The 72089-nt window shown below is 44.2% G+C and overlaps 1 protein-coding gene across 1 annotated transcript; it reads left to right on the top strand.

Moving 5' to 3' along the window:
- Positions 1-7310: 7310 nt before the first annotated feature.
- On the top strand, positions 7311-55738 carry SQOR (sulfide quinone oxidoreductase). Its single transcript, XM_055435788.2, has 10 exons — positions 7311-7468; positions 27560-27810; positions 31558-31728; positions 37598-37651; positions 41437-41631; positions 43680-43889; positions 51554-51737; positions 53429-53496; positions 54003-54181; positions 55420-55738. Exons 2-10 carry the CDS (start codon positions 27577-27579, stop codon positions 55475-55477), a joined length of 1353 nt encoding a protein of 450 aa, XP_055291763.2. The 5' UTR covers positions 7311-7468; positions 27560-27576; the 3' UTR covers positions 55478-55738.
- Positions 55739-72089: the final 16351 nt, after the last annotated feature.

A 72089-nucleotide genomic window follows, 5' to 3' on the forward strand; every position in this document is an offset into this window, starting at 1 on the left:
ATCTTCCCAGAGCCCTGTCAGCTTACTGCTCCTTCTCCTGGATGCTCTTGAATTGGAGTGTGTTCCTCTTAGTGCCAGCCCCAACTGTCACTGCCTATCACTTCCTCTTCCACCCTTCCACAGTGTGTCTCCTAGTTTCCCAGCTTCCAAAGTGCACTCACGACTTCGCAAGTCCCACAGGGGTAGGAACCGAGTCTGAGTTTTTCAGCAGTGTGTGGCCAGGCACCAGGCACCAGGCACCGGGCTTGCTTGTGGTGTAGCAGAGAGGGACCGAAGGATCATTCATATGGTGAAAGAATAACAGTGAGTGAAGTCTCAGCCCCCTTCCTGGCTGTCTGATGTTCTAGTCCTAGCTCTTCTTCAAAGGATAAAGAGAGGTCTTGGGTAAGATAATAGGATAAATATAGGTAGAAGTCTCCAGCATGTGGAATCTGCTCAGGACACCTTTTTAAAGTCTGGATTTGACTCCACACCCAGCAACCTCAAACCATGCACAAACAGCACATCTCTTGTGGTTCTTTCCTATCTGCATCCTTCCCATCTAAACCAAGGCTGCTTATTTTATGGTTCAAACCAGGGCTGCTACTCCTTTTCTTTTTAAAATTTAATTTTTAAGTTTTATATTGAAGTATAGTTGATTTCTAGAGTAGGAAATGGCAACCCACTTCAGTATTCCTGCCTGGAAAATTGCACAGACAGAGGAGCCTGGCAGGCTACAGTCCATGGGGTCGCAAAGAGTTGACATGACTGAGGGACTGAGCATGCGCATAGCTGAATTAGAGTGTTGTGTTCGTTCCAGGCAACAGTTGAGTGATTTAGTCATACACATATCCATTTTTTCCCCAGATTCCTTTCTGAAACTCTGCTCAGAATACTGAGTAGAGTTCCCTATGCTATACTGCAGGTCTGTGTTGACTATCTAGCTTATACATATTAGTGTCTGTTTACCAATTACAAACTCCTAATTTATCCCTCCTTCCCATGTTTCCACTTTAGTAATCATAAATTTGTTTCCATATTCTGTGAGTCTGTTTTGCAAATAAGTTCATCTGTGTTTCTTTTTTTTTTAGATTCCACATATAACTGATATCATATTTTTCTTTCTCTGACATACTTAGTATGATAATCTCTAGGTCCATCAATGTTGCTGCAAATGGCATTATTCCATGCTTTTTATAGCTGAGTAATATTCCATTTCATATATATGTAGCACATCTTCTTCATCCATTCCTCTGTTGATGGACAAGTAGGTTGCTTCCATGTCCTGCCTGTTATAAGTAGTGCTACAATGAACACTGGGGTGCAAGTATCTCTTTAATTATGGTCTTCTCTGGATATATGTCCAGGTTTGGGATTGCTGGATCATATGGCAGTTCTGTTTTTAGTTTTTTAAGGAGTCTCCATACTGTTCTCCATAGTGGTTATACCAGTTTACATTCTCACCAACACTGCTGGAGGGTTCCCTTCTCCACACCCTCTCCAGCATTTATTGTTTCTAGATTTTTTAATGACGGCCATTCTGACTGGTGTGAGGTGATACCTCACTGTAGTTTTGATTTGCATTTCTCTAATAATTAGCCGTGTTGAGCATCTTTTTATGTTCCTGTTGGCCATCTGTATGTCTTCTTTGGAGAAACATCTATTTAGATCTTCTGCCCATTTTTTTATTGCGTTTTTAGAAGAGCTGCATGGGCTGTTTGTATTTTTAGAGACTGATCCTTCGTTGGTTGTATCATTTGCAAATATTTTTTCCCATTCTGTGGGTTGTTATGATTTCCTTTACTGTGCAAAAGCTTTTAATTAAGTCACATTTGCTTATTTCTGCTTTTATTTTCATTATAAGGTGGATCCGAAACGATACTGCTGCAATTTGTGTCAGAGTGTTCTGCTTATGTTTTTCTCTTAAGAGCTTTACATTTAAGTCTTTAATCCATTTGAGTTTATTTTTGTGTATGGTGTTAGAGAATGTTCTAATATTCAAATGGTAAGACTAGGAGGTGAGGTAGGGCATTTTGGAAACACTCAAGGACATTTTTGTCAAGATGACTGGGAAATAATCTATTGGCATTTAGAGAGTGGGAGCCAAGAGTGCCAGTCTCCTGTGCTGTGTGGATAGTTTCACACACAGTTAATTGTCCTGCATGATTTCTGGTGTTCCCTCATGCCCTAACATTAAGTATGGAGAATAAAAAGGTGGTTTGACTGTAACACAGAGAAAAGGCAGAACCGAGGTACCAGTGGAGTTGGTGCCTGTAATCCTGGCTTTCTAACCATGGCAGCTGAGACTGAAGCCCCAGAGAATCCACTAGTGGCAGGGGAGGCAGACACATGACTTGGGCTTCCTTGGACATGGCAGTGCCTGCAGCACAAGAAGCTGGACTGCAGTGGCAGTTGCACATGGGACCCTGGCTCACTAGCTGCTGAGGTGCCTGTGGCTCCAGCCCCCTGGTCTACCACCTGCGAACGTGACACCACCACATGGCAGACGTACCCGCCCATCCCCAGCCTGCTCCCACTGTCCGCCCCTCCGTGGTGATGGAGCCTGTGATTCAGGGGATCCTGGATGAAACAGAGGAGGCTGGATGAACAGGGATGAAACCATCCCAGTGCACAAGGCAGCCACACCAGCGACACTGACCCCAGAGGAACAAATGTGATAAGGAGGGCAAAGGGCCACATCTCTGACAGAAGTGGTAGAGAGTGCAAACTACTGATTCTTGAATATAATTTATCAGAAGCAGTGCATGGAAGAGAAACCAAAAACTTGTGCTGTAGTGCCACCTACAGGAAAACAAAAGAAAGGCCTTTAATTTCTAATCTGATGAATTGTTAGAATCGGGCAGAAAGATGTTGCCTACTTCAGGGATCCCCAACCCCCAGTACTGGTCCATAGCCTCTTAGGCAGTGAGCAGTGGATGTGCGCCGTAGGCAAGTGAGTAAAGCTTCATCTGTATTTACAGCTGCAGGAAAACAAGTTCACTGATTCTGCATTATGGCGAGCTATATAATTATTTCATTATACATCACCATGTAATAATAGAAATAAAAGGTGGCAAAGTGGTATAAAGAGTCTGCCGGCCAATGCAAGAGATTCGGGTTTGATCTTTGGGTCAGGAAGATCCCTGGGAGTAGGAAATGGCATCCCACTCCAGTATTCTTGCCTGGAAGATTACATAGACAGTGGAGCCCAGCAGGCTACAGTCCATGGAGTTGCAGAGTTGGACATGACAGCACACACACACAAAGTTCACAGTAAATGTAATGTGCTTGAGTAATCCTGAAACCATTCCCCCACCAATAGTCAATGGAAAATGATCTATGGAACTGGTCCCTAATGCCAAAAAGGTTGGGGACCACTGGGCTACTTCAAATGCGCTGGCAGAAGAACTCTGCATCAAGCACCATGAAGAACCACAGTAACAACATACCACAAATTGAAAATGACAGTTCTCCAAAAACCAAACTCAACATCATAGAATATTGCAATCACACTGGTAGAGAATTCAAAGTAGCTCTCGTGAAGAAACTCAGTGAGCTACAAGAAAACTCAGGCAGTTCAATCAGCTTACTAATAAAATTAATGAACAAAAGGAGTATTTCACCATAGATATTGAAACTTTTAAAAAAGAACCAAACAAATTCTGGAGCTGAATAACTCGATAAATGAGATAAAGAATGTATTAGAGAAAGCACTGGAAATAGAGCAGACCATATGAAAGAGAGAATTAGTGAGCTTGAGGACAGAAATCTAGAAATGATACAACTAGAAGAGGAAAGAGAAATGAGATATTTAAAAATGAGGAAATTCTGTGAGAGTTACCTGACTCTTTTAGGAAGTGTGACATTAGGGTAATGACTATCTCAGAAAGAAAAGCTTGAGAACGTAAATAATACCTGAGAATTTCCCAAACCTGGGGAAGGAACTGGATATACAAGTCTGTGAAGCTAAGAAAGTATCCGATATACATGCCGAAAGACCTTCTTCAAGATATGTTAAGACTGTCAAAAATCAATGACAAAGAATGAATTTTAGCGGTTTCCCTGGTGGCTCACTGGTAAATAATCCACCTGCCAATGCAAGAGACACGGGTGTGATCCCTGGTCCAGGAAGATCCCACATGGATCAACAAAGCCTGTGCACTATGACTACTAAAGCCTGGTGGTCTAAAGCCTGTGATGACAAAAGACAAAAGACAACTGTGATGAGAAGCCCATACACCACAATGGAGAGTAGCCCCAGCAACTAGAGAAAGCACTCTGGCAGCAACGAAGACCCAGCACAGCCAAAAATAAATACAATTATTTTTTAAAAAGAATGAATTTTAAAGGCATCTGGTCCCAACACTTCTGGGAAATAGATGGGGAAACAGTGTCAGACTTTATTTTTCTGGGCTCCAAAATCACTGCAGATGGTGAATGCAGCCATGAAATTTAAAGACACTTACTCCTTGGAAGGAAAGTTATGACCAACCTAGACAGCATATTAAAAAGCAGAGACATTACTTTGCCAACAAAGGTCCGTCTAGTCAAGGCTATGGTTTTTCCAGTGGTCATGTATGGATGTGAGAGTTGGACTGTGAAGAAAGCTGAGCGCCGAAGAATTGATGCTTTTGAACTGTGGTGCTGGAGAAGACTCTTGAGAGTCCCTTGGACTGCAAGGAGATCCAACCAGTCCATCTAAAGGAGATCAATCCTGGGTGTTCATTGGAAGGACTGATGCTGAAGCTGAAACTCCAATGCTTTGGCCACCTCACGCGAAGAGTTGACTCACTGGAAAACACCCTAATGCTGGAAGGGATTGGGGGCAGGAGGAGAAGGGGATGACAGAGAATGAGATGGCTGGATGGCACCACTGACTCAATGGACATGGGTTTGGGGTGGACTCCGGGAGTTGGTGATGGACAGGGAGCCCTGGTGTGCTGCGATTCATGGGGTCGCAAAGAGTCAGACACGACGGAGCGACTGAACTGAACTGAACTGAAGGGAAAAAAGGATGGTAACATACAAAGGAACCCCCATTGGGCTTTCAGCAGATTTCTCAGCAGAAACCCTGCAGGCCAGGAGGAAGTGGAATGACATTCTTAAAATATTGAGAGATTAAAAACTGTTGCCCAAGAATACTCTGTCCAGTAAAATTATCATTCATATATAAAAGAGAAATAAACACTTTCCCAGGCAAACAAAAACTGAGGAAGTTCATCACTACTATAGTTCCTTATAAGAAGTCTTGTAATGAGCTCTTCTACCAGAAAACAGAAAGGCAAAATACATAAAATTTTGAGTGAGGTGATACATAGAACCAGAAAATTGCGACTCTCAATAAGATTAGATTTTAAACACTATTATAGCATAAAGGTTAAGGAGGAGAGCAGAAAAAATCCACAAAACTAGTGTATACTTCAACTTTGTAACAACGTAAAGAGATAACGTGAGACAACAGAAACAAAAAGAGGGGAAAGGAAAAGGAAGACGCCTATATAGGAAAACGAAGACAAGATGCTACCAGCAGAAGGATTATTTTACCTATGAGACATTTCATACAAACCTCATGGTGCCGACAGAACAAAAATCTAGAGCAGAGACATGAAACATTAAAAAAAATAAAAGAGGAAATTGACAAAAATATCACAGAAAACCACCAAACTAAAATAGCAGACAGAAACAAAAGGAAAAGGAACAATGGAGATATACAGCAACCAGAAAATAAAGGATAAAATGGCAATATTAAGTCCTCATTTATCAATAATCATCCTAAATGCAAAGGTACTGAATTCACACACTGAAAGACACAGGGTGTTGGATGGATTAAAAAATTATACGGAAACAATTTTTGGTGGTAAGTGTGCTGTAGGCTATACAGAGACAGAAGTGGAACCCATAAACCAGCCTTACCTCAATAGATAAACCTACCAAGACAAAACCAGAGGGAGGAGCTCAGAAGTTCAACTTGATTAGGCTCCTACTTCTCTGTGATTGCCTCAGTTTTTGGTTTGCTAGGATTTCACCTTAAAAAGTTGACTGAAACAAAAAATTCAAAAAAGATTATTCAAAAGTCACAGAATGAAATGTAAAAGAAGTAATTAAACTTTCAAGGCACTTTTTTAAAGGAAAGCTTAACTCACATCTGACTTTCAGTTCAGTTCAGTCGCTCAGTCGTGTCCGACTCTCTGCGACCCCATGAATCACAGCAGGCCAGGCCTCCCTGTCCATCACCAGCTCCTGGAGTTCACTCAAACTCATGTCCACAGAGTCGGTGATGCCATCCAGCCATCTCATTCTCTGTCGTCCCCGTCTCCTCCCGCCCCCAACCTTTCCCAGCATCAGAGTCTTTTCCAGTGAGTCAGCTCGTCGCATGAGGTGGCCAAAGTATTGCAGTTTCAGCTTTAGCATCAGTCCTTCCAATGAACACCCAGGATTGATCTCCTCCAGAATGGACTGGTTGGATCTCCTTGCAGTCCAAGGGACTCTCAAGAGTCTTCTCCAACACCACAGTTCAAAAGCATCAATTCTTCTGTGCTCAGCTTTCTTCACAGTCCAAATCTCACATCCATACATGACCACGGGAAAAACCATAGCCTTGACTAGACGGACCTTTGTTGGCAAAAAAATGTCTCTGCTTTTTAATATACTATCAAGGTTATTAAAGCTTAAAGTTGCAGTAAGACTTCTGGACATCCTATATATGTTATAAAAAGGCGTTCTAGGTCTGACGTAGTGGAGAACTACTCACCTGCGTTTCACACCTACTTAGAGCAGCCCATTGAAAATGTCCATTCATGAAAGTAGGACCCAACGTTGCGTGGAGATGAGTGTCTGAAAGCCTGCTCACCGTGACCTCCATCCTGGGGTTGAGAGCGCTGCTCTGGCGCTTGCTTACCAAGGCAAGTTTGGGCGCTTCTCGCAGCCTCGGTTACCTTTTACGTGTGAAAGAAGCGCTGGAAAGCGGGCTCTCTGGACAGTCCTGGGGACCCGATGAGAAGCAGAGCGCTCACCGGAGGACCCGACACAAACCGCCAGGCCTCTATCTACAGACCCGCCTTCACCTTTGTCCCTCCCATTTACGCAACAGTGTAGGCACACGGGATGGGGGGAGGGGGGCAGGTGGCCTCCGTGCCCTCCTCTGTGGCACCATGGGCTCCCGGCCGCACCCCTCGGTGCGCTGGCGGGTAGGGGCGAGTCTGTCCTGCGGGCAGTGCCCCCGACCCGCTTGGCCCGCGCCCCCGGCTGTCCCCCGTGTGCGCTGGAAGCGCGCGTGTAGCCTGCATTTGGCCTTGGTTCCCCGGGCTGTGGCGCCGGGCGGGGCAGCGGCGGGACCTTTCCGGAACTTTCCTGGGGGGAGGCTCGCTCTCCCCGCCTCCAGCCTCCGCCCGGGGGCCGGACGGGCCCCAGCAGAGGCCGCGAGCCCTCGCAGGGAGCGGCAGTTTTTGCTGCGCTGACGCTGTGGCCGGAGGCTCCGCGCACCTCTTGGGTAAGAGGCATCCCGCGGCCGACATCAGGCACTTGGCCAGGGAAAAGGGACCCGGCGGGGAGAGAGGTCACCCCGAAGGCCGATTGTTCATCCAGCTCTGTCCCGCATCTGGGCCAGCGCGGCCCCTGGGCATCGCGTTGCATTCCGCTTCACACTTCTGTGCTCCACCCGCGGCATCCGCAGCTCTTGCAGCCCCTGCTGGAACCCGGGTCTTGCGACGCCCTGGGGTCGTGGAGCTGCTGCCCTGCTAGGGGAGGTTAAAAAACAATGTATCCGTGGTCTTGTGTGTGGGAATTTCTTGGTGCCCTGGTGTGTAGGAATTTCTGGCATCTTCCACTTGTTGACTGTGTCACTCTGACGTGGTCCCAGCGCGCAAGGGGTTCTCAGTCCCCGGGGGTAGGAGGTGACATCTGCTGGTCTGCCCACAGTGGGGCGCGTTTATCCACACAGCCTGTGGGACGGAGGGGTGGGGGCTCAAGCAGTATCCTTCAGCTATGGCTGGAACCAGCCGTGAAGAGCATTTAGGGCCCGTGCTATACAGGAACTGGTGGAAAGGGTCCTCTGGTGAAATTGGGGTGCTTTCCTTTCTCTTCGTTTCTCTCTTTTAATAATAAAAATCCCAACCTAGCCTCTTACTCAAAGGCACAGGGAGCAGAGCTCTGGATTTGCCTGGGCTGCCCATTGCTGTGGTGTAGGGTTCTGACCCATTTTTGTGCCATGTACCACTTTGGCAGTTTTGGGGAGACTAAGGACCACTTTTAGGTTCAATGCTTTTGAAGGTGTAAAATAAAAGGCAGTTGTAAGTATAGAAGTGTTATAAGGGAAACCTATTCCAAATCACTTGTCCAAATATTAAGAGAATTGATGATGTAGTAGTATATATGCCTTTTAAAAATAATGCATTAAGTAACATCATCTAGCAGTGGATCTAATAGCTATCATAATTTTGAAATAGTAACAAACATAAATAATATTTCAAGATTTGGGTAATGCCTGTAATACAAGAAAATACCTGTGATTTCTATTGGTGATAAAGTCATAGGTACTGCTTGTATCTGCTGGGGTGTGTTGCCTGAGATGAATGAAGTGTTTGTTACTCAGTTGTGTTAGACTCTTTGCGACCCCATGGACTGTAGCCTGCCAGGCTCCTCTGTCCATGGGATTCTCCAGGCAAGAATGCTGGAGTAGGTAGCTATTCCCTTCTCCAGGGGATTGTCCCCACTGAGGAATCAAACCCAGGTCTTCTGCATTGCAGGTAGATTCTTTACCATCTAAGCCACTATATAAAATTGAAGGAAGTGTTAAATTTCAGTTAGAAATCAGTGAAAATGAAGATGTAAATGTTTATTTTCTACCCAAGTTCCTGGTTAAGTGGAAGGTACTGTCCAGGAAGTCAGGTCACATGACTTCTGATCTTGATGCTTCCACTGACTAGCAGCATGAGCTTGTCTTTTGGACTTCTTTTCACCTTGACTTCTTCATTGTACCGTGGAGATAATCATACCTTCCCCTGTATTGAAGGTGTCCAGTGCTATACTTGGCACAAAGGAGTGAAATAAGTACTGTTTATTAGAACCTCTCTGGACCCCAAGCCATTGCCATTATGTCCTCATTCCTGGTACATAGAATGTGGTGGTGGTTCAGTCGTTGAGTTGAGTCCAACTCTTGCCATCCTATGGAATGTAGCCTTCCAGGCTCTTCTGTCCACAGGATTCCCAGGCAAGATTACTGTTATGGGTAGCCATTTCCTTCTCCAGAAATTAGTCAATAAATATTTTTTGAATGAATAAGTACATTGGAAATTATTGCTTGTAACTACAGCTAAAAAACTCAGAATTTATCCAGGGGACAGCTGGTGGTTTGTGAAATGACTCTGCTTAAAGTAATTTGCGTTTCTTTTTCCTAGTGGCTGAACACATCTGGAGCTGGAATGCTTGAAATGTCAGTCAGGGCCCTTGGGTCTCTGTGTGTGGGTCTTTGTGATTAGTGTTCTGCCAGAGAAAATGAAATTTCATGTTGATAGGAAACTAGAACTCCTTTACTGAACAGTTTCTCCTCCATCTTACCTGTGTCTAGGCTCGTTAATTTGATGTGATGTAACACAGGAAGTTGTCTTATAGGGAGTGGAGATGGACCCATGATGAGGCATTTCTGGGTCCAGTGGCACATTTCTCTTTCCTCTTTTCTTTTTTCTGCCCCATTGCACATTACACAACTCCTTTGTGACCCTTGAAGATTTGGTAAATAGGAGCAGTAGATGGAAGTTGCTACAGGCTGGCCAGATTAGACCTAAAGCCAGGTAGCTGCTTCTTAATGCCCAACCTTAAAAGTCTATGTAATCCAATAAATGTGGATGTTAATAGGAAGAAGAAAATCAGACCCAGCCAGTGACCCCTGTGATTTACTTTGTAAAATTGTAAGTTGGGGTGGAAAGATGGGGAGAGAACTTTGTAAAGAACAGTAAATTTAGAGCACACTGGGCTCTCTATGGCCGCAACTTTGGAAGGGGCAAATACTGGTATTATGGACTGAATTGCATCCCCTCAAAAATCTGTATGTCGAAATCCTAATCCCCATACCTTAGAATATGACTGTTCAGAGAAAGAGGGCCTTTAAAAAGGGAATTAAGGTTAAATGAGATCATAAGGGTAGGACCCTAATCCATTATGACTAGTGTCTTTATAAAAAAAGGAAAGGACACCAGGGGTGCATGTAGAGACAAGACCACACAAGGATGTAAGGAGGCCCAGGCCTAGGAGAGAGGCCTCAGGAGAAACTATACATGCTAACACCTTGATTTTGGACTTCCAGCCTCTGGAATAGTGAGAAATAAATTTCTGCTGTTTGAGCGACCCAGTTTGTGGTATCTTGTGAAAGCCTGAGCAGAATACTATACAGGCTGAGGAATGTTAGATGGAATGTGAGCTCTTCATTCTCTTTCTTCCTTTGTTACACTGATCTTCAAGGCTGTGTGTTCCAAATGATGTTGCTAAAAGATGGAGGAGGAACGCTCAACTCAAATAAGTTTTCTTTCGCCGAGCCACTGACATTTCCGGTTCAATTTTTGCTGTAGGATAGGCTGATGTTAGTGAGGCAGACTAATTAAATCTGGACTTTGCCCTTTGAAAACAAAAGCAAAAGGATCTGACCCTTTGGTTCTGCAGATCCATGGGATGAACCCTCCATGCCACATGTCTGGTTGCCTGAGTGGGGTTGACTCTCAGGGTAACTAGGAATATCAAAGTGAAAAGAATTGGTTAGTATATCAAATATTATACTGCTGCCTTTACATAGGGCCCCAAGGGACCCTGATCTTGAACTTCCAGCCTCCAGAACTGTTAGAACATAAATTTCTGTCGTTTATCCTGTTTTTCTTATTTGATTTTGTTTTTAAGGGCAGCTCTAGAAAGTAAATAGATCTGGGCACTCTATTCTAAGTCGTGATCCCAGCAGGTCCTTCAGTTTCTCTTAGGACCCCTCTCCCTTACCTACCCAAGAGAATCTCATATGCTCTTTCTAGAGACACTCTGTATTGTCCCTTGGATCCTGTCTGAGGTTGTTAAGGCCTTCTTCCCCTTCATGATCCTGACAGTTGGGAAAAAAAACAGAACTTGGCATCTTAAGCAAATGACCAGCCTAGCTGCTGAGCCATGTACAGAGCAGATGATTTATAATTGCGTGGTGGGTGATGGGTTGATGGTGCTGGTGATGATTCTTAAGGACCATGGGGTAATTCCTTTCTAATCATAATGATTTTCCAAGTTTTGACCCTAACTTGGTCCTCAGGGAGCTTTCATTCCATGCAGCAACTCCGGCCCTATATACAGTAATGAGAGGAGATACCTCTGTTTTTATCCTGGGACCAGTCTCTGACTTCTGGGGCCTATGGTGATTTCACTCTACGTACTTTCTCTTTTCCTTGGCAGTTTGCTTTAAGGCAGCTCATGATGTCTTCGTAGGAAAATAATGGGTTTTAATGATCACCTTGCTTACAGTACAGAATGTGAGAGCGTCCCAAGGAGGTTCTGGGTTTATAGATGTGGTTTTGTGTTTCTGTGAGCCTGTGAATGGTGCTTGAGGAGGGGGACTAGACATCCTATTTTTTGGCCAACTGGGTTTGCACGGTAATCGCGAGCCTTTCAAGGTCTAGGTAGTCAAATCTAAGCTTGTTTTGAGTCACAGAGAAGGAGGGGCCTTTAAAGTCAGCTGGACGCAGTGACTTATTTTACACTTCTGGAAATGGACTCAAAGTGGTTGTGACTTGCCCATGGCTCCACAATGTCTGTTTCCTTACTTATAAAACAGGGACAATAATACCAACCTCTCCGGTTGTTGTGAGAAATTATGTGAAGAACATAGCCTGTCCTGTCACATGGAAAACCTTCAGTGATTTTTTTTTTTTCTTCTAGTGTTTTTCTTGTGTCTGGGATAGTGCACAGCAGCTCCCAGTGAATCATGGTCAGACTTGGGGGAACAGAAAGGGAGATATGGTTCCCATTCTGATTATGTTCAAGCCCTGGCTACAAACCCTTGTCATTCTTTGCTGCAATAAATCAGAGCCCAATCAGTTTAAAGGGTTAATAGAACAAGTGTTCCCATTTGAGTATCTGCTTGTGAACCTGTTTCCCTTTCCCGCTCATTTAGAGGATAACAATTTTAGAGAAGGAAGGGACCTTTGAACCTATGCAATTCAATCCTTTATTCCATTGTTGAAGAAAACATGACTCAGAGTAGTTAAGGACGAGCTCTACCTGGCACTACCTGGAATGTGGATTTGGGTCTCTGACTGCTGACATGTCCTCATACGAGGCTTATGCAGTAATGGGGAACTGTGTCATTTATCTAGATGTAGGAAAGACACGAGCTTGAGGAACCTGGCCCACCTGTTACCTGGTACCCCCTCATTCTGTCCTAACCATTAAAGGGTTGAATTTGGCATCTCTTCAATCACATTCAAAGAACACTTGTATAACTTATAATTAAAGAGTCTCTTCTCATTGTGTTAAGACCTCACATGCTAGATTCCAGGCAACAATATGCCTGACAAATTGGCCAGTCCCTGTTTATAATGAAACTCCATTCCTCAGAGTCTTCTTGTATGTGAAACTCTGAGTGGGAATCACAGCACTCCTGAGGCTGATGCATACTTTTATTGTGATCATTGAGTGGGTTCAGGAGACCAAGGCAAAGCTGGATCCTTGTTGTGTGACTGGAAGCAAATTAATTCTATATTAGGCTCCCCCTTTCCTGTGTGCCTTGTTCTATAGTCTCAGGATGGAGATGCACAGGCTTATGCAAATGTTGAAACCTTCAGTATACTTACTTGACTGAAGGCCAACAGTGAATGGTGGGGTTAAAGTGGAGCTAAATTGTGATGTTTTATGCACTAGAACATGAGCAGTCAAGCTCCCACTGGCTAAAGCAAGCAAGGAAGCAAGGCACTCCCCCCGCCCTGCCATATAATTCAGTCAAAACCTGAAATTTTTCAGTTGCAATAATCCAATTGACTGACATTTTCCCCTTTTCTGGAGCTGTAATGTGAGCTAATTTCCCTTCCATGAACAGAGGTTCTGTTTTTTGCTTAGTTAATGTATGGTTTGGTGAAATCATCAGTCCTTCCCTATTATAAGGCTTTCTGACTGTAAAATGTATATAGGCTAGGAAAATTTGTAGGAAATTTCTCAGCAGCAAAGGGAGCCAGTGTTTCATTGCTGCGTCCTCATTAGTAACTCTTAATCAGCAGTTCTTTAAAGAAAATTCCTACAGTTTCCTCCAAAGAGTTAGGGAACTAAAGAACCCCAATGTGACTCTAAGCCCTGAATCATCAAGGAGCTGTGTGGAACTGTTTCCTGGATCTGTTTGCTCCTGGCCCACTCCTAGAGCAGTAGTCTCACTGCTTAATGTTTAAACAAACATTTGGCATTGCAACAGCTCTAGAGGTAGAGTTCTGACATGGCCCTGCAGGCCTAAATGAAGGTTGCTCCATTTTCTTTATTTGTTAACAAAATAGTAATCCAGTTCCTGAACACACAGGCGATGCCATTACTCAAGGGGAGGTGAGCCAAGAGGAAGGGTGCTGCCTGTGTAATCCCTCTGTGGGCTCCCCTCCTTTGGTTCTCAAGGTTCTCAATGGGTGTGGTTTCCTTCTCTCCCCTGGTGCTTTGGACCTTTGCTGCACTTTGAGTAATCCAGCCCTGTGATTTACACCCTCTCTTCCATATCGCCACCCAGAGCAAGGTCCCATTTCACATCCTTCCTTCTTTATCCCCTGTGGCTAATTTGTCACAAAAATTGCTTCAACATAGGTTTTGCATTCGCACCTTCATCTCTGTTCTCATGTCTGTTCCAAACCCTTGCTGGTTCCTAAATTTCTGAATCAGCCACTGAATGACCTTCATATCCCTGGTCTTCTTACTCATCCCGGGCTCCTCAGTGCTTAGCACAGTACCTGGCACATAGTAAACACTAAAAAATGCTAAATTCAACTGAATTGCTCTAAGTCATCCTCTCAACTCCCCCACAGAGGTCTTCTTTAGTTTCCTTAAGAACTTCCAAGGGCTCTCATTGTCTTTAGCAGGGACCATAGCTCACACGCAGCCAGGGCTGAGCAGTAACAAATTCGAATCTTGGCTTTGTGGGGCTGGGTGAACTTTAACTTCATTCAGGGTGTAGATGGGCAGTGACCAATCTATAGATGGGCAGTTCCAGCTGACAGCTGACATGGGGGAATGTGGGCTTAGTGTTGTCAGAGAGGCCAACGATCTGGAATTTTGAAGGTGTGTGCGTGCTCCCTTCAGTCATGTCTGAGACTTTGCAACATTGTGGACTGTAGCCCTCCAGGCTCCTCTGTCCATGGAATTCTCCAGGCAAGAACACTGGAGTGGGTTGCCATGCCCTCCTCCAGGGGATCTTCCCAACCCAGGGACTGAACCTGTGTCTTTTATGTCTCCTGCATTGGCAGGTGTGTTCTTTACCAGTAGTGCCACCTGGCATATTCAAAAATTTTAATGTTGGATTAGTAATGTTCTCACATTACTAATTCAGAATTTAGGCAGAATTTGTGAGTCAAACAAAACACAGCTCTGGTCTGCATTGGGCCTGCAGGTTGCTTCTTTGTGACCCTTAGGTTAGATTCCTATTGTCTAGGATTAAGCTTCCAACCCCAAACTTTCCTTACATAGTATGCCCACCCAGTCTTCTCCCTCTTCCCAGCAGGCTCTGGCTTAGACTCCCTTCCTCCTTGCCCACTGTTGTGCCATGCTCATTCTAGGTGATTCTGTTTCCTAAATCTCTTAAGTGTCCCAGACTAGCCCAGACAGGCCCTTGCCTAGACTTCCCTGTTTCTGCCCACACAATTCCTCTCTCTTCAGCTGCCTAGATGTCAACTTGGCTTTTGTTTTGTTTTCCTGCAGGGGCCCTTCCTACCTCTCATTCAATCATTCTCTTTCCCTTTTCTCTGTCTTATCTAAATTTTTATTTGTATTTCTAACGCTAACACTGTATTAGGCCCTTATCATTACACCTGGACCTCTGCACTAGTCTCCTGATTTCCAGAACTGGTTTTGCCTCTCCTTCGATTTACTTTCTCCCTGACACTAGATTCGTTTTCTCAAAGCTGCCTCCTCTGTTCTATCACTTCTTAAAACTTTTTTTGTGTGTTTTTCAGTATAAAGCCTCAATTCCCTAGCATGGCCCTTTATAATTGGACTGTGATGTTTCCTTATTATCTACTTCTCTCAATGTCAGTCAATTCTGGTTTTCTTTCCCAGCTAGTCAGGGTCTTGGGAAACACTTGGCATGCTCAAGGCTGTTAAGAGGGTTTAAAGAAACAACTGTTTACAAAGGTGTGGGTAGGGTTAAGGGGAACCAGAAGCAAATGTATTGATTTGGGGCCTGAAGAAGCAAGCAGAGGGAGTGATTACTGGCATCTTGAGAAAAAGCTGTAGCTGAGGAGAGGGCCACCCCCACAAGAGCCAAGGCCTTTGGCTGGAGGAATCCAGTATTGCTGAGCCGAAGCTTGGTTGGGAGGGGTCCGGGCAACAAATATCCTAATTTCATTATTTTCACATCTGCTAATCTACTGGTGCCTCCCATTGGCTGAATCCAACTGGAAGCCAGAGGACCAGGGAGGCCAGCTCTCAGGGCTTGGAGAGAGCAGAGAAGGCTGGGGCGAGGCCTGGAGGGTGGTAGCCCACTCTTTTACTTACTTATGCTGTTCCATCCCCTTGGTGTACCCTTGCATAGCATCTCCACTTGTCCAAATGCTGCCAGTCTTTTATCTCTTGGTCAGATCATGTCTGTTTCACCAAACTGTCATTGGTTATTTCTTCTCTCCTCAAAGCACCAGAGGTGTTTAGCTCCTACTGATTACATTGCATTTTGCTCCTTCAAGTCAAGTCTAAGAACTGGGATATAAACCCAGAGTTTTGGAAGCCAACCGCAACTTTCCTCCTCGCTGATCCAGAGATGATGTAGGTGGTGAAAAATACAGGTACCTCATTTTTTGGCAGCTGTTCCTGAGAAGGTGGCTAGAGAGTGCTACACTCTGGCTAGGGTACAGAGGTTTTCTGCCTGCTGCCCCCAACTGTCTGGAACCAAGGGATGACAAGAAGGACTCAGATACTCCATAAGTATTGTGAAGATAGATGGGACCAGAGTCTTGAACCATTGAACCAGAGTCTCAAACCATCAGGCAGTTTCAGACTCTCTGGGAAAACAGATGCGTCAAAATGCCAATAAATAAACGATGACCACAAAAAAGTTCTAAGAAGGGCAGGATTGGTAGCACAGTTTGTAGACCAGCCTGACTGAAGGCACTACAGGAGCTGGGACTTGGGCTGGACTTTGGGCCATGACTAAGATGAAGAAATGGGAGGAGGGAGCATTTCAGGAAGGTGTTATAGTGGAGGGTGAGGGACTAATGTGTTCTCCATTGCACTAGAATGCATGTTCTGTCATCACAAGGTCCTGGTGTGACATGTTCACTGTTCTATTCCCAGCATCCAGCACAGCCCCTGTCATAATGAAGAATAAGATCTCAGTCACTGCCTTAGTCCAATTGGGCCCCTAACAAATATAGTAGCCCCCTCTTATTGGTGGGGGAGTATGTCCCAAGACCCTTCAGTGAATGCCTGAAACCATGCATAGTACCGAATCCTGTATGTACTGTTTTTCCCTCTACCTACACATCTGTGATAATGTTTAACTTATAAATTAGGTACAGTAAGAGATTAGCAATAAGAATAAAATAGAACAATTGGAACAGTGTAGTATAATGAAAGTTGTGTGAATATCATCTCTCAAAATATCTTATTTATGAATTTAATATGAATTTAATTTTCCATCCCAGGTAAGCACATATCACTCTGGGGTTGTCACTTTTACAGTTTGAGTTGCGACAGCAAACTAGCATGAATTTCTTTTTCTTCTTCACAGTTTCATGATAGGTTTGTTCTTACCATACCACTTACCAATCTTAGCATAGGGTATTTTTTTCCTTTATTGAAAAATTTCACCTTTTCTTTTAAAGGAACTACTTTACGGCTTTTTTTTTTTTTTTGCCTTATTCAAATTGTCAGAATCACTGTGTTTTGGGACCTTTATTAAGTGGAAGAAGGGTAACTTGAACAGAAGCACTGCAATACAGTTGATCTGATAGCTGAGGTGGCCACTAGGTGACTAACTAGCAGAATAAGCTGGACAAAGGGATGTCATGTCCCAGGTGAGATGCAGCAGGATGGTGTGAAATTTCATCACTCCACTCAGAATAGCATGCAGGTTAGACTTTGTGAATTGTTTATTTCTGAAATGTTCCATTTAATATTTGTGGATTGCCATTCACTGTAGATAACTGAAACCACGGAAAGCAAAACTATGAATAAGGGGGACTATGGTACCACAGACTGCTGCTGCTGTTTAGTTGCTAAGTCATCTCTGACTCTTTTGTGACCCCATGGACTGTAGCTTGCCAGGTTCCTCTGTCCATGGGATTTCCCAGGCAAGAATACTGGAGTGGGTTGCCATTTCCTTTTCCAGGGCATCTTTCAGACCCAGGGATCAAACTGGTGTCTTCTGCATTGGCAGGTGGATTCTACCATTGAGCCACCTAGGAAGCCTGTACCAAAGACTAGCTGGCTTATATACAACAGAAATTTATTTCTTGTAGTTCTAGAGCCTGAAAAGTCCAAGATCAAGGTACTGGCATGATTGGGCCAGGGCTGATGTTGTTTCTTTGTGTCCTCACATAGTAAAAGGGGTGAGGGATCTTTCTGGACTCTCTTTTATAAGGGTACTAATACCATTCACTAGGGCTCCACCCTCAGGACCTAATCAACCCCAGAGGCCCCACCTCCTGACCAACACCATAACCTTTGAGAGTTAACATTTCAACATGTGGACTTTTTGGGGACACAAATGTTCAGACCATAGAGTGAATTAACAGATGGCTGGATTTATTTAGTACTTTTACATGTCAGATGTATACGTGATGAATGAAAGTAGAACTTCATTCAGAAAAACTGTATTGGGTGTGGAGGAAAACATAAACACTTTCAAGCTAGAAAAAAAAGATGTGCACACATCTCATTATTTTTAATTTTCCAATATTAGACCTTTTAACATTAAAAAAAACAAAACTTTCCCCTGAAATTTGGCTCACCTTGTTCTTGGACTGCATTATCAGTAGCTGGCAAGCTCTGCTGTTCTTCCATTGGCATCCAAAGCTACTAGACTGGGAATGGGACCAGGGCGGGTGGGGAAGTTGCTATGTGTCAGCACAGGTACTTGTGTGAAGCAAGTATGCAATGCATACTTGTGGAAACACTTAGCTATAGCAGAACTGTGATGATGCAAATTTCATGTCACTCTTTCTTTCCATAAAGATATACTTGCACATTTAGTGTTGCTAAATGTAATTTAATCTGAATACCTTTTGTGTAGGAGACAAATCTGTAAATAAAAATATAGCTTCAGTTCACTTCAGTTCAGTCGCTCAGTCGTGTCCGACTCTTCGCAACCCCGTGAATCACAGCATGCCAGGCCTCCCTGTCTGCCACCAACTCCCAGAGTTCACTCAAACTCATGTCCACAGAGTCGGTGATGCCATCCAGCCATCTCATTCTCTGTCATCCCCTTCTCCTCCTGCCCCCAATCCCTCCCAGCATCAGGGTCTTTTCCAGTGAGTCAACTCTTCACTTGAGGTGGCCAAAGTATTGGAGTTTCAGCTTTAGCATCAGTCCTTCCAATGAACTTAGACAATGTTTTTTGAGCACTTCTGATTGATGACACTTCCTTTTTTATCAAGGTTCCCAGGGACGGGGGAGCCTGGTGGGCTGCCGTCTGTGGGGTCGCACAGAGTCGGACACGACTGAAGTGACTTAGCAGCAGCAGCAGCAGCAAATGGGTAAAAAAGATGCAAGGACTTTCCTTGGTGGAGAAGATATCTTGTTTTGATACTGCAGGTGAAAGAGTGTAACAAAAGAAAGGAAGGTCCCATGCTGTATTCTTCAGGAGTAATTATTGCATTAAAAATCATACCATAGCTGTGTTATTTAATTGTAAAATTTGGCCCACTCATTCACGTAATTATAGCATTCAGCAGTAATACAAAATTAAATTGCTTTTTAAATGCCACCTGACAGTTGAGTGGATTTGTAAGGAGGAGCAGAGCAAAACTTGTTAAACATGTAAAATCTCCCATCTGACTGAATAGTAGTGAATGCATTTTAGTGTAAGTGTATTAAAATGTACCTCGGATTTGTTTTCAATCAGGCATGGTGAGGCCAGCCCATCAGGAGATGACTACCATGAAAGACGAAGCTTCGACTCCCAGTTCCCTAGGAACAGGAGGCTTGCTCCACCACATTGGGTCACATGAGGAAGCACCCAGATTGGTCAGGAGGCAGGCAAATTAAGGGGAAAGCATGGGCAAAACCTGGGTTTCCCTGGTGGCTCAGATGGTAAAGAATCAAGACCTGGGTTTGATCCCTGGGTTGGGAAGATCCCCTGCAGGTGGGAATGGCTACCCACTTCAGTTCCTGCCTGGAGAATCCCGTGGACAGAGGAGCCTGTCGGGCTATGGTCCATGGGCTTGCAAAGACTTGGCCACGATTGAGTGACTAACACTTTCACTTTTCATGGGCAAAACCTATGGTGTGATTTTCATGAGGCAGGGGGAGCAGACTGACCAGGTTTGGTGCTAACTAATTTGAATAATTTTAGTGGACTCTGGACTGTAGGGGCTGTCCTTGTTGTCTTGATGTCTGGCCCTGGGATGACTGGGGCAAGGAATATTGCCTTCTGGAATGTAAAAGCCAAACAGAGGAAGTGGTTCAGGTTTGGGCTCTGGGTTGGCTGGTATAATTACCAAAGGTGTGCTTCCAGACTGAGGTGTTTACATTTTTAGAAGTTGGCTAGTGGAGAAGGAAATGCAACCCACTCCAGTGTTTTTGCCTGGAGAATCTCAGGGACGGGGGAGCCTGGTCGGCTATGGGGTCGCACAGAGTTGGACACGACTGAAGCGACTCAGCAGGCGCAGCATCAGCAGTCCTAGAAACAATGTTTCTTTAGGACTAATAAAGCCCCCAGATGTCAAACAATCATAAAATATAGAAATTAAAAATGTGATTAATACAGTAGGATTCAGAGTATCTCCAGGAAGGTTTCAGGAAGTGTCTTATCCATTGCCACTGATAAATGCTGCAGATATGCCTACAGACTTGACTTGAATGTGCTTCAGATTGAGATGTGATCGTATTAACAAACCATAGCATTTTGAGGGGCAGTGTGTGTCATTTTCATGGCAATTCAGTCATGGTGACAATTTCCCTTTGATAGTTTTGACAGTTTGATAGTCAGAGGGTGTGATGGCTACTGTTATGTATCAACTTGACTGTGCCATAGGGTGCCCAGACATTTGGTTAAACATTATTCTGGGTGTGTTTATGAGAGTATTTCTGGAGGAATCAGTAGACAGGGTAAAGAAGGTTGCCCTTCCTACTGTGGGTGGTGTCATACACTTAGCTGAAGGTCTGAATAGAACAAAAATGCTGACACTCCCACGAGAAACAGAGATCTCAGAAGAATCCTGAATCACTAAGGATCCAGACATTTATTGTGACTTATTTTCTCATTCAATATTATCTAATTTTGTATCTGTAATTTTGGTCCCCAAGTTGTATAGGCTTCCCTGCCCGTAAAACTTGGATCTGCCTATAAGGCTGCCCTTCTGGGGCATGGCATGTGAGGGCCCAGCAAAGAGATCGTCCTGAGATCTAGAGCTGGAGAAAGTCCAGACTGGGAGCTTACCACCTCTGAATTGCTGGCTCCTTCTCATGCCTGCATTGCTGCTCCTAAGGGCATTCAGGAAAAGTTGCTTTATACAGAAAGAACTCATTGTGGCTCTGGTCTCGCTGCAGATTCAAGTGACCTTTGGGAGATCACCTTGGGTCTCTGAGCCTCAGTTTTCCTATTTTTAAAGTGGTAGCAATACCTCCAGTGTAGGCTCAGGTATGGGCCTTGTGAATTGTAAAGTTCTAGGCACATGGGAGGGAAGTATGATTATAATTGTGTTGCTACTTGTATTTCTGCTACTGCTACTGCTGCTGCTAAGTCACTGCAGTCATGTCCGACTCTGTGTGACCCCATATAGATGGAAGCCCACCAGGCTCCCCGGTCCCTGGGATTCTCCAGGCAAGAACACTGGAGTGGGTTTCCATTTCCTTCTCCAATTATCTTGCTATTACTTGAAATATGCATAGACATAACATTTCAGTGACTAAAGAGTAAAGCTAATGTCCATCCTGACACACTGTTTTTTGCTGTTTCATTCATTCTAATTTTTTATTGTGGAAACTTTCCAGAATATACAAAAAAATCACAGATTACCACAAGGAATGCCCATATAAATCCATAAATTGGTTTCAAATTATTATCAACTCTGAAATAATGCCATTTGTAACAACATGAGTGGACCTAGAGATTATTATACTAAGTGAATAAATCAGACAAATATCATATGATATCACTTATATGTAGAATCTGAAAAAATGGTACAAATGAATTTATTTAAAAAACAGAAATAGACTCACAGAGAAAACAAACTTATGGTAACCAAAGGGGAAAGGAGGGGCAGGATAAATTTGGAATTTGGGATTAACAGATACAGACTATTGTATATAAAATAGATAACAAGGACCTACTACTGTACAGCACAGGGAACTATATTCAATATCTTATAATAACCTATAATGGAAAATATTCTGAAAAAGTATGTATAATGCATACACACATACATATATATCTGAATCACTTTGCTATATACTTGAAATGTAAATCAACTATACTTCAATGAAAAATTAAAATTTAAAAAATATTATCAACTCATGGCCAATCTTGTGTCATCTATACTCCTACCTACTTGCCACTTGTAATATTTTCAAGCAAATCCAAATGATTTCAACTGTAAGAATATCAGTATGTATTTTTAAATTTTAAGAGCCCTTAAAATTATATTAATATCAATACTATTATTCTACCTGGCTCATTCCCCCCAAAACTCAAATTTTTTCTTCCAATTTTCTTAGTAAGCTAAAATTTAATATCATATATTCCCTCCCATCTCACTCCGTGGGGCGTAATCTATGTTATATCTGAATGTAAATAAAATTCATCTGGTAGGCGTTTTCCTTGAGTTATCTCTTAAGTCTAATGCTGTGAGACTCCTCAACCGAGGAGTCAGTTTGAATTAAACTCTCCTCTTCAATTAGTGATGTGACTTAAGCAAGTACTCCACTTTACACTAAACTTCAATTTTCTTGTCTGTAAAATGGGGATATTAACACTCTCTTTACAAAGTTATTGTAAGGAGTCTGTCTCTGAGATAGCATAAGTACAACTAAAACGCTCAATAAATGTTAGCTGTTACTGTTATGACAGTCTCTCCCTACTTTTTCTTGTTGAATCCTGTCTCTGGAAGTAATTTGGTGGAGAGATGTAAATAACTGATGATAGCCTTAGTTAAAGGAGAAGGCAATGGCAACCCACTCCATTACTCTTGCCTGGAAAATCCCATGGATGGAGGAGCCTGGTGGGCTGCAGTCCATGGGGTCGTGAAGAGTCGGACATGCCTGGGTGACTTCACTTTCACTTTTCACTTTCATGTATTGGAGAAGGAAATGGCAACCCACTCCAGTGTTCTTGCCTGGAGAATCCCAGGGACGGCAGAGCCTGGTGAGCTGCCATCTATGGGGTCGCACAGAGTCGGACACGACTGAAGCGACTTAGCAGCAGCAGCAGCTTTAGTTAAAAGGCCCAGAAGGCCCAAGGAGGAGGAGCCAATGAAGGAGGAGGAGCCTTTCAGGCATTTTGCCACCTGGGTACTAGGTGTAAGCCCAACTCATGCTGTGTGTAGATGAGGTTCATTTGTATCTCAGAGACTGGGACCCACAGAGATCCAGAACTTCAGGACTTCACGGCCCTATATAAGCTTGATTAGGGAAGCTAGAGGCCCAGAGGGCAGGTAGGAGAAATGGGGTAGGTGGCAAAAGCTGGAGGCTGCCTGTTGTCTGTTTTTCTCTTTGTTTTTGAAAGTTTATATGAAGTTGATATGTTAAAAAGATGGTCTTGTGGTTATTGAAACCCAAAGCAAAGAGGGCCCAGCCTGGTGTGGGCTTGAGATAAAATAATAGTGACCCATACAAAGACCCCCCCAGTTTCCTCAAGAGCAAAAATAACTGAAAGATTGACTGTAAGTCCTATTGGCCTGATGGATCTTTCATTAAGATGCTCTGAATAATCCTTGTTTAGAGGCCAGCTCTGTTTGAACTCAGCCAAGTGTCCTAGTTGACACCCAGTGAGTGGCATGTCACATGGCTGAGGATTAGGGAGCTCTTGACACTGACAATCTGCACTGATTTTCTCAGAAGGGCTGGCTGTAGAAAGGTGTGGAGTTCCAAAGATTTGTCTGGACCAGGACCCCAGATCAGCAGCCAGCAATGTAAGCAGGAGGTGCCTAGAAGTCCATCTTATCTTTCAGTTAGCAGGGGTTTTACTTCTTCAGTCAGACTACAGATATAGCAGAGCATTTATTTTGATCCTTTGAAGGAAGCACTTGATTGATTTAGGATTAATTGAGGAATTTTTATCTAACTTAAAAGTATGACATTATTTAATTAGAACATGTATTTGATAAATGAAATACATTTATTTCAGTTAAATAAATGTGGCACTTGATAAAAGAAAGTTAACTTTGCCTTATTGATTCTTTTAAAAAGAGTGTGTGTTTCACTTTGTAAGAGTGTAGAGAGAAAGCAGCTGAATTTCCTGCGTTAGATGGTAATTCTTATTTCTTAACTTCAGGTACATGTGTTTCAAGCTACCTTCTAGGGAGACTCAGAGACTTAGATTTATGCTCCTTAGTTATTTTGTTGACAGATTTTTTTTGTTTCTTTGCTGTTGACTCCAGGGTTTGGTGTTTGTTTGTTTTTTTTTCTTTTATTTTCCATTCTGGTTCAGATTATGTCTGGTTTTATGATTGGTTCTCCAGTCTTCGTTTAGGTCAATGTTCCCACATTCCAAAGTGGGATCTAAATTATGATTTTGCATTATTGTTCTGATTTCTTTCTGGTCTTTGACTTTGTATCATGCCCTACCTTCTCTACCGATAGCATTAGATTGTAGTTCTGTTTTTCTGATCTGAAAGTTAGGATGACCTTATATTGTTAGAATGAGTGTTTTGAAACTTGGAACATTTCCTCTAACATGTTATTTTATGTTTGTGAAATTTTTGTTTATGGTTGAAATTTGACTGCAAAGGCCGGGACATTCTGCTTGATGACGATTATTAATGAAGTTGGTAGAATTCGTTCAGAGGACTTTGTGTTTATTACTACAGAATCCAGAAATAAGCTATGGGGAACTGCTAAAATAAAATAGAACTTGCCTTCTTGGCTAAATGAGGGAAGTATTTGCATAAACTTCCTCTTTCAAGAGGAAAACCATGGGGTACTAGGCTGGAAGGGAATTAGGAGTTTGAAGGGCCTCAGATTGCATGGCTTGAAATCAGAAACGTAGCCAGGCTTCCTTTTTAGGTCATTATTTTGTTTAAGGTTCTGTGTCAGGGAAATTGCCTGGTGGTCCAGTGATTAAGACTCTGCACTTCCACTGCTGAGGGCCTGGTTTAGTCCTTGATCGGGGGACTAAGATCCCACAAGTTATGTGGCCAAAAAAAGATGTGTCGGGACCACGAAAAAGTGGTTTTCCTAAAAGTCAAGTGAGGAGATTTGCTGTCATATTGAAAGGCAGAATATGAGGACTGTCTATTCATCATAAAATATCTTCTTCCCAACTAGAGAGTAACATTCTACTTGGTGATTTCCCCCAGTCCTCAATCATTAAGAAACAAAAAACAAACAGAAAACTCAAACAAACAAAACCAAGTTGAGTGATTTTTAAAATTTAAAGCTCATTAAAATGTGAGAAAGCACATGCAAAGAAGAAGGAAAAAGTAAATTATAGCTGTATCAAAACACTGCTACTATTTTAGGTGTCAATCCCATGAAAAAATGGTTTCCCTGTTGTGTAAAGTATGGAAAATATCTGGAATTTTTCATTTAAGGTTTTCGTGTTAGCTCTGTTTGTTGTTGATAGAGATAGTAGATATAGTGGTTTAAAGCAGACACCCTGGCACTTAAGTGTCCAGGTTCAAATCATAATCCACCACATGTGAGCTCTGCCTCAATTTTTTCATCTGTAAAATGGTGATGGTGATAGCTCACAGGTTAAACGTTTGTGTAAAGGACTTAGAACATATTTGTTATTGTCATCAAAATAGTTTATTATTATAATATTAATGTATGCATACAGTAGAGTACTCTTGCCTAGAAAATCCCATGGATGGAGGAGCCTGGTAGGCTGCAGTCCGTGGGGTCGCTAAGGGTCGGACACGACTGAGCGACTTCACTTTCCCTTTTCACTTTCACACATTGGAGAAGGAAATGGCAACCCACTCCAGTGTTCTTGCCTGGAGAATCCCAGGGACGGGGGAGCCTGGTGGGCTTCCATCTATGGGGTCACACAGAGTCGGACACGACTGAAGTGACTTAGCAGCAGCAGCAGCAGCAGAGATTTTATAAGATACAGAAAAGCAGAAGAAATCAAAGTCACCCATTATTCTAAAACCCAGAGAAAACTGCCAGTGTTAACATCTTATTTTTTTAAAATGCATTTTTCTCTTACATAGTTGAACTTGTATTTCCGATTTATATTCTGATCATAACATAAACATTTTATATGCTCTTTGTAAACATAATTTAAAAAGACTACATAGGTCATCTTGTGTAACAATATTTTATGTAACCTTTCCTCAAAGTTTGACATGTGGATGGCTATCTCTGTTCCCCCTACCCATTTTAAATAGAAGCAATCATAAATTAGCCTTGGTTAGAACAGTCTGGAACCTGAGACTTCCCTGGCCAGTCTAGAGCCTGCATTTTTTTCTGTAACCAGGATGAAATCAGATCCAATTCACAAGCCAGTTAACTCAGATTTGACTGTATTATGAATGAATATGTGAGATATATCTTTGTAGAGTCTTGTCTTCTTAAGTATTAGAAGTTATTTCCTCAGACCTGAGTCCCAGAAATGGAAGAGCAGAGTCAAAGGATGAGAAATGTTTTTGATAAGAGTCATACTGACTTAAACTTGCGGCAACTGTGAAAGAGCCTGCCTCAGTTTCTATAACCCCGTGTACCCTCCTCCAGATCCGGGTTTCCTGTCAGATCTGAAATACTGAGGAAATTGTCACGCGTGCCAAAACACTGGAACAGAGTTAATACTAATTAAAATCATCACTCTGGCTCCTCCTTCTCACTCCGCCAGGGCCCTTCCTTCTTCCTTTCATAGCCTTTCCCCATCCCAGCTTTCTCTAATTCCCTTGTGTAGCTTTCCTCTTCTCCACCGGTGGGAAATCATATAATTATATTGTCCCCATTTAGAAGTTAATGATCTTAGCAGCTAGAAGTGTTATCCCCCAGCTGGATACTTGCTGGGTACCCTCAGCTGGGTACTTTTTATAAAGGGTTCCTGGAGCATAGGAACCCACAGGATGGTGCTAGATGGTGAAATTTGGGGCTCTGTAATATACAAGGAGGGAGGTATTTTGGTCTGGGCCCCTCAAGTTACATGACAGATCACATCTAAGATATAAAGCCCATTCTGGGGATGGGATGAAGTCAAGGCCAGTTTCTGAGTAACCTTCATTTCCTCACTGCCAAAGCACCAACTGCTAGAGTAGAAACACCTTTTCTTAAAGGTGAAGTACATCTCTTGGAAAACCTATCAAGGGGAGATTATTTACTGAATTGGATATAATAAAAGACTTGTCAGCAGGATAGGCAGATTCTTTACATAAAATATAGCTTTATGATACTAGGAAAGGACTCCTTTTATGGCTTTTTAATCATCTGGTTGAAATTGCCAAAGGTGTGGAGGGCCTTTGCTCCTGTGTCTGTAGCCAGTGATCTGATTAAACTGCATGTCCCTGGGACAGCATATCCAGGTACTTCTGAGTGGGACCAAGGCTCTTATTTCTGTGACCTGAACCCTGAACTCTAGAAGGTGGGTTTCTTGCTGAACTCTCTGTTTTAAGCAAGGTCTCAGGTGGCAAGGAATTGTAGACTCGTACATTTCTGATGGACCGAAAAGCCAAAGAAAAAGTTGAAGAATGTGCCAGAGAGGAGAAGAGGGTGACAGTGAGTTACCCTAGATGATGCCCTCGCTCTAGGGATGGACAAGGATGGGGACAGACACATTATGAGAGAGAACTTAAAAGGCAAGGTTTACCTGGTTCAAACAAAGCCTGTGATGTCCTGAAGGAAGAAGGAGAGGGAGAAATGGAAAGCTTAGCCAGTTGTTAGCCATCGGTGGAGCATTCCCAAGAAGCTCTTGATCATGGCAAGGTGGGAAGGTGGTCTTGAAATAGTGGGAACCAGCTGGAGCCGGCCAGATGCCAGTCTCCCCTTCCTCCCTAAAAGAAAATGCTTTGGTCCCATCGTGGCTCTTTCCTTATTTGGAGTCTTATCTCTTCCTTTGTAGCCTGATCCGGCCTGAAGATGACCTCGCTGGCCTCTGTGGTGTCTAGCCCCCATGCCCGGCTCTTCGCCTGCTTCCTCAGGCTGGGCTCTCAACAGGCCAGCCCCCTGCAGCTGCACACAGGGGCCAGCCTTGCAGCCAAGAGCCACTATGAGGTGCTGGTGCTGGGTGGGGGCAGTGGTGGGATCAGCATGGCCGCCCGCATGAAGCGGAAAGTGGGCGCAGAGAACGTGGCCATTGTTGAGCCCAGCGAGGTAAGTCTTCCCCTTATGAGTGTGTGAGTGTGTGTGTGTGTGTGTGTGTGTGTGTTGTGCACACGCACGTGCTGGTTAGGGGCTGAGGTGGGGATGACGTCATGCCCTGGGCCTCCATGTTCCCAGGTTCATGCTTCTCTTTCTGGGCATAAAAAGCAGGTTGTCCAAAAGGATTTGGAGAAGGTGGGGGGAGGGAGAGAGCAAGGACAGATCTCTTGGCTTCTTATGATCTCCTCTGTGTTAGTTTCTTAGAAGTGCCATAACAGACGACCATAAACCACATGGCTTAAAACAGATAATTTATCCTCTCACAGTTCTGAAGGCTGGAAGTGCAAAACCAAGGTGTTAGCAGGGCGATGGTTCCTCTAAAGGCTGTCCAGGGCGAGGGGAGGCCGTCCCATGCCTCTCTCCTAGCTTCTGTGGTTGTGGACAGTCCTTGGTGTTCCTTGGCTGGTCGTGCATCACTTCAGTCTCTGCCTCTGTCTTCACGTGGCCTTCCCTGTGTGTGCCAGGAGTGTCTGCACAAGACCTTTCTACAAGGACACCAGTCATTGGATTAGATTTTAGAGACAAGCCAGTAGATAAAATAGAGAGTTGAGGACACTCTAATCCAGTATGCGTGCATGCTAAGTCGTTTCAGTCGTGTCTGACTCTTTGTGACCCTTTGGACTGTACCCTACCAGACTCCTCTGTCCATGGGTCTTGCCAGGCAAGAATACTGGAGTGGTTTGTTGTGCTCTCCTCCAGGGGATCTTCTTGATCCCAGGATTGAACCTGTGTCTCTTACATCTCCTGGCAGGCAGGTTCTTTACCACTAGGGCCACCTGGGTGTGCCCTAATCCAGTATGACCTCATCTTAAATTGATTACATCTGTAAAGACCCTATTTCCAAATAAGGTCATGATCACAGGTCCCAGGGTTTGGACGTCAGCATATATTTTGAAGAGAGACAGTTCAACTCACATCATCCTCCACCTTCAATCTCATGTCCAGAGGAAAATCAGTGGTCAATGCACTTTCCTTTCCCTGTTCCAGTCTGGAGAGAAGATGAGGAGTTGATGAGTGGGGAGGCCTCTGAAAAGGTGTCAATAAGTTTGAGAAATTTAAGTGCAAGGGATTATAAGCAGATGATGAAACAGAAAAAGGCAGTAGACACCAAAAGGAAGTTGGGAAGTGTTTGTAAGGCACTATTTCATGAAAAACATTTTAAGGTTGTCCAGAGCTTCAGAAGAATAGTCCAGATTTTTGACGGTTTGCCTAATATTTCCTAAGGAACCAGATGTGCACCTGTGGGGAGCTGTATCTTTGGGAGGAAAAATCAAAATGGACCTGATGCCTGTTCAGTGGAGAGGGTAGGGCAGAAAAGGCACACTTCTTTTCAGCAAGTCTTCCCTGTACCAAATGAGGCTGCCCAGGGCTTTGCTATATTCTCTGATTGGTATGCTGTGATCTGTGGGGAGATGGTAGGGCGCTCTCTGTCAGTTTCCCCCCTTTTGAAATAGAAGAGCTAAGTTTAAGTTTCAGCTCTCCCCACCTTTAAAAAATTATTAAAATAAATTTTATTTATTTATTTTTGGCTGTACTGGGTCTTTGTTGCTGCACACTGGCTTTCGCTAGTTTTGGTGAGTGGGACTACTCTCTAGCTGCAGTGCAAGGGCTTCTCACTGCCGTGACTTATTGCAGAGCTCAGGCTCTAGGGTGCTCAGGCTTCAGTAGTTGTGGCACGTGGACTCAGTAGTTATGGCTCATAGGCTTGCTTGCTCTGAGGCATGTGGGATCTTCCTGGATCAGGGATCCAACCTGTGTGTCCTATATTGGCAGGTGGATTCTTTACCACTGAGCCGCCAGGGAAGCCCCGATTTCCTTTTTAAAGTGACTTTAATTCAGGGACAACATTTTTAATGACAGTGGTCTGAGAGTTGCATTTGGTGGCCTCTGGTGGATTATAGTTATCCCATGGAAGGTCTCCTATGGGGCTATTCTTTGTAATGCAACAGGCTCCTCTGAGGCACCGGACACAATTCAAGAGGGCAGGATGGAGTCTGCCTTGCTCCGTGAGGATGTGCATGACAGGGCTTCTGAGAGGAGCTGCCAGTGGTTCAGGTGTTTGGTACTTTCCTTCCTGTGTCTGGTTTAGGGATGGCTGGAGTGCATACTTGTTGGCAGTCTGAAAAAATGATCTGAGTTTGTATTTTCATTCCCTTTCCTGTTTAAGATGGACTTGACATCATTGAGCTCTCACAGCTGGTGACCTCTGCCCCCATTTGATCCCACGCATTTTGGCTGTAGGGAGATTGCAAAGCTGTTCCTATATCCTCGTCACTCTCTGGGGCTGTTGGCAATTCTGTCTGGCCAGTTTGAGGCATTTTGATAACGTTGAGATCTCTTGGTCCTCCAGTCTACTCCGTGGATACATGGGAATTCTCAGAGGCTATTAAACCAATCTGCCCTTTGACTCTGAGTCTAGGACTTTCACAACTAACTGAGGTAAAGAGTGGACCATCTAAAGCAAGAAAACTCCAGAAAATACTGAAAGTTTGGGTATCAGGGGGTAGGATCTGATGCCTCCTGGCTTTGGGTGTAAAAACCTCTTAGAAAGGAGAAGAGAGCCTCCGGATAGCTGCTGTCCTCCCCTTGGGCTTGGGAAACACAGGGGGAAGTTAATGAAGTTCTGAGCATCCCCAAAGTGGCAGACAACTTTTCAGACTTGCCCCACAAACTTCTGAGTAACCATATTTAGCCTTCTGGATTTAATTTTTCTTTATATCTGTATACATGAAATGGGCTCATAATATATACGTGTATGTGCTAAGTGCTAAGTCACTTCAGCTGAGTCTAATTCTGTATGACCCCATGGACTGTAGCCTGGCAGGCTCCTCTGTCCATGGGATTCTCCAGGCAAGAATACTGGAGTGGGTTGCCATGCCCTCCTCCAGGCGATCGTCCCAACCCAGGGATCGAACCCACATCTCTTATGTCTTCTGCACTGGCAGGCAGGTGCTTTCCCACTAGTGCCACCTGGGAAGCCCGTGTATGTATGTATGCTTGTTTATTTAGCATGTGGGCTTTCCAGGTGGCACACCTGCCAATGCAGAAGACGCAGGTTTGATCCCTGGGTTGGGAAGATCCAGTGAAGAAGGAAATGGCAACCCATTCCAGTATTCTTGCCTGAAGAATTCCATGGACAGAGGAGCCTGGCAGGCTATAGTCCATGGGGTTGCAAAAGATTTGGAAGTGACTTAGTGACTAACACAACAATAAATTTAGCATGTACATGTTAAACACCAGATCTACTCTTAGTCGTTCAGTCGTGTCCGACTCTTTGTGACACCGTGGTCTGTCCATGGAATTCTCTAGGTAAGAATACTGGAGTGGGTTGCCATTCCCTTCTGTGGGGGATCTTCCTGACCCAGGGATCTAATCAAGCAGACAGATTCTTTACCATCTGAGCTACCTTACCTACAAAAGAATTCAGCCAAGATCAGCAAAAAACGTCATAAACTATCTTTAGTGACCACTGTATTATTTATTGCTTAAAGTGGATTTAAGGTAACTGTCCTTCAGAATTTAACATAGTAGGAAACACCAGTGGAGTTGGTGGGGGAAGACTAACCTTTTGGAGACTTCTCTGTGATGCTTCAAGGGTCAGGAGGGAGGAATTGGGAGAGTCTAGCTCGTGTACCTTTAGCTATGACTCTTTTGATCAGCTTCACATTGTAATGAATCTCCAAATACTTTGGTTTTTAGACACATTTCTACCAGCCCATCTGGACCCTGGTGGGTGCTGGTGCCAAACCATTATCCTCATCTGGCCGTCCCACAGCAAACGTGATTCCATCTGGTGTGGAGTGGATCAAAGCTAGGGTGGCTGGTCTGAATCCAGACGAGAACTGCATCCACACAGATGATGACAAGAAGGTAAGCACTGGGGTCCTTTGCTTTTGTTAACCTGAGGGTTTATACTGAATGCACATTGCATCAAAATGGACAGCTTCGTGGTGAGAGGGTGGGGTATCTGTTTGTGTGTGCTTGTGTGTGTGCTGAATACTGTGTGAGATGGGAAGGGTGTGGGGAAAGGAGGACGGGATAGATGGAAGGACTGAGTGATGCTGAATTAAAAAATGAGCAATGAAGACCAGCATTTGTTGAAAACCACTGTTTGCCCCGTTGCTTACTACAGTAGCACGTACCTGAATTCTTACTGAACAGACACTACTGCTCTGTGTTAAAATACCAGATACCTCCCTCCCTCCTTTTTCCTTTGAAGCAGTGGGCCTCTCCATCTGACAGATGGCCCTGCAGAGGAAGGGGCTGTTGGAAAGTATCCATCTGAGTCACACTAGTGGGTGCTGTGCTGTGTGACTGTGGTTGGTGTTAGGGCTAAGAATTTCTGCTGCTGTAGCTTGAGTGTCACAGTTGCTCAGCCCCATAGGCGTCTCCTCCCATCCCCACCACACTTGGATCCCAACTTTTCAGCAGCTGCAGCCCCTGGGTTTGACTGAGGGGATGAGGGCAGGATGGTGAGAAGACAGGCTCAGAAGCCATCCTGTCCCCTCATCTGCTGCTGAGCCTGGGACAGCTGCCATGCTGTCCCCGGCCTGTCCCAGGGTCTGGTGGCTCTTGGGCCCTCAGGGTGTAATTGGCCTTAATACCCTGACCCATATCCCTCCAAACTGGGCACTCCAGAATTTTCACAGAACTGTAGAATCAGAGTTGGTGGAAATCTTTCAGCTTTAACCTCTTGCTCTAAGCAGGGACCATTGGCTGCAGGCATTCTCAACCTTTCCTTAGGTCATGGATCTATCCAAGCAGGACCTTAGCCAGCTGTATAGAATGCATATATGTGCCTAATTTTGCATTTAATTTCAAGGAGTACAGAGATTTTTTGTAGCCTTTCCCTGAACCCTGATCAAGATTACCTGCCTAGCTTCTGCTCGTCCTTCCTTCCTCCCTCCCTCAGTATTTATTTATATTAAGCATTATTATAACCTGTGTATACAGTTTTAAGGATATACGAATGAACCAAAAAGGAGAAATATCTTTATTGTTCAAGATTTTATATTCTAGTGGAGGAGGACATACAATAAACAATAAACGTAATACGTAAGTTATATAGTATGTTAGAAGGTGATGAATGTTAATTAAAAAATAGAGCCGAGTTACTTGGACTTGGGCACAGGGGTTGGGGGGTGAATTTAAAGTGGGTAGGTATTTACATGTCCCACTTCTCTGAAGTTAGCACTCTTCATTTTTTTTAGTCAAACAGGTTATATAAAAGTTCTTCCTTTAATGAGTCAGAACTCACCTTCCTGTAATCTCTTTTCTGTTTTGTCTTTGGCCTCTAAGGTGTTAGTGGCCGTAATATTTTCTTGTTCCTTATTCTTCCTGTAGTGTGGGAGAGAAGGTCTTCTCTATTTTCAGTGGAGAAACCCTCCAGCTATTTGAAAGTGGCTCTTAGAGTCCGTGTCTGTCTTCTTCTCCTCCTGTCCCCACTTCCCTCAGGTCTCATGGGCTCCAATCCCTTCCCTACCTTCTTTATCCTGCATTGGACATCATCTGGCTTGTTAGTGCCCTGTGATCCATGGCCCCAGTAGGTGCCTGGGAGAGTAACCAATGCTATAGAACAGCCCAGAATAGTGTGGGACCCTTCTCTTCCACAATTGGCTAGAGCCCAAGCTAGCATTTGCCAGTGACAATTCTCACAGTGCTGATTCATGCTGGACTAGAGACCATGGGTCTTTTTATCACATGATCTACTGTTGAGTCAGGCATCCCCCATCCTAAAATATATACATATATATATATATATATATGTGTGTGTGTGTTTACAAATAAATATATATTTATTGGCATTAAATTTAAAAATTTATATATTTTTTATATATTGTTTTTCCCATGTTGATAAACGTCCTTATTTTCCCCAACATCTCCAGGAGAACAGACTGAATTAAACGCAAGACTGTTCTCAGTTCATAGGATTGAGCTTTGGGGCTTCTTTTCCTCACCAGTCTGCTGCCAGCTCAAGGGACCAGCAGACCTGTATCTTTGAAGACATATCACCCCTTTGGTACAGCAGTGCCTGACTCCTAGTCAGATCCCTCTGTGCTGCAGGAGTAGCTCAGTACCTCTGTGATTGGCTTTGTGTATATCTTAAGGAACATAAACTTGTCTCACCTCTTGAGAATGAGAGGTACTGGGAGGCGCCCTCACTTCTGAATCCTGCTTAGACTCTAAGGTCTAGACACTTGGGAGAGTTGTAGTGCCTTGTTAGGGCTAAGGAATGAGGTGGTATATAAACTGGTGAGACTTTTGTCCAGGATTTTTTAAGCAAAAGTATTCCATAGCCAGGGCTTCCCTTGTGGCTCAGCTGGTAAAGAATCTGCCTGCAATGTGGGAGATCTGGGTTCAGTCCCTGGGTTAAGAAAGTCCCCTGGAGAAGGGAAAGTCTACCCACTCCAGAATTCTCTCTAGAGAATTCTGTGGACTGTATAGTCCATGGGGTTGCAAAGAGTTGGACATGACTGAGCGGCTCTCTCTTTTCACTTTCTATTCCATAGCCAAGTATCAGAAATCTACATATTATGTCTCATTTTCTTGCTTTTGGTTCATCCTCCCTGCTTGCCTGGATCTTTTACACTTGTGATTCTGTCATCCAGTTGGCAGTTTTTCCTTGCCTTTATCCATGATGGATTCATTTAAGTTCAAGGTTTTAATTCTTCAACATGTCCCTAGAGAACTTTTTTCCTAGCATACATGAGTCAATCAGTATTCTTTTGAAAATATTAGGCAATTTACGTAATCATTTCCATCGTTTGTTTACACTTTCCTATCCTGTCCACAACGTGAAGGACACAATGTGAGGGCACTGCTGAAGGCCAGGCTCAGTGTGTCTCTGACTCTTCCCCGACCCAGGGGTCTGTCTGTTTGGAGTGTGTTCCATAGGCCCAGTGTGTAGATGGATCCTTGCCCCTTCTCCAGACTTAACCTGGTTCTGTTCCTTGTTCCTGCTCCAGCACACTGGCCTCTCCTCTCCTCAGACTCCTCAGCCGCCTTCTTCCCTGGTACATGTGCATAGGCTGCTTCCACCTCCTCCCCAGCTAACTCCTACTCATCTTTATCTTCGACATGGCCTCCCTGACCTACCAGAGTAGTCAGGATTCCCCCTAGACTTGCCATCCCAGCACTGTGTGGTTTAGTAATTGTCTGTGTGGCTATCTGTTCACGTCTGTCTTGCCCACTAGACTGAAATCCTGGAGGGGTAGGAACTGGGTCTTTCTTGTTCGGTGTTGTATCTCCAGGACTTAGCATAATATCTGTCATATAGAAGGTGTTCAGTCAATCTTTGTGATCAAGTTGTACCTCAATTTCTTCATCTTTAAAATAGTACTAATACCTACTTCACTGGGTTGTTGTGAGGATTGAATGAATTAAAACATGTAAAATATTCAGGACAGTGCCTTGTACAAAGTGAATGCTTAAGAAATGTTGCTGTTACTACTTTTAAAAGAATACATGAGGGATTTACCTGATGGTCCAGTGGTTAAGACTCCATGCATCCACTGCAGGGGATGTGAGTTTGATCTTTAATCAGGAAACTAAGATCTCACATGCTGTGTGGTGCAACCAAAAAGTTAGAAAAAAAAAAAAAAGGAAGGAAAAAATAGTATATGGGAATAAAAAGGAAAAGTAAATATTTATTGAGTATCCACTGTGCTCACAGAGTTCTTTACTGCTGACTGATGGGAAGTAGGTTTGCAGTCTGCAAACACTTGCTGATGCCTTCTTTTTCTAAATTGTTAAAAGACATCTTTTTATTAGATGATCCTGGAGTTTTGAAATGGATAAACATCTTGTTTACTAAATTGTTAGTGTCATAATTTACCTCTCCCAGCCCCTCATAAAAAATTACAAAACACTTGTCCATATTTAGCCTTTTGGCAAGGTCTGCACTGTTCTCTGAAACTGCTCAGAAGTTTTGTCTACAAGTTTTTGTAATTCCTAGGAGTTTAGATCATCTGGCCTGGGAACTTGAACTCATTCAAAGTACATGAAGTGTTCTTGTGTTGTTTGCTACTTTAGGATCTAGTCTCCCTTACTTTTTTTCATAATCTTAAGCTTGTATATTATTAGTCCATAAAAATAATCAATATTATGTTCTAATAGAACCATCAAGGCATGCACAAACCAAAGGCTTTTCTTGACAGTGCTCATATGTCTTACATGTGGGTCAGGACCCCCAGATCCTATGCCATCTCTGACCTTACACCCTGAAGAGTTCATTCAGCCATTTAATGAGCTTGGTACACTTTCCTACAGAACAAGGAATTTAAGGGCACTCGGTCTCTATGGGTAGGCAAATCAAACAGTTGAAGATGTATCTATTATCTGTCCACTTTGATAGATTGTATTTTTCACAAGCAGCTGAAATCAACCATCTACCTATCCATTCATCCAACAAATGTTACAGACTTCCTCACTTTAGTGTCTTGTGTTAGATTCTAGGACTATAAGGAATAAGACATAACCTTTATCCTTTAGGAGTGTTCAGTGTAGTGAGGAGGACACTGCTGCTGAATAACACAAGTGCTAAAAAGCATTAAGTCCACTGTGCTGAGGGAGCTGCTGGGAGGGGCCAGCAGGGAGGGGGACTGAGTCATAGGCAGGTCTCACGGTGAAGGTGACCTTGGAGCCAGGTCTCCTCGGTCAGGACCTCTTCGGCAACTTGCTCCCTTTGGCTCCCCGGCCCAACCCAAGCTCCTTCAGGTCTCGGAGGACCCTCTCTTCCACTGTGATCTGCCCAGCTGGCCGCTCTGCTTCTCAATTTTTGTTTTCCACAAGCAACTGAAACCAACCATCTACCTCTCCACCTGTCCAGCCTTGTCTGCAAGGCTGTGGCAGTCACCACCTGTGGCTCCAGGCTGAGCTACCACATTCACTGCTGTCATTCTCCAGTTCTGTAGGCAAGTCCCTTTACTCTATATCCTTTTTGCTTACACTTTTGTACTTCAGCTTGTCTTCCTCCTGATCCTGAACCCACATTTCCATCATAATAAGTATGGATACTTTTGCCCTCAGCATGGATGAGCACAATGCCTATATTTAAAGAGCGGAGTTTTAAATTCCAAACAGCTCATTCAGTAGGATCAGGTAGGTTCTATCACATCTTTTTCAGTGTCCCTCAAAAGAGCAGTTTCTCAGCTACACTGTTGATCCAGTCTATACGACAGGACAGATTGGCCTGAGATTCACACAGTACCCTGTAGGTGGGATTTACAGGTTAACTTTTAAAGAAAGTTGATTGTTTTAAGATTGGAAAGTCATCCTCCCAGCCTTCAACATGAAACAGTCAGTTCAATCACTCAGTCATGTCCGACTCTTTGCAACCCCGTGGACTGTAGCACACCAGGCTTTCCTGTCTATCAACAACTCCCAGAGCTCATATCCATCGAGTCAATGATGGCATGAAACAGTGTTAACACAAATAACTGTGGTCTCTTTTCTGTTGTGCTCCACTGTGTAAAAGTACAGGTATCTCACGCTCCCAGGAGCCGGGCATGTTATAGATTTGTGAAGCACTGACACATGAGGCAGCAGAGAATGGGCAGCAGAGAGGCGGGCACAGTGGCACACGGGAGTGTTCACCCCTGCCTGCTGGCCCGCCCACCATCTGCAGCCGCATGTTACAAGATGGAGACGCAGGAGGGGCTACTCATGTCTGGGGTCTGAGTCAGTTCTGGGGCTGCCACTTTTTGGGTCTTTGTCTAAAATGTCATTTTTTATGTTGCAGATCTCCTACAAATATCTTATCATTGCTCTTGGAATCCAGCTGGACTATGAGAAGGTACTTAAAACATTTTTTAAAATGTATTTTTGGCTCTGCTGGGCCTTTGTTGCTTTTGCACAGGCTTTCTCTAGTTGTGACGAGCAGAGGCTACTCTCTAGTTGCAGCACATGGGCTTCTCATTGCAGTGACTTCTGTTAGTGCGGAGCATGGGTTCTAGGGCGCACAGGTTTCAGTAGTTGCAGATCACGGACTCTAGAGCACAGGCTCAGTCGTTGTGGTGTACAGGCATAGTTGCTCTGTGGCCTGTGGGATCTTCCCGGACCAGGGATCAAACCCATGTCTCCTGCGTTGGCAGGTGGATTCCCATCTAATGTGTCACCAGGGAAGTCTGAGAAGGTACTGTTTTAAGCTACTTCTATTACTGTCATGGGCTTCCCAGGTGGTTCAGTGGTAAAGAATCCACTGCCAATGCAGAAGATGCATGAGATGATGGGTTTGATTCCTGGGTTGGGAAGATCACCTGGACTAGGAAATGACAACCTGCTCCAGTATTCTTGCCTGGAAAAATGATATGGACGGAGGAAACTGGTGGGCTACAGTCCATGGGGGTCACAAGGAGTCAGACACAACTGAGCATGCTTACATAAGTGTGTTATACTGGCCTACTTATGCTATGATCAAAACTACATTTGGTTGTTTTATACTCATTTTGACAAGAAAGAGTATTAAGAAATCCTCTTTCAGTTTTATTTCTCAGCAGGCTTTTTATGGTTTTAAGAAAGTCTTCTCTAAGATTCTGTCAGTGATCATCATATGTTCTAGCTTCAGGCTTTAATCAGAGTTCAGCATGTCCAGGGCCTGATGGTAATTCGTACAAAACAGCATCCTTTCCCACACTTAACAAGAAAACTACCTTTCTCTGTAGGACTGAGTTGGTTGTATTTCCTTTGAAAGTAAGATTTAGATTGTGAATTCTTAAGCAGAATTTAAGGGTAGAATACCAGCAGTTAGCTTATCAGGCACGGAAGGGATGTCTAAGTTTTGTTGTATAGAGGCTGGGTTTTTGGTATAAAGTGACTGACACAATATAAATGCTGCCCCAGCAGTTCCTTAGACCTCCCTTTTCAGTGAGCTAGGGAGCCAGATGCCCTCTGACAATTTGTGAGATTCAAATTTATTTTCCTAAAGCATAATGGAGTGAGTTAGTAATTATGATTTCTAGAAGCTTCTTGGGGAATATGAATAAGTAGTTGAAGCACATAAAGCATTGTGATAACCAGGTCACAAGTTTCAGGAAAGTGGTTTAGGTGAGGGCCTCATCTGAGTTGCATCCGTAGGGAGTGTGATGTGTGTTTCTGGGTTAAAAACCAGAATAGTGACATGCCCAGTGTAGGAAGTAGAAGAAATGACCTGGTACCTGTTCTGTGAAGGTTTAAACAAGCCATGGATTAGTGTGGAGGTTGTGATGAGTTTGGTGCCATGGGTCATGAGCCTCATATAAACAATAAGCCATGGAGGACTCTATGGAGAAAGGTGCCAGTGATAGCTTCTGGGAAGTCCATGCCTCTTCAAAAGGTCCACCAGAGTCGACTTAACAAAGGTAGCCTATCTCTATGGTCATGTCACCCTGATGGCTCAAGTTCTCACACAGAACTGTCTGAAGACACCAGTGCTGAAAGTGCTTGCACCTTCTTGCAGTAAACCAAGAAACAATAATATTTAAAAGTAGCTGTTACTGTGGAGTCTCTACCATGTGCCAGGGACTATGCAAAGAATCTAATATTGATTCCTCATGACTGCTTGAGAGGTAGAAATTTTTTATCTCCTCTTGATAGATGAGGAAACCGAGGCTAAGAGGATGTGAGTAATGTTTCCAGGGCTACTGTGTAACTTAGCAGTCTTGAAGATACTAGAAAACTACCCAGGCAAAGGAGAGATGGCTTTGATGAGGATGCCAAGGTGTGTGGACCTCGGGGGCAGGATGTTGTTGGGCCTCCAGAAGGACTGATCTCTGATCTGGGCTTTGCTGAACGTGAGCAAGCTTCTCTCTGCCCAGCTGCCTCTGCCTCTGCCTCTTCCCCCACCAGCTCCCAGTGAATCTCTGTAGTGCCGTGTCCCGCTCTCTGGTCTTCTCAGTGTGGAAGGATGATCCACGGCTCCCCACAGAGTGGGGGTCAGATCTCATCTCTTTCTCAGACTTTCCTGCTCCTTCTGCTTCCGGGTTTCCAGGGAAGCACCTTGGATTCAGAGGTGTCATAAACTGCCCTTTAGGAACAACTCTCCTTAAAAGGAACTCGGTTACTACTTTATGGAACCGTTTTCCTTGATAACAGCTTCTTCAGACTAGAGAAATATGATGAAGGCAGACTGGCTATTTATTTATCTCTTGGAGCCTGAGTTTTGCTTTGGGAGCTGGAAAGCATGGAGGTCCTGTGGGAAGGGCCACAGGCCGTGGGCAGGGGCCTCAGTATCTAGTTGTGTAAGAGTCTAGGTGGGTCTCTCAACCTTGCTCTTTAGTTTCCTCATCTTTGTCTGTGGGTTGGTAATATTCCACCCCCTCCCTCAGAGTAGTGAGTAGAGTGAATATTAGCATAGATGTGAGACTGCAGAAACATTCAAATGCAGGGTGATTTTCTAATAGTAAGTGGTTACTGTTGTTGAGACTGCTAATATTACAGCTACTTAAACTGTAGCAGAAGATATGGTTAACAATCAGAGGAATACTTGCTCTTAACATGTAATGGAGGAGACCGCAGGACTCTGTTTCCCTGTGACTTGAGGAACAGGTGTTGGGCGATTCCATGAGTCACGAGTGGGTGCCCTTCAGCCTGGAGAGGTTTTGAAGGACCGCTCATCTTGAGACTGTTTTTGAGGGTTCTCTGATCATTCTTGAGTCTCTTAACTCACTCATTTCCATCTCCATTGTGTTATATGAACCTTCTAACATTTAAGAGAAGGACCCAGTTAATCTTCCTGACAGGAATACACTGACATTTACAGAGCATGTACCATACACGTGTCGTTTTTCTAGTCATCTTATACTGTGGTCTCTTTGCTCCTGCCAGCAATCCTACAGAGCAGTTACTTTTATCCCCATTTCACAGATGATGAACATAAGCGTTTCAGTGGGCATCAGAATTACCTGGAGGGACCTGTTAAAACAGATTTCTGGGCTTGCCTCTGAGTTTCTGATCCAGTGAGTTTGAGCTAGGGTCTAGTAATCTGTATTTATAACAAGTTCCCAGGTGGTGCTGTTTTGGGGACAACACTTGAGACCTACTACCTGATTTATTGGGCCATTTACTGGGGATCACAATGCTTGTAAGTGGAAGAGCTAGGACTCAAACTGGAGTCTGTAGGTTCTCAAGTCCATACTTTTAATTTCCTGCCTTTGCTGCTTTTATCAAGCGCTTGGCCTGGTTCAACCTGATACAGGGTAATTTAATTTTGTTATTACTGATGGAGTGGCTCTTGGTTCTGCCTGTTGTTCTTCTCCCTCCTAATAAGAAAACTTGTTCTCCAAAAAGGAATTAAGGCTAGCTTCTTGTCCTCACTCTGATGGTGGGAAGAGAGGTTCAAATTCTGGTCTCCAGGCCACAGAGACCCAGGGTTTCCCCTCAGCCTCACCTGTTCTCCACTTTGGCAGATGACTGCAGGCCCCACAGCTCTGGGCTTAGCAGACCCCCCACTCACCTGCTAGTGCCGCTGTGTGTGAGTTCAGGAGGCTCAAAATTGTGCTGAAATACATGAAGGTGGTAGAAATGACAGCGAAGAAGGCTTCTAAACACAGATTCCATTTTCACTTTTGTTAAATAATCATTTCTTTGTGTGCTTTGTTGCAGATCAAAGGCCTCCCTGAAGGTTTTGCCCATCCCAAAATAGGGTCCAATTACTCAGTGAGGACAGTGGAGAAGACATGGAAAGCTCTGCAGGACTTCAAGGAGGGCAATGCCATCTTTACCTTCCCTAACACTCCAGTGAAGTGCGCTGGGGCCCCGCAGAAGATCATGTACTTATCAGAAGCCTATTTCAGGAAGGTATGTTTCCTTTCCAGAGATGGGCAAGGAGGGCAGAAGGGATATCATTTTTATCCATGTCAAAATACCATTTTTGTTTCTAAATTTAATAGTTCAGTCACTAAATCGTGTCCAACTCTGCAACCCCATGGACTGCAGCACACCAGGCTTCCCTGTCCTCCTCTATCTCCTGGAGTTTGCTCAAATTCATGTCCATTGAGCAGATGATGCTATCTGACCATCTCTTCCTCTACTGCCCACTTCTCCAAAGTCTTGGAGCTTCAGGGTCAGCCTCAGTCCTTCCAATGAATTTTCAGGGTTGATTTCCTTTAAGATTGACTGGTTTGATCTCCTTGCTGTCCAAGGGACTCTTAAGAGTCTTTTCCAGCACCACGATTGGGAAGCATGCATTTTTATTTTTTATTTCACATGTGTAAAATTATGTAACTGAAAGTTTGCAAAATAGAAAAAAGATGTCATTCATAATCTAATTGCTTTGGTATAGCTACTGTTATCAGTTTGATACGTACTTCCATTGTCTTCCCTATTTTTTAACATGGTTAAAATCATGCTGTCAGTTCAGTCACTCAGTCATGTCCAACTCTTCTCTACCCCATGGACTGCAGCATGCTGGTCCTCCTTATCCATCACCAACTCCCGGAGCTAGCTCAAACTCATATCCATTGAGCCGGTGGTGCCATCCAACTGTCTCATCCTCTGTCGTCCCCTTCTCCTCCCACCTTCAATCTTTCCCAGCATCAGGGTCTTTTCAAATGAGTCAGTTCTTCACATCAAATGATCAAAGTATTGGAGCTTCAGCTTTAGCATCAGTCCTTCCAGTGAATATTCAGAACTGATCTCCTTTAGGATGGACTGGTTGGATCTCCTTGCAGTCCAAGGGACTCTCAAGTGTCCCCAACACCACAGTTCAAAAGCATCGATTCTTTGGCACTCAGCCTTCTTTATGGTTCACCTCTCATGTCTATACATGACCACTGGAAAACCATAGTTTTGACTAGAGGGACCTTTGTTGGCAAAGTAATGTCTCTGCTTTTTAATATGCTATCTCGGTTGGTCATAGCTTTTCTTCCAAGGAGCAAGCATCCTTTAATTTCATGACTGTAGTCACCATCTGCAGTGATTTTGGAGCCCAAGAAAATAAAGTCTATCACTGTTTCCATTGTTTCCCCATCTATTTGCAATGAAGTGATGAGACTGGGTGCCATGATCTTAGTTTTCTGAACGTTGAGTTTAAAGCCAACTTTTTCACTCTCCTCTTTCACTTTCATCAAGAGGCTCTTCAGTTCCTTCTCCCTTTCTGCCATAAGGGTGGTGTCATCTGTATCTGAGGTTATTGATATTTCTTCCAGCAACCTTGTTCCATCTTGTGCTTTATCCAGGCTGGCATTTCTCTTGATGTACTCTGCATATAAGTTAAATAAGCAGGGTGACAATATACAGCCCTGATGTACTCCTTTCCCAGTTTGGAACCAGTCCATTGTTCCATGTCTCGTTCTAACTGTTGCTTTTTGACTTGCATACAGATTTCTCAGGAGGCAGGTAAGGTGGTCAGGTATTCCCATCTCTTTCAGAATTTTCCACAGTTTATTGTGATCCATACAGTCAAAGGCTTTGGCATAGTCAATAAAGCAGAAGTAGATGTTTTTCTGGAACTCTGTTGTTTTTTCTGTGATCCAGAGAATGTGGAGCACTTAGAACAGTACCTAGTCAACTCTAGGACTTCATTAAATATTTACTGAGAGAATCAACAAATGAATACATGAATAAACAATTCAGGTCTATCTTCCCTTGGACTTGACTGTCATCTCTGGACCTCGCTGAACAGGGTCCATCTCAACCTCTGAATCGAGTTGGACTGAGGTGCTGTGTCACTGATGGAAGATGAAAGAAGGAGGAGGCTGTGATCCACACCTCACCCCACCAGTGCATAATGATGGAGAAAGCTAATGAGGTCTCTGGAGGGTTTTAAGTCTTGTCTAGTTTTAAAAAAAAGGGTGGTTGGAGTAATGCTTTGATGTTGATTGTTTCTATTTTTATCTTTTTTTCAGACTGGAAAGCGACCCAAGGCCAATATCATTTTCAACACTTCTCTTGGAGCCATTTTTGGGGTCAAGAAATATGCAGATGCCCTGCAGAAGATTATCCAGGAGAGGACCCTCACCGTTAACTACAAGCAAAATCTCATTGAAGTCCGAGCTGATAAGCAAGAGGCTGTTTTTGAGAATCTGGACAAACCTGGAGAGACCCAAGTGATTTCAGTGAGTGTGGAGGTGAAGCTGTCAGCTGAGCAGTGCTATGGACACAGGCGACACCGAGGGCCCCACTTCTTTGTCCATCATTGTTCTGTGCTTGGGAAGCTGGTTACAATGAGCATCTTAGGGTTGTGATGGGGAAAAGGTGGACCAAAATGGGGAAGAGGAAGAGATAAGAGGTTGTGTCACGGGAGATGAGGAGGGTTCATCTACTGTTGTTGCTGTTTAGTCTCTCAGTTGTGCCTGACTCTTTGTGACACCATGGACTATAATTCACCAGGCTCCTCTGTCCATGGGATTTTCCAGGCAAGAATACTGGAGTGGGTTGTCATTTCCTTCTGCAGTGGATCTTCCCGACCCAGGGATCGAACCCACATCTCCTACTTGGCAGGCAGATTCTTTACCACTGGGCCACCACAGAAGCCCTCATCTACTGGTACCAAGTGAATTTTTATCCTGTTTTGTGTCTGTATTTTTGGCACTGAGTCATTTGAAGTAGCCAGAAACATTTCACAACTTTAGTTGCCTAGAGTTCAGGAAGGGCTTCTTAAATGCAGGATATAGTAATTGTCTCCATTTATGGAGACAGCCAGGCCTGCTTGTGGGTAGCTCAGGAATGATGGATATCTTTTATCTGTCTTTAAACATCTCATACCTGTGCATCAAAGGAAATGGTTACAAATCCTTGAAAGATCTGGCAGAGCCACATCCTACTTGGAGAGATCTAGTCTTTGTATGTGGGCTTGGCTTCTGTGCATCTGTTTCTTCTGTGAAGTGGGAATAGTATATTAAGAACAAGATGTAAAGGCATCCAGAGAAGATGCAGAGAAGCATCATTTGTTTATATCATTTTGGCAAGAGCTGTTAGCAATGAGGAAACAGTACACAGTCACATTTTATTCATTCAGCCTTTTTCGAGGAATGAAGGATTCCATAAATGGAAATTTTGAAGTGAGCCCAAGATTAATTTTCTAAACATCAGAACTTCACAGTTTAAGCTTTTTAGTGGGAGCTCTTTCTAAAACGTATTGCATACATCTTTCCATTCTTAAATGGTGTGTAGTGACTATCATTTAAAATGCTTCTAATGACTCAAGGTCATAATTTTAAAAAACTTTCATTTGGAAATAATCTTAAACTTAGAGAAGTTGCAAAAATAAAAATAGTACAAAGAAAACTGCAAATAGCCTTTATCTAGATTCACTTATTTCAGAGTTTTACCCCATTTGCTTTATCATTGGCTTCACTGTTTCTCTCTCCATATATAAACATTATGTAATGTAATATATTTTCCCTAAAGCTTTTAAAGGTGACTCATGTTCATCACAGGCTTCCCAGGTGGCGCTAGTGGTAAAGAAGTGAAGTTACTCAGTCGTGTCCGATTCCTTGCAACCCCATAGACTGTAGTCTGCCAGGCCCCTCCATCCATGGGATTCTCCAGGCAGGCAAGAATGGTGGAGTGGGTTGCCATTTCCTTCTCCAGGGGATCTTCCCGACCCAGGGATTGAACCTGGGTCTCCCGCACTGCAGGCAGACTCTTTACCATCTGAGCTACCAGGCTGGTAAAGTAGTAAAGAACCTGATTGCTGATGCAGGAGATACTCGAGACGGGTGTTTAATTCCTGGGTTGGGAAGGTCCCCTGGAGGAGGGCATAGCAACCCTCTCCAGTATTCTTGCCTGGAAAATCCCATGGACAGAGAAGCCTGGTGGGCTATAGTTCATAGGGTCGCGAAGAGTTGGACACAACTGAAGCAACTTAGCACATACTCATGTACGTCATGTGTCATGGCCCTTTACCCCTAAATATTTCACCATAATTTTCCTAAGAGTTAGGAGTATTCTCTTATATAACCACAGTATAGTTATCAATTCAGTAAATTTAGCAAGGATACAATATTTTAATCTGTGATTTATATTCAAGTTTTGTTGATTGGTGAATAGTATTATAGTACTTCCTGTCCTCCAGAAGTTGGTCTACAGGCAGGTATTGCATTTAATTGTCATGTGTTTTTAGCCTCCTTTAATCTGTGACGTTTCTACAGCCTTTGTCTTCTGTGACCCTGCATTTTGAAATACAGCTCCCTCTCCCACTTTTATTTTTTAATAAGGTGTTCCTCATTTTGAGTTTGTCTGTGTTTCCTGATGATGAGTTTCAGGCTCTGCGTTTTGGGCTGAAATACCACATAAATGATGTGTCTTTCTAGGATAACACGTTGGAAAGCACCCAGTGCTCATCTGCCCCTTGATGTGTTCATTTTGATCACAAGTCCAGAAATGGTCCAATTTCTTCACTGTAGAGAATTATTATTCTTTTTCTTTTTTGCTACTAATAAGGAGGGGGGCACTTTAAGACCATGCAAACACCCTACTCCCTACTCATGAAAGTTTCCCAATAGATTTAGCATCCATTGATGATTTTTGCCTAATCCAGTCTTTACTATGGTGGTTGCAAAATGATGTTCCAGTCTAGCATTCCCTCCACCGGTACTGGTAGATTCTTGGCATCCTGTCAGCAAAAACTCTCCCTTCCCAATTAGTTATTAGTATGAACTTATGTGGAAAATTCTGAAAGAGATGGGAATACCAGACCACCTGACCTGCCTCTTGAGAAACCTGTATGCAGGTCAGGAAGCAACAGTAGAACTGGACATGGAACAACAGACTGGTTCCACATAGGAAAAGGAGTACATCAAGGCTGTATATTGTCACCCTGCTTATTTAACTTATATTCAGAGTACATCATGAGAAACGCTGGGCTGGATGAAGCACAAGCTGAAATCAAGATTGCTGGGAGAAATATCAATAACCTCAGATATGCAGATGACACTACCCTTATGGCAGAAAGTGAAGAGGAACTCAAAAGCCTCTTGATGAAAGTGAAAGAGGAGAGTGAAAAAGTTGGCTTGAAGCTCAACATTCAGAAAACTAAGATCATGGCATCTGGTCCCATCACTTCATGGCAAATAGATGGGGAAACAGTGGAAACAATGGTTGACTTTATTTTTCTGGGCTCCAAAGTCACTGCAGATTATGATTTCAGCCATGAAATTAAAAGACGCTTACTCCTTGGAAGGAAAGTTATGACCAACCTAGATAGTATATTAAAAAGCAGAGACATTACTTTGCCAACAAAGGTCCGTCTAGTCAGGGCTATGGTTTTTCCAGTGGTCATGTATGGATGTGAGAGTTGGACTGTGAAGAAAGCTGATCGCCGAAGAATTGATGCTTTTTTTTTTTTTGACACTTAGAAAATAGTCTTCATTCTGGACACAAAAGGCCCCATTGTATGTTATAAATCATTATACTGCCTTAAACTCTTCCATTAGCATCTGAGACTTGTCACAGTCAAGAGAGCCAGAAACAGGATAGAAGATTCATTAAAACAGCAGCTCTGAAGTCCCAGATATTTCTCCACTGTGTACTTTGGGGTGAGTCATTTAACCTCTCCAGGCGTCAGCACTCTGGTTAGTGCTTGAGTCGAACTCTGCCAATTCGTCCTGACAAAAGCCGTGGCGGCGGAGGGAGATCGGCGGGCGGCTCCAGGAACCCCGCCGATTCCCCGCCACCTCCCCCTCTGCTAGGCGGCCGTTCGTCCCGCTCCATGCGGTGGAGCTCAGGGCCCCGCGCTCTATTCGCTGCTCCGCCCTGACCGGCGCCCTCGTCGCCGTCGTCCGCCAGGGGGAGGGGGCTGTCAGGGGCCAGCGGGCTCCCGGCCGCGGCGCTCTCTGGGCCCCGAGCCGCCGGGCTCCGCACCCCTCCGCCGAATTGATGCTTTTGAGCTATGGTGCTGGAGAAGACTCTTGAGAGTCCCTTGTACTGCAAGGAGTTCCAACCAGTCCATCCTAAAGGAGATCAGTCCTGGGTGTTCACTGGAAGGACTGATGCTGAAGCTGAAACTCCAATACTTTGGCCACCTGATGTGAAGAGCTGACTCATTGGAAAAGACCTTGATGATGGGAAAAATTGAGGGCAGGAGGAGACGGGGACGACAGAGAATGAGATGGCTGGATGGCATCACCGACTCGATGGACATGAGTTTGAGTGAACTCCGGGAGTTGGTGGTGGACAGGGAGGCCTGGCGTGTTGCTGTTCATGGGGTCGCAAAGAGTTGGACACGACTGAGCGACTGAACTGAACTGATGAACTTATGAATGCCTGTATTTTCCCCCACTGGTTTTGTCAACTAAAAAAAATATAGTTACAACCTGAAAGTAGAGAGTTATTTTATTTGGTGGGAATGTTCAGGACTCTGAGTCAAGCTGACAGCATCTCAGTAGCTCTGAGAAAACTGCTCCGAGCATGCAGGAGGGGAAGTCAGGCTATATACAAGTTTGCAACAAAGGGAGCAGGCAGCCTGAACATCAGAGATCAGGTAGGAAGTTAAGGAATTCAGCATTCTATGTTTGGGAAGATGCAAGCCTCTAAGCTCGCTGAATTCATTCCTTTCATAAGCACCTCTGCTATCTGGGGCCAATCCTGTTTCCTTGTTCACCTTGCTTCTTCATTCCCAGAGCTCCTCAGCAATCACTGTGGCGGGTGGCAGCATCTGCTGGATTGCAGTTTTTGGAGCCCTCATTCACATTTGGAGGCCAGAAATTGCTGATGGCTGTGACATTTCTTGTTTATTGATATGTCAGGAGGTACTTTCACTTCACAGTTTATAATTCATTCTGTCCTTAAGTATTTTGTTGCTCAAGTTGTCCCAGATTGGGTCAGCAGGAACCCTTTCAGAATGGCTCTTAATGTCCTTGAGACATGTCCCCCTTACATTTTTGAGCACTTCCTTGCTTTCTGGTGTCCCAGGATGTCCCCGGCTTGTCTCCTTGCCCCAGCTCAGGGTCATAATTTTGAGTAGCACTTATATAGTTATGCATCTAGGGCCTACTGGGTTGTTTAGGGCTGCTGCTGCTGCTGCTGCTAAGTCACTTCAGTCGTGTCCGACTCTGTGTGACCCCATAGACAGAAACCGACGAGGCTCCCCCGTCCCTGGGATTCTCCAGGCAAGAACACTGGAATGGGTTGCCATTGCCTTCTCCGTGTTTAGGGCTAATTATCCTCTTATGAAAGGATCTCAGTCTACTCTGTTATTTGATTTTGTGTGCATCCTCTTTGTAGTTTTATTGTTTTCTTCCTTCCTACTGTCAGGCAGTTGTGATTGGGAGATCCTTCTAGCTCCAGTGTTTTAAAACTGCTACTTCTAATCCTTTTATTGGCTGGAAAATGAGATAGCCAAACTCATTAATATGTAAAGTAAAAGCAAATGGGTGGTGTGTGAGGGCCCACAGCATATTTTTATGAGCAAAGTGTATGAACCTGAGTGCACGAACTTAATTTTGTTATTAGGTCCTTTTCGCTCTGGTTCTCTGCTGTGCCATGGCTAGCTGAGGCTTGCAGATAGGGACTTGGATAAATGAATGGTTATTGTTCTTCTGAAGGGTTTATAAAGAAAGAAGATTATTTGTGTCCCTTTTGAAGTACAGGCTTTTGGATTAGATTTTTCTCTTCAAACCTAATTCTACTCTTTAAAATATGAATTTCAAAAAATCTACCAAAAGGCTTTAGAGTAGTGACTCTCAGCTCTGGCTGCACATTTCAGTCACCCAGAGGACTTTCAAAACATGCTGATGCCTGAGTCTAACTCCCAGAGATTTTGATTAATTGGTCTGGGGTCTGGATTGAGGATTGGGAGCTTCCAAATTTCCCCTAATGATTCTCATGTGTAAGCAGGACTGAGCACCACTACTGTAAACAATTAAATATACCCGAAGCCTCTAGTCTCTGATCCTTCATAGAGGGCTTGTGAACTGGCCCGTCTCCAGTTTTTAGAGATCTGAACTTGCTTTATATCACGGCATCCTAGAATTAGAAGAGATTTTGGAGATTATCTAGTACAGTGCATTTCCTTATAGAAAAGGAAAGGAAAGGTGAAGTGACTAAGTAATAGCATTTCATTTTTTATTATAAATGAACCTATTCCTTCAAGCCAGAGTTTCTAATACTGTCATCTACAGGTTTCATGTTTCAGAATCATTGGGGTGGAGGTTGTTAAAGTACACATTCACGTTCTTCTCCCAGACCTAATGGATTGGGATCTTGGGGTGGAAGGGCTCAGGAACCTGAATTTTCTACAGATCTTCTTTATAAACATAAAAGTTTGAACATCACTACTCTGAATAGGTTATTTATGTTAATGAAGGAGAACCATGTTATTTACTAGATTCAGTTTATGGAAATAATGGATACAAAACAAGCTATAACTGAATGCCAGTATTAATTTTCAACAAATCTATAAAATGACCCTAGTAGTTCTTTTGCTCAAGTAAAATGTCATCCCTTTATGATGATTACATGGAAATATTTAACCTCTCTTCTAGAAAAGATGTATGAAATTCATGTGTATTTGTGAAATTCAAGCACATATTAGCTCTAATAGATAGAGATGATGCTAGTAAGATTTGGCCCTCAGTTCTGGTTAACTTCAGAAATACAGACATGGCCTTAATAATTTGGTGGATGATGGGTGTTGACTATTCCATCTGCTGTCCTGCAGACATGTGCTCAGTTTGCATGTAAATTAACAGACACAGCCTCAGGGACCCAGGCCACTAAAGAGCGAACTAGGGTACTTCGCAAAGCACTACACATTCACTCCACTTCTTCCACCTTAAGGTTGACTAAACTCATAACAGAGTGGGAACAAATATAAGTCACATCCCTGACTCCCTCTGCCATCATGACTGCTAGGCCCTGGTGAAGATGCGAAACTTGTTATGAAAATCAGGGGCTGTTGACTATCCGAAGGTTCGGATTGTCCTAAGATGCTAAAGTTTGCAAGGAGTCGGACACGACTGAGTGACTGAACTGAATCAATTTGAAATTGCTAGATGGAGTTGGTTAAAAGAAATAGAATAAGCTACAAAATATTATGTTAAACAAACAAAAAAGCGTATCACATAAACAAGAGTTACACTAGCCATCAAAAGGTTAGGTCAGTGCCTAATTGCCAAGGGTAGCCTTGATAAAGGTTTTTGCGGAAAAAAAATCCATCCTGCCACCTACACGGTTCAATAAACCCAATACTGAATTAGACCCCTCCTTCTGCAAAGTGTTAGCCAATATTCTTGCTGCCTTTTTTTCACCTTAAATTGGTGTTTTGATGGTTTCCTTTTCGTGTTTTGAGAGTTGACTCATATTTGAGAATGGTGCTCACTTATCAGCTCCTAACATGGGTCTTTACAAGTTTTAGGCATTCTGAGAACCTCTCTGCAGAGTAAACCTGACATAACCAGACTTTACAAGTCATCAGCCGAGGGTCAGGAAGACGGCAACTGAGATACTACATCACCTGCTTCGTTTCAGTAATAAGTAGAAGCATCAATGTGTTCTTTCAAAATGTTAGTGAGGTTCACTCCCGTTTTTCAGATTCCCCCATGCCAGCTGCCAAAGGGATCCCGTGAACTCTGTACGGGGAGACCATGTCAGTTATTTTATCACTGCCTTTCATGGGAGCATGGATGATCTGGGCAAGTGTGTGGATCAGTACGAGCACTAACTGTACAGTGCTCCGTTCAGCCACAGTCCTTGTGTGTGTCGGGGAGTTGGGGCCAGAGCTTGTGGGGCTATGGAAATAATGGAACAAACACACATTTGGATGCCCTCCTTTTGGCAGTATGAAATGCTTCATGTTACACCACCCATGAGCCCACCAGATGTCCTCAAGACAAGTCCTGTGGCTGATGCTGCCGGCTGGGTGGACGTGGACAAAGACACTCTGCAGCACAAGCGGTACCCAAATGTGTTTGGGATCGGGGACTGTACCAACCTGCCGACATCAAAGACCGCTGCTGCCGTAGGTAAGGCCTTGAGCTATGTTCCCTCCTCACTCAAAGCTGGGGTGCCTTCTGCTAAGGCACCGTCATAACAAAAACAAAAGTTGGATACCAGAGGCATTTCATTATATACTAATTATATTAATGAAGAAGCTTTTGTGCCTAAAAACGCCTTTGGCCTCCCCAAAACAGAAGTGTTGTCAATGAACCTAGTGTTGTGTAATGAACCTAGTTGTCAATGAATCTAGTGTTGTGTAAAGAAGAAAGTATCTGTTGAATGCTTTGCACCAGAGTAGCATGACCTCATCTGCCTTTTCTGGGTCAGAGGGGTAGTTTTCAGGGGAGGGGGATATTGGCGAGAGAGGTACCACTTTTCCAGCTCTCTAGAATTCTGTTAACTTCTCATACTACCATGCTCACATCCCTGGTCTTCTTTGGAACATCCCTGATGTTGGGCAGTTTGGCTGTTTTTCTTCTGCCTGAAACACCGTAAAACTAGGGAAGCATTTGTTTCCCCAGAAAACACATGCAAGTCAATGAAAGCTTGCAGAGCAGAAAATTGCTGTGTTAAGACAGAAATGGTGGAGAGTGCCCTGATTGGTACACGATTAAGGCCTCAGCCTGGGCAACTAAATTCTTCACGTCGATGTTCCGCTCTAGCAGTGATGGAGAGAATTGCCTTTTGGATTCTGTTTTCTGTAGACAGGAACTGTCTTTTTTAGATGCTATAAAACATGAACCTCCCTGCCGGTGGGTATGGGAGCGTTTCGTGTGAATTACATACCCACAGAACATGTGTTACTTTTGTTGACTGTGTCAACATAAGAAAGGCTTTCGAGGAAATCCACTGAATGTCCTCTGATTATTTATAGTCATTTCCCCCAAACTTTTCATTTCAAAAATCTCAAACCTATGAAAACTTCGAAAGTACAATGAATACCCATATACCCTTCAGGTATTAACCAATTATTCATATTTTGTGACCAATATAATATAATAATAAACCCATAAATGAATATTTTGTCTGATCACCCTATGTACCTTTTATAAAGTCATCCGAAAGTAAATTTTGACATCATGATACTTCACCCTCAAATACTTCAACTTCTGTCTCCTAAGAAAAAGGACTTTCTCCTTTATACCCAAAGGTCATTTTTACATCTAAGAAATTGAACATTAAATTATGAAATCATCAATACAACCCATTGTGAATTTCTTCAGTTTTTCTAAAAACGTCCTTTTTAGCTTTCCCTATCCACTCTTCCCCCCACCATCCTCAGTTCCCCTTAAATCTGTGAGCCAGCCAAGGGCCACACCCCACACTGATTGTCGTGTCTCTTTGGTTTTCTTTAATCTAGAACAAGCCTCTGGCATTTGTGTTTTTTACTTTCATGACATTGATATTTTTGAAGAGTGTTGGTTGGTTATTATATAGAAAATACTGCAATTTAGAATTGTCTGGTAGTTTCCTATGATCAGATTTGGGTTGTATGTTTGTGCCTCTCACTGTGTCACCTCAGGAGCCCATCCTGTTAGTTTGTCTGGTCCTTGGTGAAGCTACAGTCCATCACTGGATTGACCTGTGTTCTAGTTACAATCTAGAGGGATGGGATATGGAGTCTTCTTAACTTCTTCACATTAAAATTATTTGCAAATTAGTTTTCATGGAAAATCTAGACACTTCTGATTTTCTGACTTTTCCATTTCTTATATAGCTGCCCAGTCAGGAATACTTGACAGAACAATTTCTCTGATTATGAAGAATCAAACACCAGTGAAGAAGGTTTGTATGCCTTGTAAGAATCACTGTCTCAACTTACCATCTTCCATTCTGCAGGAAAACTTTTCCCACAATTTTGCTGCTTTCTTAATTAGTTTCTCTATTATGGGCACTTCAATTTTTGCCTTTAGTATATCCTTGCTATGTAATTTCTATATTTTCATTGTACAAAAAGTAGAATATACAAAAAAGGAAAACATTACCAGTGCTCAGAGTAATAAGTCCTAAGATGTCTAGGTGGTGATCGTTGTTTGGTCGCTAAGTCGTGTCTGACTCTTTGTGACCCCATGGACTGTAGCCTGCCAGGCTCCTTTGTCCATGGGATTTCCTAGGCAAGAATATTGGAGTGGGTTGCCATTTCCGTCACCAGGGGATCTTCCCAACCCAGGGATTGAACCTGCATCTCCTGCATTGTCAGGCAGATTCTTTACCATCTGAGCCACCTGGGAAGCCAGGTGTCTAGATAGCACATGAAAAAAAGTCACTTTCCAACTTTGTCTCAATCACAGTATGATGGCTACACATCATGTCCACTGGTGACTGGCTACAACCGTGTGATTCTCGCAGAGTTTAACTACAATGCTGAGCCCCTGGAAACCTTCCCTTTTGACCAGAGTAAAGAGAGACTTTCCATGTACCTCATGAAGGCTGACATGATGCCGTTCCTGTATTGGAATTTGATGCTGAGGTAAGTATATCACCTGGGGGAGAGGCATTCCTGTTAGCAGATTGCGACAACCTGTACAGGGGGGTTGTTTCAAGGAGGCCTTCCAGCTTCAGGAAATATGACCCTGAGCAGGACTGGCGAAGGTGATCCACCTTGCTAAGTCATGTCTCACAGATTGGTAATGTCAGTCTGAGAAGGGTTCTGAAGCCTCAGCCAGATGTGGTGGGCAAGAGGCTGCCCTGGGTGAGAGACGGAGCCCTAGCACAGCTACCACCCACCCACGGGGACACAGCCTCTTCTTTTTATAATCAGCAGTGACCAGTTCTCTAGTCTTTCATGTTCTGACACTCTCTTGCTGCTGGATAAATAATCGTCATCACCATAATCATAGTGAATCACTTTGACCTGTCAAGTACTTTATCATCTGCCACCTTAATTTTGTTTTTATTATAAGAAAAAACATACTAATTAACAGCTAAGCTTTGGAGACCTGTGTTTGAGTCACGTCTGCCATCTACCAACTATGCGTCCTAGGGCAAGTTGCTTAAACTGTCTGTGTTTAAGTGTCTTATCTGCAAAATGAAAGGAACATTGTCTTCCTCACAGAATGGGATGAATGAGATAATACATAAAGAGACAGGTCCATCGTAGGCATTCAATAAGTAAACAATGACAAACTTAATTCCTCTTCCTTGTTGCAAAAAAAAAAAAAAGAAAATCTCATTTGACTCTCCCAAACCCTTTGAGAAAAGTAAGTCAAAATGTAGACACCAATGTTTTTCAGCTAGGGATGATTCTGCTCCCCAGGGGACATGTGACAATATCTGGAGATATATTTTGTTGTCACAGCTGGAGGGGATGCGACGGGCATCTAGTGAGCAGAGGCCAAGGATGCTGCTGAATAGGACTGCCCCCTACCACGGAGAAGTATATGGTTCAAAATGCCAATAGGTTTGGAAACCCGGACCTGTACTTAATTTATGAGCTGGTCAAGGTAGAGAAGACCGCAGTTTGCGCGTAGTAGAGGCTTCGTACAGGTTTGCTGAATTGAGTCAGTAGGTTCAGGCTCACAGAGCAAGTCAGTGTTAAAGTCAGTTGTGCCCTCCTAGACCTGGGTTCTTTCTACCTTGCTGTCAATCTTGCTTTATAGCCTGAGAAACATTGTCTGTGAGCAGCCTGGCTTCCCTTTAAATATCCTGCTGCCTGAAGTCACCCCTTTTTTTCCGATGCAAAGAACTATTCTGTGTCATTTCTTACAGGGGATACTGGGGAGGACCAGCGTTTCTGCGGAAATTGTTCCATCTGGGTAAGAGCTAAGGATGGCCCAGCCCTTGCTCTCCCCGGATGGCTTCTGGACCAGAATCACAGCCATGGATTGACCAAGAGCAGCATGAAGAACTCAAAACCCAACCCCATAAAGAATTTACTGCTGGATGACAGTGACCAAATGCCTCCCTTCTCAGTCCCTCTGGGCAGCTCCCCTGCAGGCTGCTCAGGACAAGCTTAATTATTTGGAAACATTCAAATGAAAAAAAAATAGACTTCTATTTTTTAAATAAAAGCACCCACTGATTGAGATTCTGTGAGAAAATTTGATCTTGATTGGTGGTATGAAAAGATAGCTATAGGGAGGAAAAGATTGTGGTGGTGGGATAGTTTACTTGTTCCCTACTTTGACTGTTCAGCTGGGAGCTGGCATAATTTCACCAGAGCCTGTCTGGATTTATAAAAACAAGAGTTATTTCCAGGGAGAGTATTATTTGAAACAGTGCCTGTGAAAGCTGTGAAGACATGTGGCCTAGAGCTGACCCTCCACTGTGTTCGTGCTGAGGCCACGTTCTCCCATCCCGTGACTGACACAGGGAATACTCGTGCTGTTCCCCCAGGACGCGTAAGTCCTCTCCTGGCAACTTTGGCTCCAGAATTTCCCATCAGTCTGGCCAGAGCATCAGGCCAGACTGAGAAGTGCATCAGGCCTGAGGTGGTTCTTTCCCACCGCTCCTTCCTTCCTCTCCCTTCCTCTCCCAGATGTCCCTCTCACATCATGGTCTGAAAGCCCTCCCTTGCCTTCTCCTGTGCCTTCACCTTTAGCCTTGACAGACATTTCCTCCACTAAATCTCTTGCAAATCCAGGTCTCTCATGGCCCCTGCTTTGCAGAGAATGTACACTTAGTGAAGATGGGGTTGATGCAGGACCAGTTTTGGCCAAGAAAATTTTGAATGAGATCATGTTAGAAACACTGCCGGAAGTAGTTTCAGTTGACTTGAAGTTCAGCAGCAGCTTCAAAATCATTTTTTCTCCAATTAGTTTATTTGGAAGCTTACAGTTTCAGGTTTCAGTTCAACCTGGTATTTGAAAGCTTTGCATGTTTCATATTTATTTATAAATTCCACCAAAGGGCAGTACATAACTGTTTATGCAGTAGGGTTCAAACCTAAACTGTTACCCAGTTTGAGGAACAGTGTTATTTAGGGTTGCTAAGTCTCTCGTTTCCTGAAGTTCCTGGATGGCTTTAGAAGCTCTGCTCAGGCATTTGTTCATTAATTTAGCAAGGATTTACTGAGCTCCTATGAGCTGCCAAACACTGCCTTGGCCCTGGAGATACAGTCATGATCCAGACAGATAAGGGCCCTGCTACAGCCTCGTTCCCATGATAGTCTCCTCTCCTTTCCCTGGGATGCTGGGAAGCTTGCTGAAAAAGGCCTTGGTTTGATTAGGAAAGTAGATTTTCTTCAGTAGCACATGTTTCTGAGGAGGAAAGGGAGTACCATCCTAGCAACAGACTTCTCATCTGTCAATAGAAGTGGGAGATGTTTTCTGGATGACCACACTCTGGTTTGTCTGGGGTTTTCCTGTTTAATATCTATTATTCTGGCATAGCTTTAATAGCACCGCTCCCCGCCCCGGTTTTCACTTTCCAAATGTCCCGTCCGGTTTTCACTTTCCAAATGTCCCGTTTGGACAACAGATTTTATTGACCACTGTAGTGATCGCACTCAACCCTCCCAGCCTCATCCGGGTTCTAGAATGAGAGAGCAGTGCTACAGTAGGTGGTGCTGCTTTTCAGTCTGTGCTGCTGGAGAACAGGCAGAGGTAGGGGTTTTCTGTCCTGCTCTGAGTCCCTGGGCCTTTACAGAGCTCCTGCCTGAGCCAGCTGCAGCCTGGCTCCTGGTGGGCTGCCAAGTCAGGGAGAGCTGGGGGCTGTTCACCCAAAATGATCTTTCTCTGCAAGGTCCACACAGTCCTGGGAGTAATGTCCCTAAATGTGGACACAAATGCATTTTCAAAGAGTGAAAGTATTTCTGGGAATGGCTGAGGCTCCAGGGTGAGTCACTTTGAAGTCCCTCACAGGGTGAGCTGGAGTCTCCTGTGTCTGCTTATGATTGTGTATTCTGAATAAACCGCGAAGCATCAGGATGTTGCTTCAGTTCACATTATGCTGGGCAGAATTGACTGCCAAGGCTAGGGGGAGCAGTAACCACTATTGACCAGTACGTTGGTTTCTAGCTTTTGCTCCTTTGATATGGGAAAGATCAGAAATGTGCTGAATTCCAGAAAAGTTTGACTTCTGAAACCATATCTTCTTAACCACAAATGTGGGCTTGCTCAAGGGAGAGGCTCTGCTCTGGGACTGCCTTCAGTTTTTCCAGTCAGCAGCAGTAAATGGGGAGGGGTAAGACCAGGGTTGGAGAAGGCAGTGGCAGCCCACTCCAGTGTTCTTGCCTGGAGAATCCCAGGGACGGGAGCCTGGTGGGCTGCCGTCTATGGGGTCACATAGAGTCTGACACGACTGAAGAGACTTAGCAGCAGCAGCAAGACCAGGGTAGCTGGCAGTTTCTCCAAAGATGGTGCCTGGGGTGGGTGAGGTTGCAGGTCCCATCCTGCTGATGCCTCCAGAGTTCAGAAGTGACACAGGGCTGGGACAGCTGGCTTGGGAAATCCTTTCTTGGGTCCATCCCCCCCACCACTGCCACCACCCCTTGTCCCAGAGCTTTTTCCCTTTCAATTTCTGCCCTGGTGTCAGCTCCTGGGTGAGCTGAGGGTACAGTGAAAACAGACCTGTGTGGCAGCTTAGGGACCACTGAGCTCCAGGGAGGGAAGTGAGCCTGAAATCAACAGGGGAGCACAGGGTTTCAGACTTAGTAGATTCTTTTTTTTGGTATGAAACCTCTTATTTCTAAATTTTGTAGACAAATTCAGAAAATGGAGATCAATAAAAGGAACAGAAATCACTTCGAATCCATGACCCAGTTGTAACAACTAATAGCATCTTGGTGTCTTTTTCTCTAGTGTCCTAATGATTGCTGTTAAAGTTCCTGAAAACAAGTAGGATCATACTGTGAGTACTGTTTTGTGATCTGTGTTTTACACTTAATATGTGTTGAAGGCCCAGTGGTTGGTTGTAGGGAGGAGAAGGAGGTTGGTGAGTAAGTTACTCAAGGTGTACAGATCATTTATCCTGGCTGAGAAAACTGCGAATTAATTAATGTAGCAAATATATGTAAATGTATAATTCTCCAACAATCCTGAAGGTAGAATTGTCAAGGACATGGAATATTGTTCTTTTGAGGAAGGTGGCTTTGTAATGTAACATTTAGGAGTGGGTCCTCTGATTGTTTGCATGCACAGGATAACTTTAGTCTGATGTTAAAGCAAAGTCCCCCTTTATGCCCTAAGACCACAGATGAAGCTTTCATTTCAGATAAGCTCATTGTGATCATTTCAGGGAGGGAAGGATCAAGAGCAATGGTTTGGATGAGATAAGACTTTCTGAAAAGATGAGTGAAAACCAGGTCTCTCTGGGTAGGTTCACTGCTAAGTAGTTAAGGAGATTGCTTGTCTTTATGCTGGAGAAAGTCAAGGTCAATACTTTGCAAGAAGCAGGTAGAAAGGTCACAAGACACAGCTGAGAAAGATGGATGGTGACATATGGAACAGTTTTCTCCCCCAGTATTGATTTTTGAAAAATAACTTTACTGGAGGAGTGTATGCTGTGAACAACCCTAAATGAAGTTAAAATTTTCCATGTTTGCATGCAGTAAAACTCCTGTAATTGCATCCCTCAGGTACCATTTGGGGCCACGCCTTGGCCCACAGAAGTGCAGACAGGCAGGAACTCTGGAGCTGTTCTGTCACAAACTGGGTTCGGATCTCTTGAGGCACAGATGGACGGAACACAGGATTTGGAGCCATAGACCAGGATTTGGGTCTTGGCTTTCCCACTGACTGCTGATAGCATCCCTCTCACATGTTTTAATCACCACTTTGTCACCTGTAGAGTGGGTTAATGATCCCTACTTCACAGAGCTAATGCAAGCATTAAATGAATTGAAGTACAGCTTTTAGCAGTTTGGTACATAGACTGTAGCTATTATTGTTGTCATTGACTCTAGTAGTTGAATGAAGCACTCAGAAATACAGCCTGCCCTTAGACTAGAAATTCCTCCCTGTCTGGGAGAAATGGGGTCATGACAGCTCTCCAACATCCTTATTCTAGCAAGAAAGATAGTTTCTGTCACTTGTTACCACCACAACTCTGTGCCTTATTGTGACAGACTTTCAGAGTTGGGAAATTGTCAGCATTATAGATTAGCCCATGCAGGGTAGTGGGTAAGAATACATGTTTGGGATCCAAGACTGTCTGGATTTGAATCCTGGATCTGCCTCCCATTGGCTGTGTGACCCAGGGAAACTCTCTGGGCCCCTGGTAGGTTTGGATCACAGAAGGCCCTGTTTCATTCTGTTAATATCAGTCAATTCGTCTCTCCAGGGTATACAAATACATATGATAGATATACACTGTTGGTTATAGGGCTTCACTGACTCAAGAATTCATTATTAGCTGCTTCCACAGTTATTTGGGGGGCATCTAACATACTCAAGGCCCCTGGGGATTCAGAAATCCAAGCCCTTTTCCTCTGTGAGCTCTGTTTGATTCTTTCCATGAAGCGTCAAGCTAGAGGTCCCATCTGTATGTGGTCATAACATTCAAACTGTGCCATCTTACACCAGGCATTCAGGGAAAATACTGAGGAGAAGGTAAAGTTTGAGTTGAGTCGCTGTATTAACCAGGTCTCATTTGGTTCCAAGTGACACAAATCCAAGCCAAATAAGCCTAAAAGAAAAAGGGGGAACTTACTGGCCCATGTAACTGGGAAACTCAGGTATAGACTTCAGGCTTGACTAGATCTAGGCATCATAAGATAATCAAGGTGTCTCTTTTCGTCTCAATTCTCTTCCCCTCCGAGTCACTCTCTGTGACTGATATGCTTTCTCACTGTGGCCAGGGAGGAGGGCTACATGCATGTCCTCTTGGCTTGGCCTCCCTAGTGGAACAAAGAACAGGGCTTTCCAAACGTCAATAGCCCAGTTCTGGGGGCGGATTATGATTGTGTGCATAGTCGTTCAGTCGTGTCCGACTCTTTGTGACCCTTTAAACTGTAGCCCACCAGGCTCTTCTGTCCATGGGATTTTTCAGGCGAGAATAGTGAGGTGGGTTGCCATTTCCCCCTCCAGGGGATCTTCCTCACCTAGGGATTGGTCCTGTGGCTCCTGCCTTGCAGGCAGATTCTTTACCCACTGAGCCATTGGGGAAGCCCATAATTATGATTACCAGTCAATAAACAAGTGTTTCCCCTATCTGAACGAGTGCTCTTTTGTTCAGTGCTGTATTAGCAGTACCTAGCTGAGAAGGCAATGGCACCCCACTCTAGTACTCTTGCCTGGCAAATCCCATGGATGGAGGAGCCTGGTGGGCTGTAGTCCATGGGGTCGCGAAGAGTCGGACACAACTGAGCGACTTCACTTTCACTTTTCATTTTCATGCATTGTATAAGGAAATGGCAACCCACTCCAGTGTTCTTGCCTGGAGAATCCCAGGGACGGGGGAGCCTGATGGGCTGCCGTCTACGGGGTCACACAGAGTCAGACACGACTGAAGCGACTTAGCAGCAGCAGCAGCAGTACACTATGACCCAGAACAGCACATACTAAATTCTCAGTAAGTATTTGTTAAGTGAACGAACCAACTAAATTTTGGCCGTGTGCCTACTTCTTATGTAGGGAAGTGGGGTTTGCTACTTAAAGAAGGAGCCTGATGGACAAATGTTTGCGTACCCTAGCCCATGATCACCTCTATGGTCCTGAGGCATGAGGGAGACTTGGCCAGGAGCAGAGGAGTAGAAACTTCCAGGCGTGAGGAACAGTACAGGGATGTGGGTGGGGGCTGTGGGAATATGGGTAATTTGGTTTGGGCAGGAAGAATATTGGATGGCAGGAAGAAGACAGGGTGGAATATGGGATTCTGGGGTACCTTGGGCTGGGATCTCTGACGTTGCTTTTTGTTTCTCCGGCCCACCGTGTGCATTCTGCATCCTGCTCTCTGCCCTGGGAGGCTGCCCGGTGCAGGCGGTGTGAACGATCTTCCCTGCTGTCTGGTTTCTGGTTGGGTTTGACCAGTGGGGGTTGGTAGGTGTTGGGAGTGAGAGATGAGTAAGGAGTAGGGTTGGGGCACTAACTCCTCTGCCTCTCTCCTGGAGGGCCTATCTTGGCCCTGTGATAAGAACAGAAATTGAGAGAGTTTATAAACTTTTATAGCAATTTGACAGAGATATTTTATATCTGTTACCTGTTGAATCTAATAATAAAAAATTGGGGCTTGTATTTTATGTGTGTTTTCAAATTTTATTTTTTTCTAATAATCTTTTATTGTATTTTACAGAAGAACTAGTCTGAGAAGAATTAGATTTAAAAAAAATCAAATTGAAAACAAAGCCTACAAATCTGGTTTCAGAGGATGACTGGAGAAGCCCCGCTTTCCTTTTGGGTTTGATGGCCCCTCCCAGGACCCATCCCGGCAGGGACAAGGGTGGAAACAGCTTCCTGGTTACGAGTCCCGGGGGACTGCACCATGCCTGCAGTTCCTCCAGCTTGGCTCACCTTTGTACATAAGCTCATTGTGAATTATCCTGACTTGACCCTGTCATCTGCTTCCTGTTGAGGCAGCTGACACAACATAAAAGAAATGCAGAGCTATTGAGGGAGTTTACATGTGAATGACAGGGGACTGTAGCAGCGTGGGTGAGCTATGGATTTAGGAAAAGACTCCAGACAGACTGACCAAGGCCAGGACCAAGTAGCTTCAACAAGGGATGGGAGGGCTTAAATTAAGGCACCAAGGGAGGAGAGGAGGGGAAAAATTCATGAATATTTAGGAGACGGTATCAGTCGGGCAAAAAGAAACCACTATATAAATACTGCAGGCAGAAAGGAACTAAAAATTGCAGAGGTTTGCAAACTATGACCTGTGAGCCAGACTCAGCCCACTGCCCATATTTATAAGTAAAGTTTTATTAGAGCACAGCCATCTTCCTTCATGTCCCTCTGGTCTCAGGCTGCTTTTGCACTATCGTGGCAGAGGGGAGCAGTTGTGACAGGGACTGCATGTGGGCCTCAAAGGCTAAAATATTTACTAGCTGGCTCTTTACTGAAAAGGTTTATCAGCTCCTGGAAAACTGGGAAGTTGGTACATTCAGAACTCCAGGGGCAGCTGAGGAAACAAGCATAAAGAACTGCTGGTTTTCAAGGGACTGCAGAAACTGCAGGAATATTGGCCCCGCTGGCTCAGCATTTGTCCCACCAATGCAGCTGAGTGCCTGCAAGCCTGTGCAAGTCTCATGTCTACAGACCGAGAAGCCCGCCATTGCCAAAGGGTTAAGCTTCTCTTCCATCTTCCAACCATATTGAATCATGCATGCTAAGTCACTTCAGTCATGTCTCTTTGTGACCCTATGGACTGCAGCCTGCCAGGCTCCTCTGTCTATGGGATTCTCCAGACAAAAATACTGGAATGGGTTGCCCTCCTCCAGGGAATCTTCCTGACCCAGGGATTGAACTCATGTCTCTTATGCCTCCTGCATTGGCAAGTGGGTTCTTTACCACTTAGCACCACCATTAAAAGGGCAGAGGTCACTTAATTGCTGTACGGGGGGAATGGGAGGATGTGGAGAAGGGGACAGTGCTGACCTCTACCCCCACCTGTTTACTGTCTCAGTGGTCAGTCAGGGCTCTTCCTCACAGAATAGATGCCCTGTTGTTGACTGGGGACCATCCCCTAAAATTTAACAAGCCTGTGGCAAAAAACTCTCTCCCTCCTATTTCTTATCTCAGCAAATGGAGGCTTTTTTACTCCAGCAAAACTGGTTTCATTGCTTACTTCCTCCAAATTGGTGAGGCCTCTTGTAAATGTATTCTTACATCCTACGAAGCCACCATATATCTGACTACTGATTGGTTGTCTTCTAAATGAGGAATGCCTTCTTATGGTTTATGTGCAAATACAATACTGCAGGTACTTAAACATCAATAACTGTACAAACAGCATAGTAATTGGAATGGTTGTGGTTAAAATGAAACTCTCCTAGAATCCCATTTATAAATCTAGGAAAGGGCTGTTATTTGTGACTAGGAACTCTGTGTTTATAGTTTATAGAAAATACAGAAAGATTTTCAAGACCACATAGCAAATGAGAGATAGAACTGGAATTTGAATGTCAGTCTGTTCTCACAGTGTCTTAGGGTTACTCTGAAAAGCTGCTGTTAGTTCAGTTCTGTCGTATTTCTTTTCAGGAGTAAAAGAAAAAAGAGCAAAGTATTAGTCCAAGTTCTCTTATTTTTCCAAGTGGCAAAACAGCAATTTATTGGCTTATGTACTTAGAAGTCTGGGAAGGAGATCAGGCATGGCTGGATCCAGGGGCTCAATTTCTTCCTGTCTTGTTTCTGCTGTGCGTTTCTTTGTGTTAGTTTCTTCCTCAGGTACACCACCTTATAGGCTGGCGAAGTGGGGCAGGGTCAGGCTTACTTGGTCTGTAGAGCCCACATACCCTCTAACTGTTAAAATGGCAAAAGTCTTGGATTTGAGGATCCAAGCTGAGTTTGTGATTTTTATTGAACCAATCACCATGCCCACTCTTGGGGGAGAGGATTGAGTCAGCCCTGTAGGAACCATTTGGGCTGAGAATGGGGGTGGAGGTGTTCATTCTCCAATGAGACAGATTCTGGGGTTAGAAACCTTTTTACTACAAGAAAAAGAAGATGGACACATCCTATCTTCTCCATTGTCAACATTGATCTACTTCTTCACTCATTCTCTGGCCGACTGCTGGGTCTTCAGGTGAGTAAGATGTATTTGCCCCTCGGAGGACCTAGATCCTAACGGAGCCTGCGCTCTCAGGAAGGGTGCTTCTGTGCACTTGCGAAGCATCCGCCGAACTAGAAAGGGGAAATGCATCTCCTCCAGGATGCCCTTTGACACGAGGGATTCCTGCCAGGACCTGCCAGCTAGAGTCCTTTCAGCTTCCCAGTACCTCACAGTGGGCGCTAAGACAAAGCCAGTGAAGCGCTGGCCCCTGGAGAGGGAGCGGGAAGGGGAGAGAGCACCTGGGGAGGACCTAGAGCCCGGTTGTGGGCGCCGCCCGCCCGGAGACCTGGAGCGCCTTGGAGCGCCTGCACGCGGCCTGCAAACGCGAGGCTTGAAGTCACTGCAAGCAGCGGGCGCTTAAGCTTGCACCTGATTAGCTACAGAGCTTCCCTGGTGGCTCAGATGGTAAAGCGTCTGCCTGCAATACGGGAGACCCGGTTCGATCCCTGGGTTGGGAAGATCCCCTGGAGAAGGAAATGGCAACCCACTCCAGTATTCCTGCCTGGAGAATCCCAGGGACGGAGGAGCCTGGTAGGCTGCAGTCCATGGGGTCGCAAAGATTTGGATACGACTGAGCCACTTCACTTCACTTCCTGATTAGCTGGCGGCCAGGTGAGCGCTGGCTCGAGGAGCCAAAACTCCACGTCGCTGGGAGTGTCTGCTCCTCTGTCCATCCACTTTCCCCAGCGCCCAGCACTGCTCAGGGACAGCGGGGACGGCGCCGCGCTCCTTTTCCTAACTGTTCCTGCGAGGTGAGTCGGCTCAGCCACAATCATAACTACAATCATAACCAACATACTATTAATTAGTGTTATTTGAGTATGTTGAGGCAGACACCTGGCTAGGGGCTTTGCGTCCATTTTCTTAATCTTCGTGATCACCATAATGGAGGGCATTTTACTTGTATTTTATGAAGGACTGAGGCTTAAGTTAGAGAAGTTAACTTGCCCGGCGCACGTGACTAGGAAGCAACAAGGTCAGGGCAGAGCCACAAGGGGGCGCGCCTCTTTTTCCTTCATTGTCCTATGAGTCGTCCTTTTCCTTGGGGAAAACCCACAAACTGAGAAAGTGGGACTGACATATTTACACTCCCAAGTGTGAAATAGCTAGCTAGAGGGAATTGGCTGTATAACACAGGGAGCTCAGCCTGGTGCTCTGTGACGACTTAGAGGGGTGGGTTAGGGGAGGGCGTGGGGGGAGGCTCGAGAGGGAGGGGAGGTATACATATATACACGTGTCTGTATGTGCGTATATGTATAGTTGCATCATTGTAAGGTAAAATCCCGGGGCTTCCCAGGTGGCTCAGCGGTAAAGAATTTTCCTGCTAATGCCAGAGTCGCACAAGACAGGGATTTGATCCCTGGTCTGGGAAGATTCCCTAGAGAAGGAAATGGTAACCTACTCCAGTATTCTTGCCAGACTAATCTCTGTCCATGGTGGGCTACAGTTCATGGGGTCGAAGAATTGGACCCAGTAAGCATACGCGCACACAGGGCAGAAACCAACACAACACTGTAAAGCAATTATCTCCAATTAAAAAAAAACAAGAAATGGCCACCCCCCCAAATCCCCCCACTATGTATTTTGACAAATGTAAAACCCACATAAATACCATATGTATGTGTGTATGTATACATGTATGTATGTGTTTATTTATTTGAGGAAATGAACAGCATTGGGAATATGGGGCTGTAGGTAGGATGAACACATTTCTGAAATTGGGAATTCGGCTACATCTGGTGTGACAGGAGGCAGAATTTTTGAATTTAGGAGTCTTGTACAGTCTGGGATGTTGGTCATCAATAACATATGGGGTGAAACTGTAAAGCCACAAGAGGCCTTGGTGAGTTATGGCTGGCAATCCATACCACATGCCCATGCGTGCCAGCCGCACACTTACCTGGAGCTTCCTCTCAGGCTTGTTCTGGATTCTCCAAGACATATACCAATAATATATCAAGTGTTATCACTTGGGATTAAAGTCTGGAGCAGCTCCTTCCTCTGTATAAGATAACCAAAAGGCCGCAGTCTTCCTCTTTTTCTATTTCCCTCTCCTAATTTCTCCTTGCTCCCAACTCTTGGTCTGATTGAGAAGTCTACATGTCTAAATTACTTATTCTTTATAGGGGAGAATATTGGTACTGGCCATTTTTGATTGCCTCATTTCACCAGGCCATTTCTGATTGCTAGTAACCACTCTAGTCTAATTATCAATCCATTTAAAGTGATCGTTTGTACCCCTTCACTAAGGAAGTTTATATCCACTGATTTCTCCAACCAGACTTTAGGCTTCCAGAGGCAAAGACTTATCTACTTTATGTGATGAAGCCTTACGATGTACTGTGTTGAGTCTTGATACTAGGTAACTGTGTATCTGTGGTTCCCAAACCTGGTGGTACATTGCAATCAGCTGTGTGTGGCTTTTTTTCCCCCTTCTTTTTAAAAAGACTTTGCCTGTGGATTCTGTCTGGATCACTTTGGGCTGAAGCCTGGAAATCTGTGTTCCGTGATCGGGTGGCGCCCATCCCCATGTCATCTCTTCTGCTGCACCTCTGTCTCCCCCGCCTCTCCTCATGGCTTCATGGTGTGGGGTGGGAGTTCCCTACGGCACTGGGAGAAGAGCTTGGGTCTATTGGCAGGGATTGAAATGGACTGCGGTCACACTACTGCCCCATTCAAGAGTTGCCTTAGGACTGCAGTGAGGCGGGCACTCCCAATGGGCAGAGCTGTGAGTGGTACCCTTGTTTGTCTGTTTTGCTTAGAAGGAGAGGTGGCCTGAGGTTGTTTCTGTGGACTTTTGGGCAATGGTGAATGATCTGGTTAGGTGTGTGGAGGAGGAGTCTGGGGAAAGAAGCCTGTGACTGAATTATGGGAGTGGGCACATCTTTGTGCTGACCATCAGTACTCAGCAGAGGATACTCCTGGTTGACTCATCTGGTAGATGTCTGTCAGCCTCTGCTCCGGTCACCCCAGTGCTCACATGGATGGAGGAGCTAGAGTGTAGAGATGGAGGATCTGCATGGGATCCCTCCTACCAGAGCTGGTCCAGTTCCTGTCTCTTCTGAATACTCGATATGTTAATGGCAGAGACAAAAGATGAGCCATTGATACGGTACCACTTCTAAGAAGTCCAGCCAGCATTTGTTGCCAAGTTGATGCCCCCAGGCCTTTATCACCCTGTTTGGAACAGTGATTTATCCTTTTTGGAATTGATCCCACCAGATATTCATTGGCCTTTCCTGTGCTTCTGATAGTATCATCCGAGGGTTCAAAGAGTGCCTGTTTGCTGACAAGCTGCTGCTGCTGCTGCTAAGTCACTTCAGTCGTGTCCGTCTCTGTGTGTCCCCATAGACGGAAGCCCACCAGGCTCCCCTGTCCCTGGGATTCTCCAGGCAAGAACACTGGAGTGGGTTGCCATTTCCTTCTCCAGTGCATGAAAGTGAAAAGTGAAAGTGAAGCTGCTCGGTCGTGTCCGACCCGTAGCGACCCCACGGACTGCAGCCTACCAGGCTCCTCCATCCATGGGACTTTCTAGGCAAGAGTACTGGAGTGGCTTGCCATTACCTTCTCCGGTTTGCTGACAAGGGGTCCTACAAAACAACTTTTCAGTTCATTTAGCTGTTTCAGCTAAACAGCTCATTTTATCATTAAGGGAGTATGATAATTGGCCTATTAGCACAGAATCCTCTGGGCCTACCATATGCCCAACATCTGGGAGTGAAATAAAAGGTTGGACTGGCCTAAGGGGCCTTTTACCCCCTGGCTGGAATCAGCTGGCCATAGATGTCCTTGAGTTAGCGCACTCCAGGGCATCCAGGGAGTTTGGATGCCTGTGTTTCCATAGAGGAGGCCAGAGGCCAGATGGGAGGGTGTGTCTGAGGGGACACTGGATGGCTAGGAGCAGGGACAATGGGGGAGTCTAATGGGAGCAGAAGAGGGTGGCAGACAACCAAGCAAAACCAGAAACAGGCCTCTGGATCCCCTTTCTGGTGGTTCTGACCAGTGAATCTGAGGGAGGACTTAGGAATCTGTACTTTTAAAAAGCTCTTGAGTAAGTTGGGTGCTCTCCCAGGTTTGGGAAGCATATGGGTTGGAAAAACGAAATAATCAGAAAGAGGCATGTGTGAGTCCTGACTTCACCACTTACCCAAGGTGACCTCCCTTCATGGAGCTTTGTGGGCTAACTTGTTTATACTCTTTTCTTATTTATAAGTTGGGCTTATGACATCAAATGGGATAATAGTATGTGAACTATTATTACATGAGTGAATATACATTAGGCTCGTAAAATGGCATCTGGTAAGCACAAAATGCTATTGATGTGCTAGTCATTTTAATGTAAATTAATGTTATTGTTAAAAAGTTTAAGGCACTAAACTTTTAGGTTTAAAAGTTTAGGGTAAAGGGTCTGATGAGGGACAAAGATATACCTGAATTCTTGCTCGTTTGTTTGTGTGCTGTGAGCTCATTCTCTCAGTGGTTCTGGACTCTTTGTGACCCCATGGACTGTAGCCTGCCAGTCTCCTCTGTCCATAGAATTTTCCAGGCAAGAATACTGGAGTGTGTTGCCATGCCCTCCTCCAGGGGATCTTACTGACCCAGGGATTGAATCCGTGTCTCCTGCGTCTCCTGCATTGGCTGGCGAATTCTTTACCACTGCACCACCTGGGAAGTATCTTGATCATTCAGTTCAGTTCAGTTCAGCTCAGTCGCTCAGTCATGTCTGACTCTTTGCGACCCCATGAATCACAGCACACCAGGCCTCCCTGTCCATCACCAACTCCCGGAGTTCACTCAAACTCATGTCCATTGAGTCGGTGATGCCATCCAGCCATCTCCTCCTCTGTCGTCCCCTTCTCCTCCCACCCCCAGTCCCTCCCAGCATCAGAGTCTTTTCCAGTGAGTCAACTCATCGCATGAGGTGGCCAAAGTATTGGAGTTTCAGCTTTAGCATCAGTCCTTCCTTCAGCTTTAGCATCAGTCCTTCCAATGAACACCCAGGACAGATCTCCTTTAGAATGGACTGGTTGGATCTCCTTGCAGTCAAAGCGGCTCTCAAGAGTCTTTAGACCTTCTTAAACCCTGCCTTGAGGGCCAGGACTACCATATCTCTCCTTTTCTTTCCTCCAATTTTTTTGGAAAATAACTTCAAACTTACAAAAGGTTGCAAACATAAAATAATGCAAATAGCCCCTATATACCCTTTACTCCGATTCACCTGTTGGAACATTTTACTCCTGTTTATTGTATCATTCATGGTCTTTATTGTTCTTCTTTGCTCTCTAAATATATGGAATCTTTGTAGATACATATTTATATACATATACACAAATTTATATATGTGTATACATATATTTATACATAGTATATATTCATTGATAGATATTTTTTCTGAGTAATTTAAAGGTAAATTACATGCATCATGGCTTTTTACCCTAAATACTGAACTATATAATACTTGGTGTACTACAACAGGAATAGTCTCTTGTGTAACCACAGTACAATTAACCTTACAAATTTATAGTGATACAGTATTTTATCTAATCCATGTCCATATTCCAATTTTACCAGCTATCTTTTCTAGCACTTCCTACCTTCTCGTATAGAATCTAGCCTAGTGCCAGGTATACATTTAGTTGTCATGTCTCTTTAGCTCTCATTAATCTGGAAGATTTCCACAGCCTTTTTTTTGTCTTTTGTAACATTGACATCTATTTCCTGCTTTATTGAGATATAATTGACATATAATGTGGTACAAAGTGTTGATTTAACACACTCATACATTGCAAAATGATCACCATCAGAGCGTTAGCTAACCTATTGCATCACATAATTACCACTTCTTTGTTTTGTGTGTGTTGTGAGAACGTTTAAGATCTACTCTGTTAGCAACTTTCAATTATGTAATAGTGTGTTATTGACTATAGCCATTGTGCCATACATTAGATCTCCAGAACTTATTTATCTTCTGATTGGAAGTTTTTACCCTTTGACAATGTTGTGTTTTCTCCACCCACCAGTGCCAGTTAACCACCATTCTACTCTCTGTTTCTATGGGTTCCACGTATGTATGTTCCGTCGCTCAGTTGTGTCCGACTCTTTGCAACCCCGTGGACTGTAGCCTAACCAGGCTTCTCCATCCATGGGATTCTCCAGGCAAGAATAGTGGAGTGGGTTACCGTTTCCTTCTCCAGGCATAAGTGATATTATATGGTCTGTGACTTAGTTTTCTTGATGCCTCTATGTCCCTTCTAGTCTCTGTTGATGCATTCTTCCAACCTCAGTTCCAGAACTAAAGCCAGTGTGCTGTGTTGGAGAAGGGTGCCTGTGGAGGGAGGGCATGGGGGAAACCAGAGAGACATGCAGCTGGGTAGGGAGGGTCACTGACCCCATTCTCAGGAACATAAGGTCGGGCTGGACCAGCTCCCTAGTGAGTGCACCATTATAACCTTTTCCTTTGGGTCCTGAGAGGTGCAGAGTCTAAGGAATATTAGGCTTGTGGCTATGTATGTGTGTGTACAAGTTATGAGTACAATCTTGCTTTTCTCCTTGAAAAGGGAAGCCATCATTGAAAATATTATTTATTTAGCCCCACTCTGAGGCCTCTGAACTGCCATTTCTTCATACTAAAAACTGTAATAATAATATAAAAAATAGCAACAATAAGGATAATTGCCCATCTCTCCAGGGTACTCTGAGGATAAAATAAGATAATGAACTCAAAAGTGCTTTGTAATCCAAGAAGAGCTATCATTATGCTTCATGTTGCTAAATACCAGTTATTATCACTGCCGTCTTCCTGGGGGCCTTTCTCTTGTACGTTAAAGAGAGTTTATGTGATATCAGTCTTTTATTTCAGACAGTGTGTAGAACAGCCATAGTATTTCCTCCTAATTTCTTGAGGCGAGACAACTAACCTGAAGTAAGGATCTACCATGTACCAGGTGCTTTACACATATCTCATTGTAACTGAAAACAAAACCTTGTTATTGTATAGAGTCATGATTTTTCTTCTTTTTTTCTGAACTACTTAATACAGTAAGCAGTGAATATGATGCCTGAACACCTCTAAATAGTACAATGGATCTTTCTCCCCCAAACAGCACTTTCCTAAATAACCACCATAAGTGTGTATGTCCTAAGTTGCCTTAGTTGTGTCTGTCTCTTTGTGACCCCATGGACTGTAACCCACCGGGCTCCTCTGTCTATGGGATTCTCCAGGCAAGAACAGTGGAGTGGGCTGCCATACCCTCCTCCAGGGGATCTTCCCAACCCTGGGACCGAACCTGCATCTCCTGCATTGGCAGTTGGTTTCTTTTTCTTTTTTTTATATCCAAACAATTCTTTTATTATTAATTATTTATTTAGTTTTTAAATTTTAATTGGAGGCTAATTACTTTACAGTATTATATTGGTTTTGCTATACATTGACATAAATCCTCCCCGGGTGTACATGTGTTCCCCATCTTGAACCCCCCTCCCACCTCCCTCCCCATCCCATCCCTCTGGGTCATCCCAGTGCACCAGCCCCAAGCATCCTGTATCATGCATCGAACCTGGACTGGCGATTCGTTTCACATATGTTAATATATATGTTTCAATGCCATTTTCCCAAATCATCTCACCCTCGCCCTCTCCCACAGAGTCCAAAAGACTATTCTATACATCTGTGTCTCTTTTGCTGTCTCGTATACAGGGTTATCGTTACTATCTTTCTAAATTCCGTATAT

This window comes from Moschus berezovskii, chromosome 9, assembly GCF_049115385.1.
Source record: "Moschus berezovskii isolate FMDL1 chromosome 9, NW_MosBer_1.0, whole genome shotgun sequence".
Classification (NCBI taxonomy): domain Eukaryota; kingdom Metazoa; phylum Chordata; class Mammalia; order Artiodactyla; family Moschidae; genus Moschus; species Moschus berezovskii.

What these genes read in the sequence shown, in the direction of transcription:
- SQOR (XM_055435788.2), top strand. Translation starts at nt 27,577, where the DNA reads ATGACCTCGCTGGCCTCTGTGGTGTCTAGCCCCCATGCCCGGCTCTTC. An exon ending in TCCAGCTGGACTATGAGAAG is followed by an intron (nt 37,652 to 41,436) that starts GTACTTAAAACA and finishes GCTTTGTTGCAG; the next exon opens with ATCAAAGGCCTCCCTGAAGG. An exon ending in ATCAAACACCAGTGAAGAAG is followed by an intron (nt 53,497 to 54,002) that starts GTTTGTATGCCT and finishes TCTCAATCACAG; the next exon opens with TATGATGGCTACACATCATG.